The sequence below is a fragment of the Acanthochromis polyacanthus genome, chromosome 9 (assembly GCF_021347895.1).
Source record: "Acanthochromis polyacanthus isolate Apoly-LR-REF ecotype Palm Island chromosome 9, KAUST_Apoly_ChrSc, whole genome shotgun sequence".
Classification (NCBI taxonomy): Eukaryota; Metazoa; Chordata; class Actinopteri; family Pomacentridae; genus Acanthochromis; species Acanthochromis polyacanthus.
The window spans coordinates 2,241,552-2,293,167 of record NC_067121.1 but is presented as its reverse complement, the minus strand read 5'-3'; the positions used below and the strand labels follow the sequence as shown (position 1 = coordinate 2,293,167).

At 43.9% G+C, this 51,616-nt stretch overlaps 2 protein-coding genes across 2 annotated transcripts in view; one reads left to right on the top strand and one right to left on the bottom strand.

The window, feature by feature from the left end:
- Positions 1-6,190: 6,190 nt before the first annotated feature.
- On the bottom strand, positions 6,191-37,372 carry amph (amphiphysin). Its single transcript, XM_051953786.1, has 22 exons — positions 37,222-37,372; positions 34,506-34,586; positions 34,315-34,369; positions 34,127-34,221; positions 33,861-33,956; positions 33,675-33,782; positions 33,489-33,574; positions 32,944-33,019; positions 32,702-32,784; positions 29,370-29,508; positions 21,373-21,492; positions 21,208-21,291; positions 20,840-20,866; positions 20,600-20,623; positions 17,943-17,972; positions 17,346-17,387; positions 16,787-17,086; positions 15,516-15,560; positions 12,637-12,687; positions 10,902-11,090; positions 7,161-7,262; positions 6,191-7,045 (listed from the first exon to the last, which is right to left on the bottom strand). Exons 1-22 carry the CDS (start codon positions 37,288-37,290, stop codon positions 6,941-6,943), a joined length of 2,007 nt encoding a protein of 668 aa, XP_051809746.1. The 5' UTR covers positions 37,291-37,372; the 3' UTR covers positions 6,191-6,940.
- Positions 37,373-48,847: 11,475 nt separating this feature from the next.
- The window catches only part of inhbab (inhibin subunit beta Ab), a 4,341-nt gene continuing 1,572 nt past the window's right edge, over positions 48,848-51,616 (top strand). Inside the window, exon 1 of the mRNA XM_022218945.2 lies at positions 48,848-49,696. Within this exon, the coding sequence (XP_022074637.1) occupies positions 49,279-49,696 (418 nt within the window). The 5' untranslated portion in view covers positions 48,848-49,278. The remainder of the gene's footprint in view (positions 49,697-51,616) is intronic.

Below are 51,616 nucleotides of genomic sequence, written 5' to 3'. Positions count from 1 at the left end.
CTAACCCAGGGCCCTCTGTAATGGAGGGCTTTCCCCTAAATCCTAACCCTAACCCTAACCCTAACCCTAACCCTAATCCCACTCTTAATTATAACTTGCCCTATACCCTCCCCAACCCAGAGCCCTAACCCTAACAGGGGAGTTGTGGGTTGGAGGGGGTTAATACATTATTAAGGGGATAAAAGCTTATATAAATAAAAATATATAACTTAACAAATAGAAATATATCAATTAATTTCATTGGATAATTCATAGGGGGCTGATATAGGGTTGTAAAGGGTTAAAAAGGTATGGTAGAGGTTAGAACAAATAATTAATTTATATCAAAAGGAGGGCTATACTTAAAACTGGGTTAAAACCTAAAAAACACTACTTAAAATATGCTCAAAATCATTTATAGTACTCAAAAATAGTTTATAACACTTAAAAACAGTTAAAAAACATTTAAAAACACTTAAAACCGTTTAAAAACACTTAAAAACAGCTAAAACACATTTAAAAACATTTAAAACCGTTTAAAAACACTTAAAAACACTTAAAAACACTTAAAAACACTTAAAAACACTTTAAAACAGTTAAAAAACATTTAAAAACACTTAAAACACTTAAAAACACTTAAAAACTATTTTAATTCATTCATATTCTTTTAAATTCATGTGAAACTATTGAAAATCCATTAAAAACCAATATAATCTAATATACATTGAAGTTAAATATAACAGAAAAGAAAAAAACGAAAAATGCAGTGGGGAGTATAAATAGGAAGCGCTGAGTCACAGAGCTCATTCAGGAGCTGACCAGCGAAGGGGAAGCATCTCTTGCTCACTGCTCTAGCCAGCCAGCTCTATTTTTTCAGTGTGCCTCACCTGAAGAAGGCCTCGAGGAGGCCGAAACGTCGTATAAACAGGCACACCTTCCTTTGTTTGTTTATTTTTTATTTTTACATTTTAAAATTTACCAATTCCGTATACGGAATTTCCTTTCCAAGGGAAAGCGCCCTAAGTTGTTTGTTTTTCTTTTTTCTTTGTTTTAAAATTTTATTTACGGACTACCCTTTCCACGTGAAAGCGCCTTTAGTTGTTTGTTTTTTTTTTTTCCTTTCTCTTAAAAAATATTTTATTTTGAGAAAGGAAATAACATGGATGAGGACTGGGTTGTGGTGCGACATGGCAGAGGACGCCGTCGTGCCCCCCAGCCAAGATGGGACCGGGGTCCCGGTTATGATGGAGGGTGGATGGACCGTGCACGGTCCTTCTCCTCCGGGAGGGGACAAACTCCTCCACCTAACCAGGGATCCCCTAGCCCCATTTCCTAAACTAAATTAAGTCCCCCTAATAGCTAAACCTAAATCAGAAGCCCTTAAAAAATGCAAAAAAATTCCACCCCCTAACAGCTAAACCTAAATTAGAAGCTGAAATAACCAAAATATATAAAACTCAACTAGTATAAATACAAGCCAACTCTGGCACTATTCATTTTATGTTTTTCTTTTGACCGGGGTGGAGCTGTCTCCTTAGGGAGCCGCTGTATGGGGTAGCCCTCTCCTGGTGAGAGCGCCACATGGGGCAAGCCACCTCCATAGGGAGGTCGCATTATGGGGAGCCGTCAGTCAGATGTCTGCTAGGCCTGAAGAAGACCCAAATCGCGGTCGAAACGTCGCCGGTTGCAGACTTAGAAACAAAGAGAAAGGGTAGACCCAAAATGCGAGTCCCCAAACAATAGAAAAATGAGAAAATTAGAAGACAAAGACGGCACACAGGGATGGGTTGGTTTTTATAATTATTTTATTATTACATATATAGCAAAGGCAAAACCAGCATTAGAACCCAAGTCAGGGACAATAAATAGCTAAAGTTAAAAAAATCCGTATACGGGTAAACAATTCATAGGCCAAATATAGGTTTAAAAACATCTAAAAAATGACAAACAGGTTAAAAAGGTAAAAACAGAGTTAAAAATACTAAAAAGTTAAAAACAGTTAAAAAGACTAAATACAGTTAAAAGACAATGTATACTTACCTGGATCCGGATGCAGCTGGACAAAAACCTGTGAAAAAAAGAAAACAAGATAAACAATTCTAAAAGCAAAGTAATGCACATTGACAACACATACTTACCCGTGGATTCTTCGAGGCCGTGGTCCCTGGCATTGGATCTCTGAGGATGGACAGTGCATTACGGTTCCCTTCTTAGGAGGGGGCCTATCTTTTCCTCATCCTAACCCTAACCCTAACCCTAACCCTAATAAAATTGAATTGAATTGAATTGAATTGAACGGTCGGCATTCTAATCATACTTATAGTACGTAGTATGCAGTATATACTCATTGAGAATGTAGTATGTAGTACGTTAGTATGCGATTTCGGACACAGCCACCGTCTTCTGAAAGGACGGCCTACGTTTGTCCTCCAAGGGGAGGCCTTTTAGCAGCTGCTTAAAATTCTCTACCACCCCGTTTAATACCTCCAGGATTTCGTGCTTTGTCCAGATGGGGTTGCTGTACCTGGTGTCCGGGATGCCTGATATACGCTAAGGAACGCAGGTGAGATTTAAGTTGTAGCCCCCATCTGTGGTGGCTATGCACACCCCCATCATTCCATTGTGCAGCGCTTTTAATTGTGCAGTAGTTGTTCCAACCAATGCCAAGTGCTTTTTAAGCAGTGGAAAATGTATGGCGAGGTCTCAGTTGTGGAACACAGGCAGCTTCAGTCGGTGTATGGGTGCCCTGATTGCAGCCATGTTGTGCAGCTGCACAACTATCCCATCCACATCAAACTGCAGGTTGAGGTCACCTGCAGGGTCCTCCATGTTGGTGGACAAAAAGGTCAGACGCTCCTCCTTGGCCAAGAAGTCCTCCACATTGCCAGACCTTGACCACAGCCTGCTGAGCTCTTCAGCATTGTCGTATGCCAAAAACTGCCACTCCATTGTACAGTGAATACAGTGAATAGAGTGCAAAAACAGTTAGCAATACACACAGCAAAATACACACAGCAAAATACACTAAATATAGTGCAGTAACAGGATAGAAATACACAGCAAAATATAGTAAATACAGTGCAGAAATGTATACAGCACGAAAAACCCCAAGGAAAAAAACAGATATTTGCTCTGTAGTGGTGGAAGAGATCTGTATTTATTGACAGTCAGCTTCCAAACGAGCTTTCTGCAGTATTTTTTCTAATATATACTGTTTAAATTGCTTTTTTTTTAAATTTCGCTTTTTCTTAATTTTTCGATTGAAAATTAATGTATATGCAAATATATATATTAATATAGAAACTGTACAGTGATGGTTTTCATTTTTAATCGTGAATATATTTTGATAGGAATGTCATAGGTAGAGGGTTGAGGTGTTTCTGGATTCGTCTCGAGGACATCTATCCGTGGATATGTTAATGTGCTTGTGTGACGTAGGGGGGCGGAGTTATTTGCAAAAAACACTTTGAAATTAATATTTTGTCCATATCTCAGGCCAGGAAGGTCATAGAGACTCGAGGAAAAGACTGGCGTGTTCAGAAGGGTCATATTGTGGCAGACGGAGCTTGGTTTCAAGTCTCTAGGACGTTTGGTTCTGAAGATATCCGGGCCTGAATTTTCCCCGTTGAAATGAATGGGCTCCGGTCGGAACCCGAAATTTGCCTAAGTGTGGAACGCAAAAAATGGGTTAGGGAAAATATTTAGGAGCACGTTTCAGGCCATTTGGAGTCGATTGGTAGTACTTTCAAGTGACATTTCTTTGAAACTTTACGTTCCCTGTAGGTGGCGCCAGGGAGGTTCCATGCAATGTATTTTTCTGGGATCATGGTTGGTTAAAAATTTCATGGGCATATTAAAAAAATTACATTGGCAAATAAATACACAAAACACGTTAATTCATAAATTTATTGCATGGACAAATTCATTGTGAAACAATACATAGGCAGTCAGGCTGTTAAAATACATTGAAATGGCTATGGGGATATTTACACAGGTTAAAATTGAAGCTTGGAAAGGAAAGTTAAATAAATTCGAAAAATAAAAAAAACAGAGGTTATAAAGGGAAGGGAGCAGTTAACAGAGCTCATTCTGCAGCTGACCTTCAGAGAGGCAACAGCTCTTCAACCAGCAGCAGATTTTTTAAGTGTGCTTACCTGAAGAAGACTTAGACATTGTCGAAACGTCGTTTTATAGCAACCTCTTCTTTTGTTTATCGTTTTATTGCAAATTGATTTAATTTCTTTTTTTCAAAAACCAAGTTTTGATTTTTATTTCTAATTTATGGTGTTTTATCCTTTTCATATTTGAAAAGCGCTCTTAGTTGTTTGTTTTAATAGCACACAAATTGATTTAATTTCTTTTTTACAAAAAACAAGTTTTGTTTTCTCATTTTATCTGGTTTATCCTTTTCTTATTCAGAAAGCATCTTTAGTTGTTTGATTTTTCTTTTGAAAAAAAATTTTCTATTGAAAAATCAAAACAAAAATAATAAAAAAACAAAGAACATGGATGGAGACTGGACAGTGGTGCGCCGTGGCAGAGGGCACCGGCGCATCCGCCAGCCACAATAGGATCGAGGTGATGGGGATTACCGTGGGTGGGAGGACCGCGCACCATCCTTCTCTCTAGGGAGGGGAGCATTCCCTTATCCTAACCCTACAGTTAAAAAACAATTTAAAAACAAGCTCATACTTACCTCCACGTACCTGTGGAAAAACCTGTGGAGAGAAAAGAAAACAAAATTAATAACTGGAAAAGCAAAGTAATGCACATTGAAAATAAATACTTACCCGTATAAGTCCCTGGCGGTGGACCGCGGCAGGATGGCCAGTGCACCACGTGCCTCTCTTCGGAGGGGGACGTTATTTTTCCTTCACCTAACCCTAACCCAACCTTTCAGGGGGATCAGGGCATACCCTTCTAATCCTAACCCTAACCCTAAAAATAAGTTAATTCGGCAAGAAAAGGGTTTAAAATGATTGGATTTCTATAAATAGGGTTAAAATTATAATTATTTCATTTGGCAAGGAAAGGGTTAAAAATTATATATTACTATTTAAATTCATGTTAAAAAGGGTTATGGGAATTTTCTGGAGGTTAAAATTGGTTATAAAGGGAATTCATAGTAATAGGGATTGTTTAAAACAAAGGGATATACAAATTCAGTTAAAATAGTGAAAAGACGATTGAAAAATAAAAAAGACGATTGAAAATATAAAAAAGATGATTGAAAATATAAAAACGAAAAGCAGCTGCAGAAAGCTCATTTGGGAGCTGACTGCCGATGAGTACACACCATTTCCTCTGCAGAGCCAACTTCCAGTTTTTCGTGTGCTTTTTCACCTGAAGAAGACCCATTTAAGGGTCGAAACATCGTGTTTTATTTTATTTGATAGCACACCTTCCTGAGTTCATTGTTTTATTTGAAAATTTTTGAAATTTTATTTTTGTATTTACAAACAGAAGAATTTTATTTTTTGTTTTACCTTTCAAGTTGAAAGCGCTTTTAGTTGGTTGCTGTTTTTTTTTAAAAAAAAACAAATAAATTCATATAAACAAACAGCAACAAAAATAAAATGGATGGACGGTGGTAAGGCGGGGCAGGGAACGCCCACACACCCGTCCACAGGATTGGGGCTGGGGTCCCGGGGATGGTAATGGGTGGATGGACCGTGCACCATCCTTCTCCCCAGGGAGGGGAAGCTTTCCCTATCCTAACCCTAACCCGTCTGCTAAATGGAACTGTAAATTGTAAAATAATTACAATGACCGAAAACTGATTAAATCCAAACATAATTCTCATTCTCTCACAAATGAATTCAGATGAGGATGAGACTGGAGTTCAAGCTGGGAAACTTCCACGGGCCATGGACCATAGCCTAAACCTGACCCTAAACCAACGGTCAGCTGAGACTCATCAACACGTTCAACTCAGTGGTTGGTTTGTCAGAGCTGAAGAGGGGAGTAACCATAGCGACGGAGATGGGCTTACCTCCAGCAACGCAGACATGGGGACAATATGAAGGAAAACAGGAAGACACAGACAAGAACAGTTTCTGATGCTGTGGATAGTCAAAGGATGACTGAAACCTTCCCTGTGACCACACACCTCAAAGTAAAGTACTGACAAGGTCGAGTCATCTTTTGATTGGCTTTGTTTCTCGCAAATCATTTTTAGAAGGTACACAACTTACACAGCCATGCAAATGTATTTCAATAGTTGAGATCTTTTTCATCTCGTAATATGTACTTTATTGAAAGATTCAGTCGACAGTTTCATGCTGGATGAGCACTTGTATGTTTTCCATTGCTCAGATGTGTGATGACTGTAAGAGATAATAAATGTCAAAACCACAGCAACACTCTTCAGGGCGTCAGTTCTTCACCACAAACAACAAAGAAAAGATCAATCATCACACACACTCAACAATGATACTACAGAACACAGCAACAGTGATGAACAGCGATGATGACGTCCCAAAAACAAATTCAGTGTTACACTCGAGAACATTTAAATAGATCACGGCACTACAGTTTCTGTAAATCCACAAAAGAGCGACAAATTCATTACAACACACTTGGTGCAAAGTCCACACAGTTGGTCAGTGTTAGGGTTAGTAGCCCCGGCTGTCAGACCAGACAATGTGTACAGATGAATATGTACATATTGCAACATTCCCAATAAACCACACATCAATATTTTTCTTTGAACAAAATTCGTGTCTCACTTTCAGAGGTTAGAGTAGAACATACTACGCATCATGCTTATAATGATCGGTTATAAGGTTAGGGTTAGGGAGTACTAGATTTTATTCACGCGACTGTTAGTAGAGCTTCATGTTGTCCAGCAGACAGCTGCAGCAGGTTAACAGGTGTTTTCAGGAGCGTGGTTGGCTACATGCTGACCCAGTGGCTTGGATGAAGATTTCTACTTATTTTTTCCAACATGTGAAGAAGCTTTTTACTCTAAACGCTGGGTGAAGTTCTCTGGGAAAAGTCCTTTTTGAGCACCAACTCCAAGGGTTAACCAGTCATTTTCTTTGATCCCTGTGAGCCAGCCAGCATCCTACAACAACCACAGAAACATCACAGTCAGCCAAATAAGACCATTCATTCCCTCTTACCAGCACGGTGCGGACTTTCAAAGACGATACTTTTGTGTCAGCAGCTGCTCAGCTCACCTGATCCTCCACTGAAGCAGTGGGAAGCACCAGAACCACATCACCTCTCTTCAGTTCCAGTTCATCTGAATTTGCAGCTTCAAAGTCATGCATGGTTTCCACCTGCAGGATGACAAACAGAAACATCACCTCTCCTGATACCAGTCAGAACATGTTTACCCTTGCTAAACCTGCTCAGCCCGATGCTAATAAATACGCAGATAAAGTATGTACTGTACACAGCATGAGTGAGTGCACCCCTGTGCATTATCACGCCAGCTGATTCTCGCTTGAATCGGTTCTTAACGACTGCATTATTTCCAAGTTGAACAGTAGACTAGAAGTTCTCTTAAAATAGTATCTCTTAAAAACTCAAAGAACCAAACTGGGTCCAGCTGTGATTTCTAACTGATGAACATGGTTCTAAAAGGAACCGAGAACACCAGAACCTTCTCAGTCCCGGACCTATGGACTGGATCTATCTATGTCTGCATCATGGAAAAGAACTGAACTGAGGAAGGAAAAGAACTGAACTGAGGAAGAGAAACATCTGACTAAGAGACTCCACAAAGATGGAAAAGGATCCAAGAAGATCAATGAGCAACTAAAAACCAGTGAAGCAGAGAGTCAGCAGTAATCAGGAGGTCTAGAAGGAGTCATAGTACCACTAATCATGAGGTCTTGAAGGTATCATAGTACCGTATTTTCTGCACTATAAGGCACACTTAAAAGCCTTTAATTTTCTCAAAAATCGATGGTGCGCCTTTTAACCCGGTGCGTCTTATGTGTGCACTGAGTTCCAAAATCTGACTGTCCTTATTTCCCGCCGACATAGGGATGTAATACGTACACTACACACACTGGCAGCCATAAACCTATTACAGAACATTACATAAAGCTACGTACAGTACTGACTATTGTCCGAGCTTTCGCGAAAGCCGGCATCATTGCTGAACAGCCACCCGGCAACGAGACTGACTCCGACAATGACGAGAGTGAACCCGGCATATTTGATGTCGAAACTGCCCAGCTGTTCAATTCAGATACAGAAGATGAGGACTTTGATGGATTTCTGACTAAAGATTGATCAAAAAATAATGTGAGTGTACTTTTAAATATGTAGTAGAATAAAGTTCAACCAAACTCACCGTTTTGCTTCCGTTTCCTTGTTTTAGCATGTGCCCAATAATACGGTGCGCCTTATATATGGCTTAAATACAGAAATAAACCCCGTAATCGAGACTGCACCTTACAATCCGATGCGCCTTATGGTGCGGAAAATACGGTGCCACTAATCAGGAGGTCTGCAAGGAGTGATTAGTTTACCTGCACAGAAAGGTGACGTGTCACTTCCCGTTTTCCTGTCTGTAGCTGACTGTGCTAGTGATGTAGCTGTTCACGGCTCTTTTACAGTTAATTTTAAATTGTGCCGATTAGCCCTAAAAACCGTCTGTTTGATGAATTACTACACTGGCTCCTAAAGCGCTTATGTGCAAAACTGCTTTATAGATCTTAATAAAACGTGGTGGTTCAGATCCACTAGCCTAGCAGCTAACAGGCTAAACATGGTCTCTGTTTCTCCCTCTTGCTCTATGTGTCAGTTGTTCATCTACTCCCCTGCCTCTTTTATTGATAGTGGTACATGTAATAAGTGTAGCTTGTTCATAGCTTTGGAGGCGAGGCTAGAATCACAGCTGTGTACCATATTAAACAACTCAGTAGTTGTAGCAGCTAGCCAGCCACCCATAGCCTGTACGCAACAACCGAGCATGGCTCCTGTTAGCCGACCCTTGGCACATAGCTCCTGTTACCCGGCCCCTGGCACATAGCTCCTGTTAGCCAACCCCTGGCACATAGCCCCTGTTAGCCGACCCCTGGCACATAGCTCCTGTTAGCCGGCCCCTGGCACATAGCTCCTGTTAGCCAACCCCTGGCACATAGCCCCTGTTAGCCGACCCCTGGCACATAGCCCCTGTTAGCCGGCCCCTGGCACATAGCTCCTGTTACCCGGCCCCTGGCACATAGCTCCTGTTAGCCAACCCCTGGCACATAGCCCCTGTTAGCCGACCCCTGGCACATAGCCCCTGTTAGCCGGCCCCTGGCACATAGCCCCTGTTAGCCGGCCCCTGGCACATAGCCCCTGTTAGCCGGCCCCTGGCACATAGCCCCTGTTAGCCGGCCCTTGGCACATAGCTCCTGTTACCCGGCCCCTGGCACATAGCTCCTGTTAGCCAGCCCCTGGCACATAGCCCCTGTTAGCCGACCCCTGGCACATAGCCCCTGTTAGCCGACCCCTGGCACATAGCCCCTGTTAGCCGACCCCTGGCACATAGCCCCTGTTAGCCGACCCCTGGCACATAGCCCCTGTTAGCCGGCCCCTGGCACATAGCCCCTGTTAGCCGACCCCTGGCACATAGCCCCTGTTAGCCGACCCCTGGCACATAACTCCTGTTAGCCGACCCCTGGCACACAGCCCCTGTTAGCCGACCCATGGCACACAGCCCCTGTTAGCCGACCCATGGCACACAGCCCCTGTTAGCCGACCCATGGCACACAGCCCCTGTTAGCCGGCCCCTGGCACATAGCCCCTGTTAGCCGACCCCTGGCACATAGCCCCTGTTAGCCGGCCCTTGGCACATAGCCCCTGTTAGCCGGCCCTTGGCACATAGCCCCTGTTAGCCGACCCCTGGCACATAACTCCTGTTAGCCGACCCCTGGCACATAGCCCCTGTTAGCCGACCCCTGGCACATAGCCCCTGTTAGCCGACCCATGGCACACAGCCCCTGTTAGCCGACCCCTGGCACACAGCCCCTGTTAGCCGGCCCCTGGCACACAGCCCCTGTTAGCCGAGCCCTGGCACATAGCCCCTGTTAGCCGACCCCTGGCACATAACTCCTGTTAGCCGACCCCTGGCACATAGCCCCTGTTAGCCGACCCCTGGCACATAACTCCTGTTAGCCGACCCCTGGCACATAGCCCCTGTTAGCCGACCCCTGGCACATAACTCCTGTTAGCCGACCCCTGGCACACAGCCCCTGTTAGCCGACCCCTGGCACACAGCCCCTGTTAGCCGAGCCCTGGCACATAGCCCCTGTTAGCCGACCCCTGGCAGGTCCCAAGCAGCTGGGAAACCAGCCGGGCTGGATGAGTGTCCATTGGAAGCATAGTCCCAAACATAAGTCCAAAGTTCACCACCTATCCAGCATTTATTTTAGATCTCAGCCATCTACATTCAATTCAATTTTTTCAATTCAATTTTATTCATATAGTACCAATTAAAGGTCAAATTGTCTCAAGACGCTTTAGAGAACCCATATCTAAATCTGTTTTAGTTCATGATCTGATAACTGATCATTGTATTGACTTCACGTGTCTGACTGAAACCACATTCATATTCATATACACACAAGTACAGGCAGAGGGGGAGGAGTGCAGTCATCTGTCACTCAAACCTATTAATCAACCACAGAACAAAACTTGGCTAGAATTCATTTGAAAGCCGTCGTCTTTGTCTCACACATTTGAATAGGAAAACACAAAAACCAGTTCTGTTAGTTGTTGCATTTAGGCGACCTTCTCCTTTCAGTTCTTTATCTGAATTCTCAGACTTCTCGGCCGACTTGGTGCTCAGGACAGATAAACTCATCATAGTAGGTGACTTTAACATCCATGTAGCTGATGAGAATGAAGTGATAGTACACTGTGACAAACCCGCTTCTATTGTCAACTGGTTTGCTGTTTGCAGGTGGAAAAAGTCAAACCTTGTAAAGAAAGTCGTCAGGCAGTCCTGACACCCCTCCAGACGGACTCATGTGTTTCATCGTCTGGTTTTCAGTCGCCATGCCGTTGTCACCGACGGCGGTGGGAGAGATGATGTCTGCATCCCGGTCATCGTCACCTTCATTACTTGAAGCAGGTTCAATCACAACAGACGGGATGGGCATGTTTTCCTGCAGAGAGAACAGTCAGCATTAATCCGTCACATCCATGAATAAATGTGAAATTACTTCACTTTAAATCAGTGATCTTGTAAACGACAAAACATTTCTAATTTATCAGAAACAAAAAATCCTGCCAAGTAATTCTGTTATATAATAAATGTGTTAGGATTCTGCCCCAGTTGCTGCCTTTTTGTCCCGTTTCCATTTTTTCCCCCCTTTGTTGCCTTGTTCCTCTGGCTCCCCCTGTCTGCTGCACCGGTCTACTGATTATTGTCAGCTGCTGTAATCAGCACAACTCCTTTCACCTGGTCCCCTGCTTTGCTATTTAAGCCCTGCCTTTACCTCAGTTCTTTGCTGGCTCATTGTTGGACACATGCAGTTTCAGAGCCCGCTCCCCCTTCTCTGGATTACATCAGTTTTTGGACTTAAATGGTAAATGGTTGTAATTATATAGCACTTTTATCCAAAGCGCTTTACATGATACGTCACATGCACCCATTCTCACACTGATGGTGGAAGCTGCCATGCAAGGCGCTAACCACAACCCATCAGGAGCAATTAGGGGTTAGGTGTCTTGCTCAGGGACACCTCGACATGAGCTTAACGGGACCAGGACCGAACCGGCAACCTTCCAGTTACAATATGGCCACTCTATCCACTAAGCCATGCTGCCTTCGCTTTGCTCCCCTTGTGGATTTACCCTCTTTTGGACTCAACTGTTGGTATGGACTTTAGTTTGTTTTCACCTTAGTTATTAGTTTCCCCTTGTGTGAGTATCTGTTTGTAGCCCTGCGGTTTGTCACTCTTTAGTTTCGTTGTAGCCACTTCAGTCCCGTTTTCAGTTTGTAGTTGCTTTAATTAATAAATCCTTTTTATTATTATGCCCGGTTGCCTGTCTGTTTGTGCCTGCGCTTGGGTTCTCCACCCCACAATCCTGACTAAACATGAGTTTATATGAATTCATTCTTGAAAAAGATCATAAACCGAATAATCCACCAAAAAACGCTGAAGAATTTCTCAAAATGTGGACATCAGAAGTTTCACTGTGAAAATGCAACTGACTAGTCTGACCCACAGGACGACACGAGAGATAAGCAGGAATAATTAGGGTTCAGAACAATCGGAAGTCAGTTGTTAGGGTTAAACAATAAAGAGCACAATAATAATAATAAAACATTTAACTGATCAAAAGTACAGTGATACAGTGGATGATGAGCTGAGCTAAGTTAATTACTAAGCTGTAATGCAGGACTTTAACGAATGTATGATGGTGAAGCACACATTCCCAGCATTTGTGTCAATACTTTTACAACCACAAGGAGGAGACAAAAGTTGACCACTGCAAGTACGACTTTCCTCTGATCTTTGTATTTACAGTATTTTTCTTTATGAGCTTCTTTGAGCGATCACTTTTCTGTCTGTATTTCGTATCTTATAGCACCAAGGTACATCGACTGTACCTTGATGTAAGAGGGTTAGGGTTAGGGTCCATTGTGCATCAGTGTTGTGTCTTGGTGTGAGTCACACATTGTTTTATTATTTGATAAATATTTACCGCTGGAACTGCTTCACCTGGAGAAGTTCTGGGATCTTCAGCAGGAGGAATCTGTTTGTGGAAAGAAACTCTGTCAGTCCAAAAGTACAAAAACCAGCAGCTGCTGCCATCTCTAAATCAGTCACACATTATTTACCAAAACCTTAAGCATTTTTATAGACTCTATACGATGTCCAAATAAAGAATTTTATGATAGACAGGAATTCTAATACTGTAGAGCTTTAATTTCCATGATTCAGGAGAAGAAAGGGAAAATGGATACAAACTAAGACCATGACCAAAGATCAAAGTGTCTGTATTCTTAAAAATATGTTTGACAGAGCTTATTCCCACCTGGAAGAGGCAGGCAGCACTGTGAGAGTCATGTTCTTTGAGTCCTCCAGGTGTGTTCATCACCTTCATGTCAGCAACAAGCTGCTGGACATGAAGGTGGAGGCTCCACCGGAGGCTTGGATCATCAACTACCTCACAGGCCGCCCACAGTACAGCCCGATCTCACGAGGATTCGTGAAACTGTCACGTAAGTTTTAGTTTCGGTTTCGTGCGCACCAACATGATTTCGTCATGTTTTTCGTGCCGCTCACCACGAAATGCGCACCAATGTATTTTAAACGGCGGACTTTTCGTGCCACTCAGAACGTATTTCAAAAGAATGTGTATATTATATTTTTAATGTAAAACCGTGGCGAATCCAACGCTATATTTTGCATGACATCGTTCCTAAACATAACCCTAACCATAACCATAACCTAACCATAAGCCGGTGGTACACTTACCAATTTGCATAGGAATTTCAAGAATGTCCGGCGGCCGGCGGCCGCAAACGCGATCACACAAGCAGTATACGCCGATGGACAGCTTAGATCGTCATGAATCCGCCGGTATAAACCACTTTCAGATGTGATTACCACAGCGAAAAACATTTCGTGGTGAGCGGCACGAAAAACATGACGAAATCGTGTTGGTGCGCACGAAACCGAAACTAAAACTTACGTGACAGTTTCACGAATCCCCGTGAGACCGTGTTGCACAGTACGTGAGGCTTCGTGACGTAACATCAGACACCATCATGAGCGGCACAGGGTGCCACAGGAGACGGTCCTGTCGCCTTCCTGTTCACACTCAAACTAAAGGTTCTGGTCTCAGTCCCGCCACCTGCTGAAGTCCTAAGGCGTCTCTGCTGTAGTGGGCTGCATCAGCAGGGACCAGGAGGCAGAGGACAGGTGTCCTCTGTTGTGCCTTCTGTCCTGGTGTGGACTGAACCACCTGCAGAGGACTCATCCAGAACCAGTCACCATAGATGGACCAGTGGTGGACATTATGGACTGCTACAAATACCTGGGGAGTCCACGTGGACCATAAACTGAAGGGTCAGAGCGGGCTGGACTTTATCAGGAGGCTCAGCTATATGCTGCAGATGTTTTAGAACTCGTGGTCTCCAGCGTCATCTTCTACGCTGTAGTGTAGGGTTAGGGTTAGGCAGCTGATGCTAACAGACTCACCAAGCTCATCAGGAGAACTGCACCTGTCCTGGGGTTGAGCTGGAGTCTGTTTTTGGAAGTGTCAGAGAAGAGGGTGCTGAGGAAACACCAGATCCCGCACGGAGTGACTTGGTGTCAAAAAAGAACACAACTTCTGCAGTTTGGGAGAATGTGTTGGCTACATCAAAAAACGACCTCGAGCTAACAAAGTCAATAAAAACTGCAATTCTTAAAAAGCTGGAGACCAAGTTTGAATCTGATTCAGTGTGCAAATTAATGTGAAAGTGCACTTTCCTCGACCATTGTTACCGTGGAGGATATGAGACTGATGATAACGCACTAAATTACAGGCTGAGATCAAGCAGCACCAGCAGCAGTGGCCATCAGAATGCAAGAGGAAGAGGCACCACCCGGACCCCCATGAAAAAAGACGTCTCTGGGAACCCTCCTGCAAAAACGACCTGCAGCGGCCGGTCCAGTCGGCACTGCAGACGAGCGAGCCGGCGCTGAATTAACAGCCTACTGTTTGGAGCCTGTCATTCAAGGAGATGAGGACCCACTTCTCTGGTGGAAATATGCTGCCAGTTGTTTTCCCCAGATGTCACGACTGGCCCGAAAGTACCTGTGCGTCTGTGCCACAAGCTCACCATCAGAGCGGGTTTTCAGCACCGCAGGTCCTGTTGTATTTTGCACTTTTTTTCTAATCTGCATTTTTTATTAAGTTGTTAATAATATGCATGTTATGTTATTATTCAGTAATAGTGTTTGGTATTCAATTTCCGAACGTGACGGCACAAGCCAGTAACAGTAATAGTCACGGTAATACCGTATACCCCGGTAAAATGTGAAGGAAGTTTGACGGTATCAAAATTTGGATACTGCCCAAGCCTACCTCCGGGATGAAAAAAGTAGATCTTTTCTTGAAAAGAATGATTAACCCTAGGGGTCAATGCATCAAACATCAATTTACAACAAAGTATATATATATATATATATATATATATATATATCAACTATTTGCATTGTTTGACAACAGGACTTGCAGACATGACAGCAATTAGGATCAAGACCTCAACCAGATGATAATCTGATCAGATATTTATACTTACATCTGAACAGATTCTTTTTCTGGTTGAAATCCCAAAAGCAGCTAAAAGGTAAAAAGCTAAAAGCTAAAATGAATGATTGCTAAAGTCAGTGTTATGCTGGTTAGCGTAGCCCAGTCATGTTATTCATCAAATCAAAAACAAAATAAATTCTTGCTTATGAGACAGTCTTTATCTATACGAGTTAGCCTGATGAAGTCTTTATTAAACCAGATCATGACAAATAGATCCTTAGACCTTAGAAAGCTTAGCTTAAAGACAAAAAATGAAGAGAAATAGTGAGACCACATACCTGACTGAGCTCAGCCTTCTCAGAGGCTGGAGATCCAACTGTTGACTGTGGAGAGAAAATTACAGTCAGTCAGGAGATTCCTCAAAATAACAGTAAGCAAAAAACAACAAAACTAAAACCTAAAGGAAGAGGATGAAGATGAAGGTGATGGTGATGGTAACGGTGATGTGACGGTAACGGTGATGGTGACGGTGATGATGGTGGTGATGGTGACAGTAACGGTGATGATGATGTTGATGATCTCCTAAGCTAAAGGCTAAACTAAGAGCTCAAAAATAGAGATACGAGCCTTTTATACCATCGGTTCTTATGGGTAACACCAATTCTTTGACTAAAAAAGTCCTATGAAGATCCAACTACTGCACCATGTGTGCATCCGGGTGTTTTATGAAGACCTGGCTGGACAGCAACATCCCGACTGTGGATGTACCCGGCCTCACTACAGTACGAGTGGACAGAGACTTGAGAACAAGGGGACAGAACTAAAGTGGTGGTCTGGTGCTGTTTGTTGAGAGTATATGGTGTTACTCCGGTTACAGCACATCACATAGCAGATCTGCTGTCCAGATGTTGAGTTTTTGGCAGCCGGTCTGAGACCTCATTCTGTACTGAGGGAATCTTCTCACATTGTCACCATTGTTGTTTACATCCCACCATGTGCTGGGGACATTACTGAGGACACAGACTCTGCACCATGACGGTCTGCTGTATGTAAATGCCAAAGAGGACTACTGAGCCTCAGATCTTCCACCACTCACTTGGCAGGTCTGGTCTTTCTTCAGTCCAGCTACAAACCATTCATGTTGTGAGGCAGCCTGGAACCGGCTGCTCATTTGGGAAGTGGACCCCAGAGTGAGAGGGATGGAGGTTGATGCCTGCTTCACCTCCTCCACTGCAGACTTTCTTACAGACTGGGGACTTGTGTCTCTGAGACAGTGGTGAGCAACCCAAGGACTCCTCAAGGGACTGTTCAGGTCCCATCCTGTCTGTCTCTGCCACTACAGATGCGAGACCTGACACAGTCAAAAATACTCTGATCATCTGTTGGGCATGTATCCAGAGTGAGCAGGAACCATTTGGTGGCCTTCACTGACTGGACCGCTAAGCACTGCCTTCTGCTGAACATCTCCAACACCAAGAAGATGGCTGTGGATTTCCACAGTTCTAAGCTCCATGATGATGGTAAAAAATAAAGATGATAACAATCAGAATGATAATGGTGAGCATGATCAGGGGATCACACCTTTATTGTGATCAACACATCCACTCACAGCAGGTTTCTCCTCCTTTGGGCTGTCTGAAGTTATTTCCTTATCTTCTCCACCAACAGGAGGAGATCTGACTTCTTCCACCAGCACCTCCCCAGCAGCAGGAGCTGGAGGTTCCTCCACCTCTCCTCCCACAGATGGAGCTGCAGGTTCCTCTCCAGCAGGAGGAGGTGTGTGCTCATCCTCCTCTCCTCCATCAGGAACAGGTGGAGGCTTGTCTTGTTCCTCTGCAGGTTCTGTTGGGCCAGCAGTTGGTGTTTCTGAGGCCTCAGGAGGCTCAGCTGACTCACTGTTCACTTCGTTCTTTATCAGAGACAAACAGTAAAGTCACAGCAGTTCACATGTAAAACTGTGGCTCCTGACATTTCAGATCAAATTCAAGAAGAGCCACAGAATTCGTCAAAAGTTTGCCCTAAACAGTCCATTCATGAATGATGTCCAGAATTTAGTTCATCTTTCAGTCATAAAAGTAAAAGTTCCCTCCACAATTAAAAACCACACAGAGACAGAGAGACAGACAGACAGAGAGACAGACAGACAGACAGAGGTTTATTAAACTCACCATCTTATCAAAGTCAGCAAAAAATGACGGGGCAGCAGCATCCTTCAGTGCATTTGTTGAAAACAGAGAACCACAACTGACAGTCAGGATCCACAAATACACAATTAAGTGTCATGCACATCACATGTAAAGAATACGAGGCGATAGGACTATGGGACACCAGAGAGAGAAGAAACATTAGGAGGGGGGATATAAGCCACGTTACTGGGTTAAAGGCTTCGGAGGGTTGATGAACACTCATGCTGTCGACTAGTAAAATCTACTTTCAAAATGACTTGGTTCCTCTTTTGTGCTCGCCATGGCATTACTTCTTTCTCAAAAAAAATGTAAAAGTCTCTAAGAGGATGGAACTCACATCTGAAAGGTTGTGTGAAAGTTACAACTGGAGGGTCGAACAGTGAATGAAGTAAAACAAGAGAAACCCTCATTCAATAAGGCTACACTACTGCAGACAACCCTCTCGACCAAATCAGACTGAACAACCTCCACTTAAGTGATGAATACCAAACACTGTCATCTGACAGCTGCCAGCTGAGTTCTTTGCTGCAAAGTGGACATTTCAGTTTCATTTGGTGCAAATGTAAGTTAAAAAATTACCTGTGAAAATCCATTAAATGCATTGGTCACCTAAATTAAATTGCAGAGACACAGATTAGTATTAGAAGCCTTTAGGTGAGATGGATGTATCATGAGTTGGAATGACGGATTCGATTTGAAACAAGTACGTATGGAATGAACAAGCAGAGGACACTCAGAGAGTGGAACAAGCAGAGGGGGTGGGAGGAGCTCAGGCTTAGGGTCCAGGTTTTAGTGTCTCAGTCTGTGGGAGGATAGAAGGCGGGAAAGGGTTCCATACTGATCTGTAGTCTACTCTATGCTAATCTACCACACGGAAGAAGGGAGGAATCAAGTACCTCTTCCTTTTCTGTGTCTAGCTCTTGGTACAACTTTCCAAATCTCCGATTTGCAGCCTCGTCTTCGGACATGTCTGAATTTTCTGCTTCTTTGTGAATTCTGGGAATGTTTACATCTTTTTTTCCGTCTGCTGCTGTTCCACAGACGGACTGGAAGCCACCACTAACCTCCTGCCAGGACGAGGTGTTGGAGGTCGAACCCCCGGTCCCTGAAGAGGCTGCTGGGAAACTGTTGGCAAAAGGATCGGAATCCCACCCACCTCTACCATCCCCAGAGACCCCAGCTTCTCCTGATGGCTCAGGAAACGGATCAAAGTCAAAACCATCAAGCGCCCCTCCTCCCTGTGTTTCAGCAAAAGGATTTGAATCAAACGCACCTCCTCCCTGTGTTTCAGATGCAGTAACTAAATCAAACGCACCTGCTCCCTGAGTTTCAGATGCAGTAACTAAATCAAACGCACCTGCTCCCTGAGTTTCAGCAAAAGGATCGGAATCAAACCCTCCTCCTCCCTGTGTTTCAGATGCAGTAACTAAATCAAACGCACCTGCTCCCTGTGTTTCAGATGCAGTAACTAAATCAAACGCACCTGCTCCCTGAGTTTCAGCAAAAGGATCGGAATCAAACCCTCCTCCTCCCTGTGTTTCAGCAAAAGGATCGGAATCAAACGCACCTCCTCCCTGTGTTTCAGCAAAAGGATCGGAATCAAACGCACCTCCTCCCTGTGTTTCAGCAAAAGGATCGGAATCAAACGCACCTCCTCCCTGTGTTTCAGCAAAAGGATCGGAATCAAACGCACCTCCTCCCTGTGTTTCAGCAAAAGGATCGGAATCAAACGCACCTCCTCCCTGTGTTTCAGCAAAAGGATCGGAATCAAACGCACCTCCTCCCTGTGTTTCAGCAAAAGGATCGGAATCAAATGTTCCTCCTCCCTGTGGTTCAGCTGCAGTAACTAAATCAAACGCACCTCCTCCCTGAGTTTCAGCAAAAGGATCGGAATCAAACGTTCCTCCTCCCTGTGGTTCAGCTGCAGTAACTAAATCAAACGCACCTCCTCCCTGAGTTTCAGCAAAAGGATCTGAATCAAACGCACCTCCTCCCTGGGTTTGAGAGGAAGACGCTCTCTCTTCCTGTCTAAGAGTTTCAGGAGGATCTCTGTAAACTGATGTTCCAGCAGCTTGTTCTCTTGACCCTTCTTTAGTGGATTTATTTCTACCATCACTTTGTGGTGGAACTTGTTCTGCGGTTCCACTGTCAGTTCCACCACCCTGTAACCCCGAGATGTTTGCTGAGGGATGATCTTCATGTGAAGGTTCATCCTCAGCACTCACCCAGCCTCCCCCTGACCGCTGTCACCCCATTCTTCAGCAGTTTCATAATCAGAAACAGAACCTTCTGGAGACCTGGACCACTTGTCTCCTGTGACCTCTGTGCTGTCCTGAATCTCTTCACCAAACTCGTTGGTGAATATAAGTCCTGGGGTGGACTTCCTACGGTCTTCGTGTCCCACCGAGTGTCCCCCTGGACCTGCCTGCCCTGTCTCATCTTCATCAGCACCAGAAGGATGAAGGTTGGGGTAACTTGGAGAATCCCAGCTGCTAACCTCATCTTCAGCTGCCCTGGCCTCACTGTCCTGGATGGGTGTCGTCGTGTCTCCGCCCGGCTGCCAGCTCTGAGTCTCACCCTGCATCCCTTCTGGTACTGTGGAGGGGGCGACGGGGGCAGCAGGGGCCTCCACTCCTGAACCAGCATCTGCATTTCCTGACATTGAACCAAGTCAGCGGCCCAGTCAGCTATGAAGCCGGAGTCTGCAGCCTGCTCGGGAGGGAGTGAAGGTTAAAATTGGCCCCCTGCTGGCTGTTATCCATCCAGTGCAGTCATAATGAAAGAAGCTACGGGCCGTTTGCACAAAGACACACTGACCGAGGCCGGAAACGCCTCAGCAGTCTGAGCTCCACCTGCCTCCAGTGATTTACTGGGAATTCTCAGAGGATGATGATCAGAATGATGGTATGGTGCAGAACTCCAGGGTAAAGCAAGTTAACAGGTGGATATCTGGTGTGTTGTTTTGGGCAGTCTACAGAGCTGCCTCCCATCTGGGAACAAATCCATGAATGTGGAAAACAAACAGCAACCACCAGACAAATGCAGTGAACTTGAATCAAAGTTGTAGAAATCGTATCTCGAAAATAAGCAATGCAAACAAACGTGTTCAAAGTAAAAATCTGTTGATCATAGTTATCTTTGTGCAAACAGCCCTGGCTCAACGACGACAGAAGTCAACAGAATGGATGACTGCAGATGTACTGATGTGCTCCAGAGTGAACCCTGAACATACTTACAGGCTGAGCAGCTTGGGCATCGGCCTTCAGAAACAGATAAAAGATGATTCATGTCAGCACACAGTCACTGGCTGGTTGTATTCATTCATTTCAATCACACATTTCTAGAGTTGCTCAACTAACTACGTTTTTTAAATTTATCCTGCAGTCTCCAAATAAGCTGCAAGCTGCAGAATAAAAAGTAAATCACTGTATGCCAACAGCATAAAATTATGTCTTTGGTAGAGAGAAGCTACTCACCGACCACATATCCCAGGGTACAGCTGTCTGAAAAGTCAGAGCACGTGAAGTCAGCGTGGCTTCTAATGTCAATAAAACATTTTATTCAGCTTATTAACAGCATGTGAGTTCAATAAAGTCATGTTTAGACTACTGACTGGACTCATCAAATATTACATTATTTGTTGCACTTTTATGGTATTTCTTACAACAGTGGGACAGAACATTGTGATATGAGCAGAAAATACACCAGTGAAGCACAACCTCTGTTCAAACCACTCACCTAAAAAAAATGGTTAATTACACTGTAATAGTAGAGTGCACTCTATGACTGTGTTCTGTTTTGTGTTTATATTCTGAACATGTTCAGGTGTGCGGGTGAAAAAGACCTGTGGTATCGGAGAAACACTTTCATCTGGCTGAAAAGCATCAAAGTCTAGATCGAGCAGAGACTCTCCTGGTCGTTCATTGGGCTGTGGACAACAACAGAAGCAGGTAAACGTGTACACAGCGCACACTTCATGATTGTGTTCTGTTTTCGTGTGGAATCATACCTGCGATGGTGAAGGTGCAGGTAAAAATTCACCCCCAAACAGGTCAATGATCTGCTCCTCTGCAACCTCTTTGGTGGGGGTGACCTTCGGTGGTGGAGGCACCGGTGGCCCCTTTTTAAGCTGCCAAAAAAACAAAACAAGATGCTCTCATATCAGCTCAAACAGAATGAATCAAGCAGTTACAACCAAACTGCAGGGAAACACCTCTGAACGCTTCCTCTACATTCATGTTGACTGTCAGCCAACATGCAGAATGGATGAGCAGCAACATGAACAGGTTTTCTCTGTTTCTGCTGTCCATGAGACAAAATGCAGCTTGGAATCGGTTGCATTCAAACATGTTAGAACATGGAACTGAAGATAAGTGATCTGCCTCTGGCATCATTTATCTGAAGTGGCATGAAAAGTCATTCCACTAACAACAGTTGTGTTGTTCTCTCTCTCCAGGTATATCTGGATCTGATCTGCAGGTTTTCTCCTCACTGACCTCCAAATTGTTCATTGCTTAACAAAGTTTTTCTGATCTCCGTCTGATATCCTTTTCTCTGCAGTCCATGAGCCTGGTTCTGATGGAGGTTTCTTCCTGGAAAAGGACTTCTGTCCCCACTGTTACTGGATTTATTGAGTTGTTGGGTTTATTTATTTTTGTCAGGTCTCTTTGAGGTGACATACACCAATCAGGCATAGCGTTCTGACCACCTGACCAATATTGTGTTGGTTCCCCTTCTGCTGCCAAAACAGTCCTGACCCACCAAGGTCTGGACTCTTCTAGACCCTGAAGGTGTGCTGTGGTATCTGGTACCAGGATGTCAGCAGCAGATCCTTTAACTCCTGGAAATTGTGAGGTGGGGTCTACACAGATCAGACTTGTTTGTCCAGCACATCCCACAGATGCTGGATTGGTTTGAGATCTGGGGAATCTGGAGGAGAAGTCAACATGTCTTTTAGATCCTATCCCAACTAGACTCTTCAAGGAGATTTTACCTTTAATTAATTCTTCAATGTTAGATCTGATTAATCTCTCTCTAGTAACAGGCTATGTACCACAGGCTTTTAAGGTTGCTGTCATCAAACCTTTGCTTAAAAAGCCCACTTTAGATCCAGATGTGTTAGCTAACTGTAGACCGATATCCAACCTACCATTTCTCTCTAAAATTCTGGAAAGAACAGTTGCAAATCAATTATGTGAACACTTACAAAGGAATCATTTGTTTGAAATGTTTCAGTCAGGCTTCAGAGTGCATCATAGCACAGAAACAGCTCTAGTGAAAGTTACTAATGACCTTCTCATAGCATCAGATAATGGACTAGTCTCTGTACTTGTTTTGTTAGATCTTAGTGCAGCGTTTGACACAATCGACCACAACATTTTATTACAGCGTCTAGAACATTCAATTGGCATTAAAGGGACAGCACTGGACTGGTTTAAATCCTACTTATCAGATAGGTTCCAGTTTGTGCATGTCAACAATAACTCTTCTGAGCATACTAAAGTTAATCATGGAGTTCCTCAGGGTTCTGTCTTAGGACCGATACTTTTCACATTATACATGCTTCCTTTAGGCAATATTATTAGGAAGCATTGTATTAACTTCCATTGTTATGCAGATGACACACAATTGTATTTATCTATGAAGCCAGATGAAACTGATCAGTTAGCTAGACTGCAAGATTGTCTTAAGGACATTAAAACCTGGATGACTTTTAACTTCCTACTGCTAAATTCAGACAAAACTGAAGTCATTGTATTTGGCCCCAAACATCTTAGAAACTCGCTTTCAAAGCAAATAGTTACTCTGGATGGCATCACATTGGCCTCCAGTACTACTGTGAGGAATCTTGGAGTTATTTTTGACCAGGACATGTCCTTTAACTCACACATAAAGCAAGTCTGTAGGACTTCCTTTTTTCACCTGCGTAATATTGTAAAAATCAGGAACATTCTGTCTCAGAGTGATGCAGAAAAATTAGTTCATGCTTTTGTTACTTCCAGGCTTGACTATTGCAATTCCTTATTATCGGGTTGTCCAAACAGCTCTCTCAAACATCTACAGTTGATCCAAAATGCTGCTGCCAGAGTACTGACAGGAGTTAGCAAAAGAGATCATATTTCCCCTATACTTGCTTCTCTTCACTGGCTTCCTGTTAAATCCAGAATAGAATTTAAAATCCTTCTTCTGACATATAAAGCTCTTAATAACCAATCTCCATCATATCTTAAAGATCTGATAGTACCATATTATCCTAGTAGAACTCTTCGCTCTCAAGCTGCAGGCTTACTTGTTGTTCCTAGAATTTCTAAAAGTAGAATGGGAGGCAGAGCCTTCAGTTATCAGCTCCTCTCCTGTGGAACCTGCTCCCAGTTTGGGTTCTGGAGGCAGACACCCTCTCTATTTTTAAGACCAGGCTTAAAACATTCCTTTTTGACAAATCTTATAGTTGGGGCTGACTGGGTGACCCACAGGGGTTCGGCTTGTGTCTTCATTGCACAGCTGACTCCCTCTTGGACGTCCCTTCGTTCTGCCTCTAGTCATGCTGCTATAGGCCTATAGGCTGCTGGGGGACTTTTCTTGACGCACTGAGCCCTTCTCTATCTACCTTTACATTTAATATGTATACCGTTATTGCAGTACATTCACTCTGTTTCCCCCTGTGCTATTTCTCCGAGTGTCCCTGGTCCCAGAGCTGGATGCTTCAGATCTGTGGTTGATGTTCCACCAGCTGGTCCAGTCTCCACCATGTCCACTGTGGGATGCTGCTGCTGACCTTCCTCCAGCCCTCTGCTTCCAACTCCCCTTTTCCACCAGTCAACTCTGCATTGCCTTCACTATACTGTTATGCTAACTTACATATTGTTTGAATTTTACTGCTAGCTATATATGGAGTATGTTTAATGTCAGAGCCGTACATCATAAGAGTAAATTATGAGTCAGTTTTCAATGTTAGCTTATACTTTGTCTGTGTCACATATCCTGTCATGCATGTATCCAAATGTGTGTTGTGTTTTCCTTGCTTTCCCACCCCTCCCTCTTCTCCCATCCCCCCCCCTTGCCCTCTTCTGTCCTTCTCAACCCGCCCGGCCAGCAGGCAGATGGGTCCCCCCTATATAGAGCCGGGTTCTGCTCCAGGTTTCTTCCCTGTTAAAAGGGTGTTTTTCCTTGCCACTGTCTCCTTTGGGCTGCTCTGGGGGTCAGGCATATGGGTTTTGTAAAGCGTCTTGAGACGAGTTGACTGTAATTGACGCTATATAAATAAAATTGAATTGAATTGAATTGAATTGAACACCTAAACTGGCTGTTGTTCTCCTCAAACCATTCCTGAACCATTTCTGCTTTGTGCCTGAAAGAGGTCATCAGGGAATACCGTTTCGATGAAAGGGTGTAGATGGTCTTCAGCAATGCTTAGGTACGTGTCAAAGAAACATCTACATGGATGGAGGACCCAAGGCTTCCCAGTCTTCCTCCCCGTGTTCATCAGTGAGGCTTGTCCATCCACAACCCTGTCTCTGGTTCTCCACTGTTCCTTCTGTGGACCAGTTCAGACAGATACTGACCACTGCAGACCAGGAACATCCCACAAGAGCTGCAGTTCTGGAGACGCTCTGACCCAGTCGTCTTGTTAAATTTGCTCAAATCCTTACATTGAGCCATTTTTCCTGTTTCTGACATTAACTTTGAGGAAAAAATGTTCACTTGGTATGACAGAGACAGAACCAGTGTGATTCACGTCAGTTGTCAGTGGTCCAGATGTTAGGCCAAAGTAACACTTACTCTTGGCAAAGTAACAAGTTGAATTCAATTGTTCTGAACAAATACCAAAACTAACCACCATATCTAGAGGAGTTAACATTTATGAGAGAAAGGCAAGCTACAGATGTGAATGAGCATCTTTTTGTCTCTGATGGTGCTCACAAACACTCCCAGTTTCTTCATTCGTCAGTGTGCAACTTGGGTAGTGACCCAAGAAAAGGCCCAGAAATACCGGAACGGACAAGCTGCCAGCAAACATGAGTGATGTCTGTGTACGGTGTGCAGAGTTTCATGGATATTTAACAGTTTGATCAGCAGTGTGGAGGTAAACAGATACAGGATATGACTCACTTTGCTATTGAATGGATAAAACGGAGAGCTGCCTGCTACCAATATGGTTCCAACAAGTGGTCGTTGTTCTACATTTCTGTAGCATTCGATTTATTCAGCTGCAGCTGAGAATTTTTAGAACACACTCAACAACATCAGTATCACTGATTAACTGTTGTAAAGCTGTTTCTCTTCCTCAGTTCGTAATGAAAGAAACTCTCTGTGTTTTCAGGTGTATTAAAGTGTGTCTATACCGCAGTTTGAATACACGTCTTTATTACTGCAATATATCAGAGTTTATACACCTAAAAGAGGTGTTGACAAACTATGAACAAATCATATTTTACTACATTAAATTATAGATTTGATAGATTTGATGACATCATTAAAAACTGTTAATACAACAAATCACGAGTTGTGACGTAAAACTGTCTACTAACTAAAAGAATAACGTGAATTCTAAAAGCAGGGAAGGTGAAATGAATGGCTTCCAAGGGATGAACACGTCACTGTGACACGCTGACTAGGAAGACATGGAACCTGCAACACACACAAACACAGCGGGAATGACAGATCTACTGTTCCGATGGAATGGTGGGTTCTAAAACACTGGTTCCCAACATGGAATCCTACTGTATCTCCCAATTCAAGGTTAGCACATGCTATTGAACAGTTTTTCACCTGTTTCTGTGATATTTTACAGGTGAAATGCCTCTAAAATTCTGCTGTCTACTGACAATAAAATATGTTTGTTTTTTTAAGTGAAGACCGCTTGCTTCAATCTTGTCCACAAAATGACAGAAAAACTTTAATCTAACTGGCGAGGAGCCACAGTTTGTCATCTCTCTGCATCTCTTACAGACACAAAAAATAGTTTTAATACACGAGTGTCCACATTGTTCTCGAGGATCCATAAAGAATGAAGTTCTTCCTCTATACCAGGGGTCGGCAACCTTTAACACTCAAAGGGCCATTTCGACCCGTTTCCCACAGAAAAGAAAACACCGGGAGCCACAAAATCCTTTTGGCATTTAAAATGAAGACAACACTGCATATATCGCTTTTTTTTTTTTAATCTCTATGCCCTTGTTAATCAGTCGTGATTAATTAATTACAAAGATTCTAATTAGATTCATTTTTTAATTGTGTCCTTCCACTAATATTTATCTTACTTGGTTAATGTCATTTTTGCTCCTGGACCTCATATGTTACGTAATGTTAGCTGGAAATCAATATTTTGCGAACAAGACGTGTCTTTCTTGGAGTGGAGCTTTAATATACAGGCTTGCCATTCTTGAGTACAAAACGATGTGAAACTACAGGCGTTGCTTCTCCATCTTTTCTGCATCAACTTTGTGCTCTCATGTCCCAGGGGAAAACCCTAACAGCACATCCGGTGGAGTGACACGTCAAAATAAGAGCGATAATTTCACAATAAAACTCTCTATATTAAAATGCATTGAGACGCTAACCTGGCAATAGCCAGATTAATAATTGTGCAGTACTTGATAGTACGCCACACTATCAATCTGGGACCGCTCCATGTAAATCCGTTCGGAGGAAAGAGGCACGGATTGGACAATGCAACAGTATGTCCCGCCTCTGACAGGTTTGTTTTTAGCCAATCGCGGGATCTTCACAACGAGCGGAGCCAATTGGTAGATTAAACTCTGACCAAAACCCGTAGGTAAAAAAGCACAAACATCTTTACCATCCAGAAATGCGCAAAGTGCCTCTCGTTGTTCTTCCTTCAAAGAAGCGATAGGAGATTCAGCTAAAACTGACTTAATAGCAGCATCTACACGATCGTCGTCCTCCGTTGCCATGTTTGTTTTGATCTACTGGCGCTTGGTGTCGTCTAGAGTGCTGTCGTCTTCACACCCGGATATCCCGCCCCACACACGAATACTGCTGCGTGATTGGCCCGTGCCAACTTGGCTCTGTCCAAACAGTGAAAGCGGGAGCGGTACAAGATGCTTTCTTGAGAGATTTGTGAACTCACAAATATCGCGAGAAATCAACTTGCTGGCAAGGTTATTGAGACGCGCCTGAAAGGCAGAACAATTTATTTTCCAAAGTTACAGGGAGCCACAACAGAGGGCTGAAAGAGCCGCATGCGGCTCCGGAGCCGTGGGTTGGAGCCTGTCCTCAAACCAAAAACGACCACATAGGTCGTCTGTACACGCCCGTATTATGACCCAGTGTTACGTTTTGACTATGCGACCTCTGGCGGTTGAGTAAATATCGACACTCTGGAGTCGCAGGTGAAACGTCATCATGAACAAACTTTTATCTAACACTATCCCTGTCCCTATCCCTAACCCTAACCTTAACCATAACCCTAAAAACGTGTTGGGAAAGTGAGAAAAAAGCCGTTTTGCGACGGAAAAGCCGTTTCGCGAATTAAATCCCGTAATGCGTTCGTTTTCCCCGTAGGGGCGCAAACGTTCATACGACCGCATAGGTCGTATTCCGGTGCACGGTGCAAACGACCGATGCGGTCGTATGAATTGGAGGACTTGTTGGTGGGTTGCCAACCCCTGGTCTAGAAGCAGAACCTTAAAGCTCCACTCATTGCATGGACAAAAAAAAGAGCTTCTGGAGGAAATTTCTCTGGTCAGATGGAACGAAAACAGAAGGTGAGGCCTTCAACCCCAAGAACACCAAACCTACCATCAAGCATGGAGGTGGCAGCATCATGCTCTGTGGAACTGGAGCTTTCCACAAAGTAAATGGAATAATGAAGAAGAAAGATCACCTCCATGTTCTTCAGGAGAACCTAAAACCATCAGCAGAAGGTTGATCTTGGACACAGTTGGATGTTTCAACCAGACAATGAGTCCAAACACACATCAGACGTGGTAAAGAAATGGTTCCATCAGGCTGGAATGAAGGTTCTGGAATGAAGGTTCTAGACTGGGTTCCCTAAAGTCCTGACTTGGACCCATCAAGAACCTGAAGAACCAAGTCTGAGTCAGAAAGAAAACAAGTTTAGTTGAATATGAATCAGCCCAGAGAAGTCAAAGACCAACCAGAAGCTGGTGGACAGAAACCAAGACAATGAAATTGAGAAGAAAATTGACAAATTTAACCAAATATTACATTTCTGTTTGTACATTTGTGTTCCAGCATATTCATGTGTTTCATCACAGAATGTTCAGAGTTCCAGGAGTCAGTGGAAACTCCAGCGGACGGGATGTGCATGGACTCTAACAGCTCTGACTTATTAAACCATCTCTGCTTTACCAATCCCCTCACATCACCACCAAGTCAAGCTGAACTCACTGAACCAGTGTTCTAGAAACTCATTCTATGATGTCATCACATCACACACATGGATGCACATACATGAACATGTCCACATATCTGTCCTTTGACAAGGGTTAGTAGCCTTAACCCTAACCCAAGGACGGCACTAAGAACTGAAGAGGAAACACTCTGAGGCGCTGCTGGTTCTAACAGACCTTGTGTCATATATGCAGGGGTCACAGTACAACACGTGACAAACACATTACATGTTCACTCACCAAGTAACACACAAAGTGGCCAGCAAAGAAAAAACAGTCACAAAAAGTTACTGTGAAGTTCAGACAATCAGCCAAAGCAACAAACTCCAACGCAGTCTGAGGTCTGTTTCTATCAATAACTATTAAAATCTACCAATAACTATTATTATCTATCAATAACTATCAATAACAACTACAATAAAAGCGCTATATAAATACAGACCATTTACCATTTACAATCTACCAATAACTATTAAAATCTACCAATAACTACCATAATCTATTAATAACTATTATAATCTACCAATAATTAGCATAATCTATCAGTAACTATTATAATTGATCAATAGTTGTTATTATCTATCAGTAACTAGAAATGACTAGATGTGGACTGAGACCAGGGGAGGTCTACCTGTGTGGGGGATTTGGGTCGGGGTGGTCCAGGTGAGACGGGGCGGAGCATGTGATTGGAGCTGGCGTCTGGACTGTCCGGTGGACTCTCGTCTTCAGGTGGAGATGGAGTCCTGGCGAGTCGTAGCGGTCCTGAGTCACTGAGGAACAAGACAGAAACCAGCAGTGTTGTGATTGGCTGGCAGGTGTCTCACGTGACAAACACACCTGTAGAACAGGTGTTTCTTTGATCTTTGGTTTCAGTCTGTTGCTGCTCTAAAAGAATCAAACTGATGAAGTGAGGACGTTCAGAAATGTCACTTTCAAACTCTGTAAAATTATGTTTTTCTAACTGAGAGAGAGAGGGGGCGGAGTCGCCACAGTTTTTAAGGATAATTACTCATGCAAACCATTGCATGTAAATAATTATTCCTGTTTTGAAGTACAGCTGTTTATAATGGAATTAGCTTGTCCAATCATGTGTGCTGTGGTCTACCGTCCACCTAAATACAGCCAGAACTATATTCAGGAGTTCTCTGAGTTCTTAGCAGAGGTGGCCTCTGAATATGAACAGCTTTTAATTTGTGGGGATTTTAACATTCACGTTTGTTGTCCGTCTGATCAGTTGGCCACTGATTTCAAACGTCTCTTGTCATCTTTTGACCTTACTCAAACTGTGGATGGTCCTACACATAGAGCTGGACATACATTGGACTTGATTATTTCACATGGACTTGTGGTATCACTTGTTGAAATATCTGAGACTACTGTCTCAGATCATTTCCTAAGTTCTTGCTCCTCCACCTGTAGGAAAGCTTCCTGTCCCAGCATCCCGCCGTTGGATTATTACTCCTTCAACAGCTGCAGAGTTTGAGACTGCTTTTATGGAGTTCTGGAATTAATCCTACTGGATGCCCAGACAGCTTCCTGTTATCCTTCTACTCAGCTTGTTCTGAGATCCTGGACACTATCGCCCCTATTAGGTCCAGGTCCACCAAGCCCAGGCCTGATCCCTGGTTAAATGACTCAACCCGGGCCCTGAGACAGTGCTGCAGACAGGCGGAGCGACGCTGGAAGAAGGACAGGCTACACGTATCACTGCAGATACTGAGGGACAGTCTCGCTCAGTATCAGAGCACTGTGAAGGAGGCTAAATCACAATACTTGTCGGATATTATCTCGACAAATGGACACTGCCCCAGTGTGTTATTCAGTACTATTAATTCTTTTGTGAGCCCCTACACCAATCCTCTGTCTGACGCCACTGTTTCCACATGTGAGGACTTCTTGCGCTTTTTTGTGGACAAAGTAATGTCTGTGAGAGCTTTGAGCGGCAGCAACAGCAGCCCTGACCAGCCTGCTACGACCCCACTCTCTCCAGTGTTTGACCACTTTGAGCCCATCTCCCTCTCATCCCTCACTGATGTAGTTAAACACATGAAAACAACAAATTGCCCTTTGGATGTTTTCCCAGCTAAACTACTTAAAGAAGTGTTTTCTACTGTTGGGCCTGTCCTCCTGGTTTTAATGAACACTTGTCTTAGCTCAGGATGTGTTCCAGTTTCTTTTAAGCATGCTGTTGTGAGACCACTTCTTTTAAAAAACACATCTCGATGCTACTGTTTTATCTAATTTTAGACCTGTTTCTAACTTGCCTTTTATCTCTAAAGTCTTGAGAAAATAGTTTTTATACAGCTACAGTCATTTTTAGAGAACAATTTTATCCTGGAAAAATTTCTGTCTGGTTTCAGATCACGGCATAGCACAGAGTCTGCGCTTCTTAAAGTACACAATGATATAGTTGTGTCTGTTGATGCCAAGCGTCCTGTTGTCCTGGTGCTGCTCGACTTAACGGCAGCATTTGATACAGTCGACCATTCTATTCTCTTGTCTCGCCTAAATAATTTTGTTGGCATCCGTGGTACTGCACTCAAGTGGTTTGAGTCTTACCTGACCAACAGGACTTTTTCTGTAATGATTGGCGACCTGTCCTCCTTTGTTGCCTCTTTGTTTTGCGGAGTTCCCCAGGGCTCCATCTTGGGCCCTTTGCTTTTTTCCCTTTATATGTTGCCACTAGGGTCAGTTATAGCCAGGCATAATTTAACATTTCACTGTTACGAAGATGAATTACAGTTGTATTTACCGGTGTTCCCTAACAAAAGTGGTGCCCTTCAGTCCTTCATGAACTGTATCAACGACATCAACTCATGGCTGGGAAAAAAATTCCTCCATTTAAATGAGGACAAGACTGACTACATTTTATTTGGGGACAATGTTCTTGCATTTACAGACTCTGTCTTTTCAAAGTTAAAACCATCTGTAAAGAACCTCAGTGTCATTTTTGACAACAGTTTTTCTTTCACAAAACAGATTGACAGCGTGGTCAGAGCCAGTTTTTATCAGCTACATCTTTTATCTAAAGTAAAGCCTTTTTTAAGTCGCACCAACCTGGAAAGGACTATTCATGCTTTTATTAGCTCACATTTAGATTATTGTAATGCCCTTTATGTCGGTGTTTCCCAGTCTGCCCTGTGCCGCCTCCAGCTGGTGCAAAATGTGGCAGCTCGTTTCCTCACGAACACCCCAAAGCGTCAGCACATCACCCCAGTCCTCTTTTCCCTTCACGGGCTTCCAGTTTCTTTTAGGATTGATTTTAAAATTCTACTTTTTGTTTGTAAAGCCCTTAACGGTCTGGCGCCAATTTATTTAACTGAGCTTCTCTCTGTCCGAAACGCAAACAGGGAGTTAAGATCCTCTAACCAGCTGTTTCTGGAAGTCCCATAGGGCCAGGTACAAACACTGGGGGAATTGAGCGTTTTCAGTTGCTGGGCCAAGACTCTGGAACAAACTGATCCCTGACATTCGCACCATTACTGACTTTGGCTTGTTTAAAGCACGGCTAAAAACATATCTTTTCAGACTGGCTTTTAATACACAGTAATGTGGTGACATTTTATTTTATTCTATTTTATTTTATTTTATTTGGTTTTATCTGATTTTATTTTCCTGATATGCTCTATTGTTGCTTTCTTTTAATCTGCTTTTATTTCTTATTGTAATGTTTGTTTTTAACTGGAAAGCACTTTGGTCACCATGAGTGTTGTAAAGTGCTCTATAAATAAATCTTGATTGATTGATTGACTGTTGGGTAGCTCCGTTTCCAGCATTAGCGTTAGCATTAGCGTTAGCATCAAGTGAAGACGCTGTGATGGAACATGAAGAGATGTTTCACAATACCTCTTTCTGATTCACAAACACCTCATTCTGTTTCAGATGCTGGAACTACTCGCGTCACATGAAACTAAACACCTCATTTTGAAAGCAAAAGCTCAGACAGTAAAAGTTTGTTCTGACCTCGGTGCTCCTTGGATGGTGAACATTTTGTCGGAGTGCTGCTCAGCCAGCTGGGTCATCACTTCATACAACTGCCTGCACACCTGAGGGTCACAGCCAACCAGGTTAAAGATAAGAAACAAAAAGAGTTTCGTCTTCCAAGTTTTTGGGTTGCACAGCTTCAGGTTCTGATGAAACACTGACATCCTGTCTGAGCGTTCTTCTGGATCATTTAAAGTAAAATGAATCAAAGACACACTTACCAGAGAGATCTCGCGGTGAAACTTTGCTTCCAGACTCGTCACACACTTAAAGGTGCTGATATAGAAACCAACTCGGCTGCAGAGCAGAAAGACAAAACTGAGCGTGATGATGTCTGACGTCTAAACGTGAGAGTGAGGAGATGAAGGTCACATCAGGACTGTCTTCTAACCAACATGCTGGGACTTGAACGGAACCATCAGTGTTATTAAAGCTGAGGCATCAATGTTTCTGTCAGTCAGATGTGTTCAGTGTGTTTCACCAGAAACAAATTTAATGTTGAGTAACATGGGAAATTTCCACGGACACGGGGAGTAATAAAGGATTATCTTATCTGGTTGGTTCAACTCTTAAAGTCTCAGGATGAAGAACAAACTGTTGTTGTTTCTTGAAGCTGGTGTCAGTAAAGTTCATTAAATTTTAAAACTGTATGTTGAGAAGCTGATGTTCATCCTGGTGGAAGTCAGTGTGGGTGTCTCTGAACAACACACCTTTCACCTTGAAGAAGGCAGAGCCTGTGATGTGACAGGTGCGTCATGTGACTCACCAATCCCACAGAGTCGGCAGCTCGTCCTGCAGACCGACGTTCAGCTCGTCAAACACTCTCTGAGCCTTTTTCAGCTCGTCTTCAGCCTGCACACGAAAACAAAACAAGGTTCACACAGAACATCTGGACAGGTAGCATCAAACTCCAGGACCTCCACTTCGTCCATCCACGGCCGATAGGACTCACCTTCATCATCTTGCGGTCGTTCTTCATCCCAGACGCCTGCAGAGTCTCTACGTGATGCCGAGCGCTGTCGTAGTCGATGAGTTTCCGGCTTCGTTTGGCCACACGTGTCTGAAACGACACAATTTCTGTTTTAACCGCTCTCTGCATTCAGCCGTGTTTGTAACCAGAAGACAAATATTTTGTTACCTTGAGGTCTGGAAACTGCTGCAGGTACGCGTCCAGGTTCAGCAGCGTGGAGTCCACCAGTTTGTTATGGAAGTCCTCCCACAATGCATCACAGTCCTGCAACAAGCACACACATGCTGAGGCTTCAGAAATAAAACGGTTCTAGAAGATCTACAGAGACAGGAGACACCGAGTGGAGCTACTGTGTGGCACGGCTGTCACCTGAACGCATCATCGTTCAGGTTTCATGTTTGTGTGATGCGTTTAGGTGCTCCTGTGTTTCTGACCTTTCCGATGGTCAGAACGTCGTCTTTTCCGTGCCAGTCCGGTTCGTACACTTCGTGCAGAGACTGAGTCAGGTTGATGGAGGCCTGCTGCATCCCTGCAGACAAACAAACAAACAAACAAGCAAACATGGTTTCAGTCGTCACAGTGACGATACAGTTGCATCAGATACTGTTTTGTGTCCGTTTACCTTTAATGGCAGACATGTAGGACTTCATTTCTCTCTGCAGCCGAGAGCCTTCAGACTGACAGAACAGAGTTAATGAACACACTTTGACTTTGCTTTATTTGTTTGAGAGAATCTGCTGGTCAAAAAAAGAAACTAAGTAGTTTCTGTTTCAGCAGCTTTCTGAAACATTTTAGCAGAAAAACGTTTCTCACCTCCTGCCTCTTGAAGTTGATGACAACTTGTTCAAACTGCTCATCTTTGGTCTCGTCTGCTTTTCCCAGCTTCTGCAGAACCTGATAAATAAATAAATAAACTGATTTATAGCAGGGCAGCACAGTGGAGTGGTGGTTAGCACTGTCACTTTTCAGCTAGAAGATCTCCGGTTTGTGTCCCGGCCTTTCTGGGATCTTTCTGCATGGAGTCTTTATGTTCTACTGTACATGTGTGGGTTTTCTCCAGGTTATCCAGCTTCCTCCCACTTTCCAGAAACATGCTGAGGTTAATTGGTCATTCTAAATTGTCTGTAGGTGTGAATGTGAGTGTGATTGTTTGTCTCTATGTGTAGCCCTGCGATAGACTGTTACCTGTCCAGGTGAACCTGCGATAGACTGTTACCTGTCCAGGTGAACCTTCACCCTCAGTCAACTGGGATAGACTCCGCCCCTCATGACCCTAATGAGGGCAAAAGCAGTGTGTAGATGATGGATGGATGGATGGATGGATGGATGGATGGATGGATGGATGGATGGATGGGTGGATGGATGGGTGGATGGATGGATGATGGGTGGATGATGACCGGATGGATGATTGATGGGTGGGTGGATGGATGATGGGTGGATGGATGATTGGATGGATGAATGGATGGATGATTGGATGGAAGATGGATGGGTGGATAGATGATGGGTGGATGGATGATTGGATGGATGGATGATTGGATGAATGATGGATGGATGATGGGTGGTGGATGATGGATGGATGGATGCATGATGGATGATGGATGGATGGATGGATGGATGGATGGATGATAGATGGATGGATGACTGAATGGTTTGTATCTATTTTGTGATTCCAGAGATTTTAAAGGACAGTTTAGATACATTTTTCACTCTGATTACTTTGAGAAGACCATCAGTCTGAGCTTGTTGTCTCCTGTAAGGAGCCTGAGGAGCTTCATGAAGATCAGAACACACAAACAGCTCATGAGTGTATTTAGGACGTAGTTTGAACACATCGCTCACTGTCTGGGTTCACACATCATATTAACCTGCTGTCCCTGAACGCACCACAAAGCAGTTCAGGTTCTAGCTGAAGACAATATATTTTGTTGAGTTAACAAACGTCTGCCTTTGGTTGAACTCTCAGATGAGACTCTTCAGTTTAATTCCAGAGGCAGCAACTTCATGAGGAGCTCAAATTCACAATGAGGAGCTCAGGTTTCACAGAATCTATTGACAGAAATCTGATCTAAGATTCAGAGTTACATTTTCATCACTTGTGACTGTCTTTGCGTTTCCATTCTAAACTGCTGCATTTCTACAGTAGCTTAGCCTAGCCATGCTACACCCATGTTTCTGACGGCACAAGGGTCTAGGGAAGCTCAACAGGGAGGGAGGCGGGCTAAAAGGTTGTCTATCAAATCCTTCTGCAGCAATTGGGTAGGTATACAACCAATCAACGCAACGAATAGGCTGACGGAGTTCCTAGAGCACCGGCGGATTGTGGCTAAGTCCCATTAGCTTCCCAACCAGCGGAGCCAACTGGTATATTAAGGATTTGCCATATCCCGTCGGCATAAGTCCAAATACGTCTTTCTTCTCAATGAAACACTTCAGTGCCGTCCTTTGTTTATCTTTCAAGTTGAATTTTAGCTTCAAATCTTTAAGGGCTGTGGCCAAAGCCGAGTCGAAAGATAACTGTTTATTGTGCGCCGGTTGTTTCTGTCAGAATCGTCGCGCCTCTGTCGTCACTTCGTTACGCCCGCCTTCTGACTCTACACTTCATGGTGATTGGTCCGGCCAGTTTTAGGAGAATCCAACCTCGAGCCTTATGGAGGGTAACTAGACCCACCCTGGCAGAGAATTAAATTCGTTGCCGTGGGTTGTCTAGCGCGGCTAGGCTAACAGTAGCTTAGAATGGAAACCAAACAGGAGATTTTCATCCATCACCTACACACTTTATCCTCAGGAGAGTATCAGGAGCTGTAGCCAGTCAGAGCTGACTGAGGTGAAGGCAGGTTCTCCTGGACAGATTTCCATGTTGATTCGAATTCTTTCAGAACCACGGACAGTTCTGATTATTTCAAGACCATGGACAGTTCTGATTATTTCAAGACCATGGACAGTTCTGATTATTTCAAGACCATGGACAGTTCTGATTATTTCAAGACCATGGACAGTTCTGACTGATTAGACACAATAAAATGATATTTGAATCCACTTCAAATTAAAATGCTCATATGTGACCCTACCTGAACGTCATTTATATATCTGATGACACTCAGGCAGCTGATCTGCTCATCTGTCATTAGGGATGACGTCATCACGCTGCAAACACCCCCTCACTCATTTATTTAAACATGAAAACATGTCGGCATGTGACGTCATGGCGAGGCGTAGCGCCGTGTAATCCACGGTCAGCCAATCAACTCTCTGTCTCCGTTTCTGATGATTTTACTGTTTAATGCTGTTTTTAACGCAGACACGGTGACGTCACTGTGCTCTCTGTGGCAATTGTTAAACGATCTTTAAATAAGCATCGATCATTCTCTGGCCTGCAGCCGTCAGACAGAAACTCTGCAGGCCGCAGCCTCCCAGCAGCCGCAGAGCTCCGTCCTCCTCCATCCGTCCTCCAGCCGCGGCGGCCCGCTGCAGGGTGTCCGCTCTCCGACTCTCCCTCCCCGGGCCTCCCTCCCTCCCCTGCAGCTCCTACCTTCTCCTGTGCCCTGTTCAGCCGCTTCTGCACGTTCTTAGCGAAGATTCCCGTCTTGATTTCCGCCATGATGCCTGCAGAGACCAGAGGCGGATTAACGGAGACGATGGCAGGAGGAGGGGCGGGGCTTACAGCGGCATCCCCCCGCTGATTGGACAGTTCGGGCAGCCTCCCGCCGCCGTCTGATTCACTGAAGCGTGTGTTTAACTCTCAGCCGTCAGTCATGCAGGTGAACTGAGCTTTTAGTGCGCAGGCGCAGCAGATTATTAGAAGCTATTTAAAGTTCACTTCTCACTGAAATGCAAAGTAAACAACAGGAAGTGATGCAAGACCTTTGATGACCTCAACTTTCCTTCCTGTAAGGTTCAGGAACTTCATTTTAAGTTCTGGTAGAACTCAAATAGGATGTTAGAAGGTGGACTGTGGCTCCAGAGGATGGTGAAAACTGTGTTGATCCACTGCATTCTTCACCTGAGTTCCCTGAGTGACCTCACTGTATCCAGGTGAGGTTTTACAGGTGAGGATCAAACTGGTTGGACAGGAGGCAGTTCGAGATCAAAAACATTCATCATGTCTTCTTATTAATACAGTAGTTTGGAGTTCTTCCGTTCAGACATAAAGTGAAAATAAAGATGTTGATTACTTTGACAGTTTCAGTGAAAGCTCTCGTCTTCTTCTTCAGAAGCGTCTCACTGACAGTGTGTGACGTGTCAGTCGGTATTTTCAGTAGAACCTCCAGATCCGCCGGGCCAACCATGGCCACGCTGCAATGGCATGTGGTGGTGAGCCAATGGACCCAACCTCACAGAACTCTACTGCAAAAATTCAAAAGAACTGGTCAAAGAACTGAGCAACATGAAAATAAAAACAGAGGAGATTCTCATTTCTCATGACGTGGTATCACTGTTCACCAAAACCCAGCAGATGCCACCCTGCACATAGTCATGGAACAACTACACAAGGACAAAACACTCCACAAACGCACAAATCTCGCGGCACATGACAGTTACAACCTGTTACAGTTAGTTGGCAAGTCCATTTATTTCCAATTCAACAGCATTATTTACAGCCAGAAAGAAGGATTCATCATAGGAGACCCTCTATCTGCCATAATGAGCAGCTTTTTATGGAGGACCTGGAACAAAGAGCTGCCACCACACCACCGCTCAAACCCACCCTCTGGAAACAGTACGAGGACGATACATTGGAAAAAATTAAAACTGGACATGGGTCAGTCTATAACTGAGGGGCTTTTGAAGTCCATGGGATACAGCTGCATACATTTTTATTTGGAGAAAAAAATCAATGTTTTTATGTTCATTATGATCATGTCTTTACAAATTCCATCATTATTTATTATGGAAACAATCACATATTTATAAAAATGACTGGATATCACTAAAATATCAACTAAACAACTGTCTGAATTTAACACCAACCACCTTCTAATGAGCTAAACAAAAATAAAATGAGCTGATTCACAAATAGTTTGGATTGTGTTCTTTTATTAAGTTGAGATAATCATGACAGATATTTATTTTTTGGCAATACATCACATTTTATATGGAAAATAACAAATTAAATCCCTTTCCATTAAGTTCCCCGTTCCAAAAACTCCTCTCCAGGAAGTGTGTTAATTCCAGATCACATGACCTGCTCCATGATGTCATTTCCTCCTAAAGAAAAGACTGGAAGACTCCAAGGCTTTCTGACTTATTTAAAATAAAGTAGTCAACAGGTTTACTACAATATCTTTACAAATAACTTTACATTTCAGTTTCACTCAGTTGTATATCTAATATTTAGAAGAATCTTTCTCTAAAATGCCATGTGGTGTTTGGTTATAGGCGGCCATGTTGGTTTTAGGCCTGAAAAACACCAACTAAGTTACCGGTCAACTAAGTCACCCTGTAAAGGTTACTTAGACTAAGGGGAACATAGCTGACACTCATAAGTTCTTCTAGTTTTAAGGATAAGGATAAACTTTATTGATCCCACAGTGGGGAAAGTTCACTGTTACAGCAGCTCCAGAGAAAAAGTATAAAAGTATAAAGTCAGTACAAAAAATAAAGAGAAAAAAGAAAGACACAGTGCAAAAATCGCAGATAACATTATATACAGATGATTTTTTTAAGTACCATGTAGAAGACTATATACTGAGGATGAGGTATCAGTTATTGCACATAAGTAGGTGGATGTTTGTGTAAATTAAGGGGAAGGAAAAAAGTGCAGCAGAAAACAGCATGCAGTGAAGTTTATAATGCGGCATTATATAGTCTGACAGATGCTGGAATAAACGACCTGCGGAAGCGTTCCTTCTTACACCTAGGATGTACCAGTCTGTTGCTGAAGGAGCTTCTTAAAGAGTTCACAGTCTGATGCAGAGGGTGGAAGGAGTTTCCATGATAGAACAGTTTATCCAGAGCCCTCCTCGCTCCACCACCTCCATGGAGTCCAGGATCAGTCACAGACTGAGCTGATCTTTTTATCAGTCCGTTTAGTCTGTTCTTATCACGCTCAGAGCACCCCCCCTCCCCTCCCCAGCACACCACTGCGTAGAAGACCACCGATGCCACCACAGTGTCATAGAAGGTCCTCAGCAGTGGTCTGCTCACACCAAATGATGAGAGTCTCCTCAGCAGGTATAAACGACACTGAACCTTCTTATATAGAGAGTCAGAGTGATCTGTCCAGTCCAGTTTGTTATTTAGGTGAACAGCAGGTACTTGTAGGTCCTCACTCTCTCAATGTCAAATCCCTGGATGTTCAGCGGTGGAGTGTTTGAGAGTTTCCTGTGGAAATCAATCACCATCTCCTTTGTCTTGCTGGCGTTCATTTGGAGGTGGTTCTGCTCACACCAGTAGACAAAGTCCACGATGACCTTCCTGCACACAGTCGTTCCCATCTGACATCCTATGATGGCAGTGTCATCAGAGAACTTCTGCAGATGGGAACTGTCTGTGGAGTAGCAGAAGTCTGATGGGGAAGAGGAAAGGTGAGAGTACGGAACCTTGGGGCGCTCCGAGACCTCCACATCAGACACACAGTCCTGTAGCCTCACATACTGCTGTCTGTCTGTGAGGTGGTCCATGGTCCATGCAGCCAGATGGTCTCTGACCCCCATCCTCTCCATCTTCACCCTCAGCAGTGAGGGTTGGATTGTATTGAAGGCACTGGAGAAGTGGAAGAACGTGATCCTCACGGTGTTTCACTCAAACGTGCACTCAAACGTGCACGCGCTTGTGCGCACACACACACACACACACACACACACACACACACACACACACACACACACACACACACACACACACACACACACAGCAACAGCAGCTTCTTTATTTCAAACTACCAATTAGATACTTATAGACATTATAGCGTCAGCAGCTCCTCCTCCTGCCATCAGGTAGACCTGATGTTTCCTCTTCATCAGGTAGAGCTGATGTTTCCTCTTCATCAGGTAGAGCTGATGTTTCCTCTTCATCAGGTAGAGCTGATGTTTCCTCTTCATCAGGTAGAGCTGATGTTTCCTCTTCATCAGGTAGAGCTGATGTTTCCTCTCCATCAGGTAGAGCCGATGTTTCCTCTCCATCAGGTAGAGCTGATGTTTCCTCTCCATCAGGTAGAGCTGATGTTTCCTCTTCATCAGGTAGAGCTGATGTTTCCTCTTCATCAGGTAGAGCTGATGTTTCCTCTCCATCAGGTAGAGCTGATGTTTCCTCTTCATCAGGTAGAGCCGATGTTTCCTCTTCATCAGGTAGAGCTGATGTTTCCTCTTCATCAGGTAGAGCTGATGTTTCCTCTTCATCAGGTAGAGCTGATGTTTCCTCTTCATCAGGTAGAGCTGATGTTTCCTCTCCATCAGGTAGAGCCGATGTTTCCTCTCCATCAGGTAGAGCCGATGTTTCCTCTCCATCAGGTAGAGCCGATGTTTCCTCTCCATCAGGTAGAGCCGATGTTTCCTCTCCATCAGGTAGAGCCGATGTTTCCTCTTCATCAGGTAGAGCCGATGTTTCCTCTTCATCAGGTAGAGCTGATGTTTCCTCTTCATCAGGTAGAGCTGATGTTTCCTCTCCATCAGGTAGAGCCGATGTTTCCTCTCCATCAGGTAGAGCCGATGTTTCCTCTCCATCAGGTAGAGCCGATGTTTCCTCTCCATCAGGTAGAGCTGATGTTTCCTCTTCATCAGGTAGAGCTGATGTTTCCTCTCCATCAGGTAGAGCTGATGTTTCCTCTCCATCAGGTAGAGCTGATGTTTCCTCTCCATCAGGTAGAGCTGATGTTTCCTCTTCATCAGGTAGAGCTGATGTTTCCTCTCCATCAGGTAGAGCTGATGTTTCCTCTCCATCAGGTAGAGCTGATGTTTCCTCTTCATCAGGTAGAGCTGATGTTTCCTCTTCATCAGGTAGAGCTGATGTTTCCTCTTCATCAGGTAGAGCTGATGTTTCCTCTTCATCAGGTAGACCTGATGTTTCCTCTCCATCAGGTAGAGCTGATGTTTCCTCTTCATCAGGTAGAGCTGATGTTTCCTCTTCATCAGGTAGAGCTGATGTTTCCTCTCCATCAGGTAGAGCCGATGTTTCCTCTCCATCAGGTAGAGCCGATGTTTCCTCTTCATCAGGTAGAGCCGATGTTTCCTCTCCATCAGGTAGAGCTGATGTTTCCTCTTCATCAGGTAGAGCTGATGTTTCCTCTCCATCAGGTAGAGCTGATGTTTCCTCTCCATCAGGTAGACCTGATGTTTCCTCTCCATCAGGTAGAGCTGATGTTTCCTCTTCATCAGGTAGAGCTGATGTTTCCTCTCCATCAGGTAGAGCTGATGTTTCCTCTCCATCAGGTAGAGCTGATGTTTCCTCTCCATCAGGTAGAGCTGATGTTTCCTCTTCATCAGGTAGAGCTGATGTTTCCTCTCCATCAGGTAGAGCCGATGTTTCCTCTCCATCAGATAGAGCTGATGTTTCCTCTTCATCAGGTAGAGCTGATGTTTCCTCTCCATCATGTGCAGAGTTTTGTTCATTTATTTTTGTGCAAAAAAGTTTGATTGAAATATTAAACAAAAGTAAGAATACCTGTTTTTGTAACTAAACAAATGCACAAAATGAGTCAATTATAAAGCTTCTCATAAAAACACTGAATGAAAAAGAGTTTGTCAAAACACAAATGATTCATATTTGCCAGGTTAGGCAAAAACATGAGGCTACAAACAATAATAAATTAGGAGCTGAAAGAACCGGCTTTTCTTTGGAAGCAGTGCCAAAAGCTCTCTGAAAAGAGCTGAACTTCCATCACTACTGTCCTCTTTGTCACTCATCTCTCAGCTGGTTTTTGAAGGCAGAGCTGCGATACAATGCAGAGACTTCATTACCTGAGCAGCGTCACGTGGGATGCCTGAACTCGTACATAATTGGTCTGTGTGTTTCTGAGCTGACAGACCAATGATAAACACTGGAAAGCTGCCCCGGTAAAATAGAAGCGACCTGTCAAATTTACACCCGTATAGACGGCGTCTGGGTCCGGATCCGGACCGCGGTCGACCTTTAGTGAGCCCTGTTCTCAGCCAGACACCTTCCCCCGTCCCATCCAGCTTCACCACTTCCTGACACAGGGTCATTCTGTGTGGTTTCACCAGATGGTGGTTCCTGCACCATTTTCAAATTAGTCCTAAATTTGCATGCCATTAGACAGTCACAAAAGTACTTTCTATGCTAAATTGTAGGCCTGTAGCTCAAATAGTTTCTGAGTTGTGGGGGTCTGAAATTTTCAGAATTTGGGCTATAAAAAGCCTCACCAGCGTTTTTTTGCATCTTTAAGTGGTTATTTCTCAGCCTCTAGACATACCAGAGAGCTGTGAGTTGGTAAACAAGGCCTCTGCATGTAGCTAGTGCCCCACAAACATCCCCAGGTGTTTCCCTACACTCTGCAGGCCGTGGGGGCTTGCTTCAAAAAGTGTAATGGTATAACTTAGGTATACATAAGTTATAACTTAGGTATAGGTTCTTTTGCTGTAACATGACATTGTACAATTAAATTTAACATGTTTAATCCCACTGCACTGATACTGTAAAATTCAACATTATTGTTGTATTTTAAAATTAATCAACCATAAACTACTACAGAGCTCCCTGAATTCAAGTTAGTACATGTAATTGTATGTGTATGTTATAATTACATGTATGCATTGCAAATGTGTGTCAACATGTCATTACACTTTTTGAAGGTAGTCACCTTTAACAACTAACATATCAAAAAGAACCAAACATACATAATACTACCATTGGAATGACTACTAATACTTGTATCCCAATTTAAAGTAGTGAAAAGCAAAAAACCATTTTGACATCACCCATGGCATTTTGAGTAAGAATATCTCTGTAACTACAAATATAACCCTGCTGCTTTTTTGTACAGTGATAGAAGACAGATGGAACTGTCTTGTAGAAAAATTTGGGGTCTCTGGTACCTGTCCCACACTGAGATTTTTGCCACCAAAAATAGTCAATTAAAAATCTCATCCAACTTTGGGAGCTCATATTTTCCAAACTGAGGTACCTAGAAAGCTCCAGTTTGCTAAGTTATCACACAAGTTTGTGTAGAATGGAACCCAGGGCTGTTAGAACACTTCTGTGCAGTACTTCTAGTACTTTTAAGGTCCCAAACACCACTCGTGAGTAGGTATCTCTTAATTTTTTAGCATTTTTATCAAGCCCCCATGGCCTGCAGAATGTAGGGAAACACCTGGGGATGTTTGTGGGGCACTAGCTACATGCAGAGGCCTTGTTTACCAACTCACAGCTCTCTGGTATGTCTAGAGGCTGAGAAATAACCACTTAAAGATGCAAAAAACGCTGGCGAGGCTTTTTATAGCCCAAATTCTGAAAATTTCAGACCCCCACAACTCAGAAACTATTTGAGCTACAGGCCTACAATTTAGCATAGAAAGTGCTTTTGTGACTATCTAATGGCATGCAAATTTAGGACTAATTTGAAAATGGTGCAGCAACACCCCCAAGGAATATCTGGTCATTTCACCTGGAATGACCCCACAGAGAAGATGAATTTATGAACGGGAAAGTGAACATTATGTCAAAAAACTTACTGATACATATGTTTGCGCATTTTTAAGTGGTTATATGAAAATTCGGGACCTTTCCTAGCGAGTATACCTGAACCTGCGTATCACGTAGACTACACCACTGCTGTATGTGTATTTTTGACCCAGCAGATTTGGTCACTTTTTCTGTTAACCCCTAATAAAGTCATAAAAGAACCAAACTTCATGAATGTTTTTTGTGACAAAGAAGTATCTGTTCCAATCACTCTATCAGAGAAAAATCAGAGTTGTAGAAATAACTGGAAACTCAAGAGAGCCATGACATTATGTTCTTTACAAGTATATGTAAACTTTTGACCACGACTGTATTTAAAGTCTGTGGTTCTTCACACAGAACCAAACCAACCAGCAGCTGATCAAGAGGAAACCTTCAGGACTCCACCTCAGTTCTCCATCAGTGTGAAAAAACCCCGATGATGAATTGTCACAGATTTATTTCATCAAATTATCCATTACACTGACTTATCATTGATGGCAGTCTTTCTAAGATTTGTTACTAACCTGTGATTCACAGAACAAAGATGACATTCTGCCTCTGATTCTGTTCATAATCTTACTAAAAGTATGCAGAAAATTGGTTAAAATACAGTAAAACTGAATGAATATTTTCCAAAATATGGGCGGCATATTGTGAGTTCAAGTTTATGAACAACGCTTTCACAGCTCAGACCACCAGATGTGTAAAAATGTGATGACTATGAATCTGAGCAGCAGAACTGGTCAGTTCAGTGTCCAGAACCATCCAGCAGAGGGCAGCAGAGCTTCAAATGTCAGAACAGTGGAGTTTCATTCAAGACATCTCAGAGAATAAAGTCACAAGCAGTGGTGGCAAATAAACGTACGGAGAGGAGCCCAGTGCATCATGGGAAGTCTCCCAGTAGCAGCATCACTAACTACCTTCATCACAGAGGAATGTTTTAACCTCTATTCTGGAATTTACAGGAACAGATGTGAATATGGCACCAAATTGAAGCTAAAGCTAACCACAAGCTAATGCTAAATGAGACTCTGTCTCTCCTCCCTCTCTGTGGGCGTGGTCTAATCAGCAGGTGTAAAGACACCTATGTTCACCTGTCTCCAGTCAGCACCAGTGTCATTCAGCAGCACACATCAGTCAGCTAATCCAGGCCAAGTTTCAGTCCTTCGATCAAGGTTCTGTTTGTCCTCTGGAAACACTTCTGACATCAGAACAGCTCCTCAACTTCACCTCTGCTGGACTCAGATAAGCTGCCGGCTGCCTCCTTCACATTTCTGCTTCTACACATCGATCGCCACCTCTCAGAACAACTGAGTTTAGCCCCAAGAACAGCTGAGGTTAGCCCCAAAAACAGCTGAGGTTAGCCCCAAAAACAGCTGAGGTTAGCCCCAAGAACAGCTGAGTTTAGCCCCAAGAACAGCTGAGTTTAGCCCCAAGAACAGCTGAGTTTAGCCCCAAGAACAGCTGCATTTAGCCCCAAGAACAGCTGCATTTAGCCCCAAGAACAGCTGCATTTAGCCCCAAGAACAGCTGAGTTTAGCCCCAAGAACAGCTGAGTTTAGCCCCAAGAACAGCTGAGTTTAGCCTTGAGAACAGTTTCCTGTCAATCAGCTCTGAAAAGTCTTCTTTCATCTGATAAGTAACAATAACATCACGTAACACTGTTCTCCTGATGAGTTCTAAAGAACAGTAGCATTAACTATACTATAGTTTATAACTCTGAACATGTTCTGCGGTCCATCGGTCGTGTCATGATCATTAATGGACCTAGTGTTACACTTGGAACGTGTCCACATTTTCTTATATCTTTTATATTTTTATTGGAATTTGTATTTCTTCTGAGCTGCACAGTGGAGTAGTGGTTAGCACTTTGGCCTTGCAGCAAGAAGATCCCCGGTTCAAATCCCGGCCTGGGATCTTTCTGCATGGAGTTTGCATGTTCTCCCTGTGCATGCGTGGGTTTTCTCCGGGTACTCCGGCTTCCTCCCACAGTCCAAAAACATGCTGAGGTTAATTGGTTACTCTAAATTGTCCGTAGGTGTGAATGTGAGTGTGATTGTGTGTCTGTATATGTAGCCCTGTGACAGACTGGTGACCTGTCCAGGGTGTCCCCTGCCTTCACCAGAGTCAGCTGGGATAGACTCCAGCACCCCCCATGACCCTAGTGAGGATAAAGTGGTGGATAGAGGATGGATGGGATGTATTTCTTCTCATCTTTCTGTTGCAATGTTTGAATTTCCCAGCTGAGGGATCAAAATGTTTTTCTTCTCATCTTTATATTGTTTTGACTGTGTTCTCAGATGCAGAACTGTGAGTAGGTTTACGTAGATTTTAGATGAATAATACAGAAAAAGATGTGATAGAGACAAGCTGCAGTGAAACTGAAGACGCTCCAACATCTTCATCATCCACTGATATGGAAACACTGCAGGAAGAAATGAAGACATGACCGAGTGGAGTTCAGACAACAACCTGGTCCTGAACACCAGGATAACCAAAGAGGTCATTGTGGACTTCATGAGATCCAGGAGGATGGCCCATGCTCCTCTCTTCATACACAGGAGGAGGCAGAGAAAGTTGAAAACATTAAGTTCACCTCTGACCTCTCATGGACCCTGAACACCTCTCACCTGGTGGAGAAAGTCTAGAAAGTCTTTATTCCCTCAGGAGGCTCAGAAGGGCTGGACTCTATTCTCAGCTGCTGACAAACTTCTACAGAACCACCGTAGAGAGCTTTCTCTGTCTCGGTATGGTGGTCTGGTCTGGCAGCTGAAGGACTTGTCCAGGGTGGTAAAGAGCTCAGGGGATTCTGGGACGCCCTCTGCCAGACCTGGACTCTGTTTCTACTGGTCTCCTAAACAGAAAGGCTGGCAGCATTGATCCAGAGAACAGAGTTAGTGGGTGTAAAGGTGAGATCTACCTGTATGGAGAGGAGCCCAGTGCATCATGGGAATCTACAGCAGCAGAACTGAGGGACAGATCAGCTGATCCTGAGCAGTTCTAACTATCAGCTCAGAGGAACATTCTAGTCCTGATCTTAGAGTGGAGAGGCCATCTGCCTCCAGAACCCAAACTGGGAGCTGGTTCCACCACAGAGGAGCTGATAACTAAAGGTTCTACTTCTGAAACCTCTGGAACCAACAGTATAAAGCTGCAGTCTGAGAGGGACGAGTTCTGATAGGATGATCTGGAACAATCAGGCATTTAAGATACGATGGAGCCACTCATTAAGAGTTTAGAAGAAGTATTTCAGATTATATCTTGGATTTTACAGGGAGCCATGAAGAGAAGCTGACAGGAGAACTTGGATTTCTGTTCCTGGTTCCTGTCAGAACTCTGGCTGGAGGTTTCTAGGAGGATTACTGGGACCTCCTGATCATCAGGAACTACAGTAGTCCAGCCTAGAAGTTCTAAATGCCTGGACTAGTTCCTCAGCATCACTGAGATGTTCCACATTTTCCTGATTTTACATTAGATGATGGATAGCCGTCCTACAGACTGGTTTAGATGTTGTAGGACAGATCCTGGTCAGAGAGAACTCCAAGGTTCTCTACAGGAGAACTGGAGGCAGCGCCATCTAGAGGAACTACCTGGTAAGATGGAGAGTTTCAAATACAACAACCTCAGTTTGTCTGGATTTCAGTGAAGAAGGTTCCAGGTCATCCAGACCTTCATGTCCTTCAGACATGCTGGAGTTCCACCAAGTGACTGGTTCCATCCGGTTCCACAGATAAATAGAACCAGGTGTCGTCTGCATAACAGACATTGATGCAGTGTTTCCTAATAATACTGTCTCAGGACAGCATGTTCAAAGTAATTAAGACTGGGGAACGTGAGCCGTGTTTTGACCGTCGTGAGACAGGTTAGTTTTACCCTACTGATGACGTGTTGTTGCAATAGTAATCCTGCTCAGTACGAGAGGAACCGCAGGTTAGCACTTTCACCTTGCAGCAAGAAGATCCCCGGTTCAAATCCCGGCCTGGGCCTGGGATCTTTCTGCATGGAGTTTGCATGTTCTCCCTGTGCATGCGTGGGTTTTCTCCGGGTACTCCGGCTTCCTCCCACAGTCCAAAAATATGCTGAGGTTAATTGGTTACTCTAAATTGCCCGTAGGTGTGAATGTGAGGTGAATCAGTGGACTCGTCCCAGGTGAGGAGGATGTTGCAGCTCCCAACTCCCACCAGCAGAGGGCGTGCTGAAGCCACCGTGTGTGAGAGAGACGGTCTGTTCAGAGCGTGCTCCATCTGCTATGTGCAGAACTCTGCTTATAACAACAAACTCTTTTCTCAGTCTAAAAATTTCACACCGACGGAGTCTCTCCTCCACGTGAGGTGACGATGACGTGATTCATCTGTGTGTGTGTGTGTGTGTGTGTGTGTGTGTGTGTGTGTGTGTGTGTGTGTGGTATGAATGAATCAGGGACACACTCTTCCTCCTCTTCCCTCCTTCCTCCTCCTCTTCTGTCGTGACGTTCATTCAGGAGGAAACACCACAAACAGTCCTGAGATATTCTGAGACTTTATTCTCTGTCAGAGTGAGTGACTCACAGGGAAATACCTCTGTGGACGGAGGGAGGGATTAAACGGCCAGAGAGGTATAATTACAGTAACACAGCACACAGGGAGAGTAGAATGACCCTGCACAGTGTTCGCTCAGCTCAGACCATCAGGACCAGAGGACCACACTGGGAACCAGACAACCGAACCATCAGGACAAGATTCAAAGACCTTCTCTCCAGCAGAAGTTCACTGCTGGCTATTGGACTTTCTGTTGTCTCCTCACTGCTACATTAGAGTCCACTGACTTTCCTGCAGTTATCAAGATCTGAAGTTCTGACCTGTTGATCTGAAGTTCTGATCTATTGATCTGAAGTTCTGACCTGTTGATCTGAAGTTCTGATCTATTGATCTGAAGTCCTGACCTGTTGATTTGCTCAGTGTTTCTACTGTCTGATCATCAGTCTCTAGCTATGTGCTCTCCGGTAGCTGTGTTCTTCTCTGTGGCCGTCTGCCTTCTGGTCGATGCCTCTCCAACCATCTCTCCAGCGGTGAAGGTGGACGTGGTGTCCCGGCTCCAGGAGGGGGCGCCATCCTCTGACTGTCCATCCTGCTCTCTGTCTCAAATGAGGAAGAACTCGTCTTCATCCGGAGGTCAGAGCGACATGGTGGAGGCCGTAAAACGCCACATTCTCAACATGCTGCACCTGAGTGCCCGGCCCAACCTGACTCATCCGGTGCCTCGCGCTGCACTGCTAAACGCCATCAAGAAGCTGCACGTGGGCCGAGTGGCCGAAGATGGCAGTGTGGAGATCCAGGAGGAGAGCCGGGACTCCAAGGACTCCACGCCACCTGAACCGCCGTCTGAAATCATCACCTTTGGAGAGTCAGGTGAGTCCGTTTGACGAGCACATGTCCGGTCATTAATCCTAAAGTTCTCAGGTTTGTGCCAACATCTGTGTGACTCCACACCAAGGCCTTATGGGTAACTGCAGGTTGCTGAGTCGTGGTAACCCCGTTCAGATGTCAGCATCAAGCTGTCTGATTGGTTAAACCAACTCCTGTGGGGAGGCGTGCAAGAAAAAACCTCGGCCACATGAATGAGGCGTTTACATGCAGTCTGAAATAAGAGCTTTCTGTGCTGGACACCTGCTGGACGTAGAGGTTCCTGACGTCAGGAGATCCAGACTCTACTGTCAGTCTGTGTGTGTGTTTTTCTCTTATCAGCTCATTCAGAAGGTCTGAAAAGTTCAAAGTTTGTTGACATATTTCAGCAACACAGACAGATTCTATTGATTCAACTGAGTCCGTCTGAGTGAGAAGTCCCGTTTTTTAAATTGTTTTTCACTTTACATGGTCTCACTCTGCAAACCTGAAGGTGAAGCACAGATGAAGTAAAATAATTTTTTTCATGCAGAGTTGCAGCAGGTCTGACAGCAACATGAAGCTGAGCTCTACTTTTCATTCATCATTCTCTGATAGCTAAAGTTCATTTGTCAGTGTAGAGCCAGCGGGACAGGAAATATCCTGAGGTTCTGATGGAGGTAATCAGCCTTCATGGCATCAAACTGAAGTCAGACAACGTGACAGAAGTTTACCTTGATTCTGGATGCAGCTGAGTCTGTACAGCAGCAAAACTATTGAAAGCCTCACATTCTCTTCTGTCGTCAGAGACAGGAGATTAATTCCAGCTGATCAGAGAACCAGAGAAAAGTCAGAAATCATTTTTTAACTCATGTTTCTGGTGTTTTCACTGACACTTCAGCTGCTGCGTCTAAAACAAGAGAATGATTGTAATAAAATAGGATTTAGAGTCAGACATCAGGACAATAGCAGTTTAATTAGAGACAGAAAGAAGGTTAAAGCCTCTTCTCTCCAACAGAGGTTCAACTGATGCTAACGAGCACATTCAGTCACTTCATATGATGATGATCTCAAAGTGTTCAAAGTTTCTGCTTGGTCTGTTTCTCTAAACGTGAACCCATTCGTGACCAATCATATTGTCCAATTACTTGTTAGCTTACATAAATGTGCATAATGGCTTTGTGCTATAAATAGTTCCTTTTTCAGAGGAACTGTCATTAGAAAGGCCCCTCAAAGCCAATCCAAATTAGTGGGCACTAACGGGGGGACATACCGAGCGGTCTCAGCTCGTAAATAATCTCCTCTTTCAGACAGATCTGGGCCTCAGTAATTATTCTGCAGCAGCAGACAAAGAGGACGGCGTCTCTTTGGAGGGCAGGACGATACTGACAGCCTTGTTAACAACATTCCCTGAAATCAGGCCGGAGCTTTTTTAGTGTCTCTCTTCAACTTGAGTATATTTAGAGGCAGATGCTCCATTCATGCTTTCATTGTTAAGGACATTTACTGTGTTCATTCATTCATACGACAGGAGGACAAAACCAGAAGGAGGGCAGCACAGTCACCGTTTTTACTGCTAATTACTGCTGTTCACTCAGAGATAAAAAAGAATGATCCACTTTCCACCAACTCTCCAACATTTATTCAACACTTTCTCATGATTTTATGAAGTTATTCCTCAGCTGAAAGTTTCAGAACAGAGATATACACGATCAGCCACAACATTAGAACCAGCTGCTGCTCCGGTTCCACTGCAACCCACTGGGCTCTGGTACCGGAACGACACTTTGGGTTTTTTGTTGTGTTCCTCAAGCTGTGGTTGTTCTGAAACAGTCTTTGCACCAAAGCGTCCAGCAGAACGTGATCATTTGTCAGTCATCCTTAAAGTCTGAACTTCATGTTCTCCAGCTGCAGATTTTTGTAGACACTGAAAGATGTGAGACTAAG

Bases quoted from the DNA above. Each gene is read 5' to 3' on its own strand.
- amph (XM_051953786.1), bottom strand. From the start codon at position 37,290: ATGGCGGAAATCAAGACGGGAATCTTCGCTAAGAACGTGCAGAAGCGG. The intron at 29,509-32,701 runs GTCAGAACAAAC...CTTGTTCCTCAG, and splicing joins ACCATCCAAGGAGCACCGAG to TGACTCAGGACCGCTACGAC. The intron at 17,388-17,942 runs GTAATTTTTTAA...AATGCACTGAAG, and splicing joins CATTTAATGGATTTTCACAG to GATGCTGCTGCCCCGTCATT.